At 40.1% G+C, this 72089-nt stretch overlaps 1 protein-coding gene across 2 annotated transcripts; it reads left to right on the top strand.

The window, feature by feature from the left end:
• Positions 1-16378: 16378 nt before the first annotated feature.
• Positions 16379-70639, top strand: NAB1 (NGFI-A binding protein 1). 2 transcript variants are annotated; one of them, XM_007420385.3, is made up of 8 exons: positions 16379-17836; positions 28161-28994; positions 38230-38363; positions 39423-39474; positions 55090-55206; positions 64937-65078; positions 65854-66003; positions 67565-70639. In XM_007420385.3, exons 2-8 carry the CDS (start codon positions 28176-28178, stop codon positions 67654-67656), a joined length of 1506 nt encoding a protein of 501 aa, XP_007420447.1. In that variant the 5' UTR covers positions 16379-17836; positions 28161-28175; the 3' UTR covers positions 67657-70639. The 2 variants fall into 2 exon arrangements, with proteins under 2 accessions (XP_007420447.1, XP_025020796.1); XM_025165028.2 differs by having other exon boundaries at positions 16380-17836; positions 28161-28340.
• The last annotated feature ends 1450 nt before the right edge of the window (positions 70640-72089 follow it).

Genomic DNA, 72089 nt, shown 5'->3' with positions numbered 1-72089 from the left:
TTTATCATCTAAGAAAGCTTCTGGAACTCATTTGGAATAAAACAGATGCTTTGTTTTACAGCATGCCAAATCTAATATATAATGTAATGTAAGATACTGTAGCTATAGGAAGCCCTCAGGTTCAACAGCAGTGTGTTGCTGAACACCAGCTGGTAAAGTAACACCTTTGATTTCCTATTTCTGGGCTTTCTAGAGCTTCTGTTTGACCACCAAAGGGGCAGATGCTGGACTAGATGGGCCTCTGCTCTGATCTAGCATAGCTCTCATTACAGGGAGTTTTGTGGAGCTGGGGTCAGATTCCCAGTGATTCCTATATGCAAACACCATTAATGTTTTGGTATGGAAAACAGTGCTCTGGTTGAATTGGGATGGGACGATCTGTACCAGCCTTTTAAAATGTATTGCTATCTAGATATTGGATTATTCCTCCCATTATATAGCCAGCATCTGGAGAAAACCAGTGTCAGGAAGGCTGTTTTATGCTAACGTGGTCTTTCTAAGTGGCTTATGTAATGATTCCCACATTCCTGAGATCCACCAAAGCTCTCTTGTGCTGTTCATCATGCTTCTTTCCATGAACACTATCATTTTATGCTGCTGTTTTCTCCTGAGATCCTTTTTCTTACTGCTTAGCGAGGCATTCATTCATACCCACTAATTTGGTAGCCCTAAAAACTGAGCTTGACTTCTGGATTTACTATGTGTCCTGTGCAAATTGTGATCCACCCAGCTGATAAGTTAGTCATAATCTATCGGGACCAGTGCCAGATTTCAGTAAGTCCAGGATATATTGTCCATTATCCTGTGGTGCACTCTGGGAAATGTAGATTATGTTGAGAGCCACGAGCATTTTGCTTGGCAATTCTCTCCTCTACTAAGCAACAACTTTGCAGTTTCCTGGACAAGGGCTGCTAAAGTGGAGAAGAGCTCAGCAAACTGGCAGCATTTCCACTTTCTTTATTACCCTTAAATGCATCTGAACCTTGAGGCACAGCTGGGACCAAAAAGCATTTTGAATTAAGGAAAATGGCAGTGGCTGCAGCTGAACACCATTGCCAGAAACAAAGCATTAATTTTGAAACCAAAATAAGGTGACAATAATATCAGTCCGTGCAACCCTCTTTAGGCTCATGATCATCTGTAGTTGCTCCACTACCCCAGAAGCTTACAGTGCCAGGCTTGCCACTCACCAGTTGCTAAGTAGAAGTTTCTCTTGTGTAGTCCTGGAAGTCTCCAAACTAGGACATTTTTAAGCCCCCTGAAAGCCTGTTTTGTAACCTAAATGTGCATATATTTACCCTGGAAGAAAGCCTTCCTACTGGGCAGCTTCCATCCTTCTGTGATACTATATAAACCGCAAAAACTATTATAAGAAGTCTGTGCTACACTGGGAACATATCATACATATGCAAAGAATCATCAACCTTCTGTATCAAAAAGCAAACAGTTTGGAGTGTTTTCTTCACAAATGACAGTAGCATCTTTGGAAAATATGGTTAAACATACATTTTAAAATTAAAATTCTGTTTGTGTTGCAACCTTATGTAGTAGTCAAAAGCCTGCATAATTAAACAGTCTGTACTGAGTGGATGAGGCACCATCTCCTTGTTCATTGCCATCTCCTGGTCCTCCTCCTCTTCTTCCTCCTCCTCCATTTCTGGCGTCTGTCAAAGACACCAAGGAGCAACTCGTGGGAGATGTGCTTCAAGAATCTCAACAGGGAGCTATACCAGCTGTTATGTTTGCCGTCTTGGAACTGCCTCTGGAGCTTTCTTGACACTGACTGCGTTCCTGAGAGTTTTCTTTAATTTCACACACCTTGCAGGGAGTGCCATCCCTGAGAACTCATTTACCTGTTGCTTACATTGAGCCCACCATAATGATTTCAAAAACCCATGTGCAGACTAGAGACTAAACAATGCCAGCTGCTACAGTCTTTAAAAATTAAATATTTCAATGTCATTTTTGATTTACTGATTAAAAATTCAAGCATTGCTGTGTAGGTGATCTGTAGCCTACACATACTTTAGAAATTAAAATAAAAAGGAACAATGTTCAAATGCAATGTCTCTCTGTTTTGCTTAAAAATATATGATGACTCAATCATATTCTCCCTGAAAGTAGGACCCCATAGGATTGCTATTAATAACAGTTTTTGTCTTTTTTGTATGTAGTTAATCAACTTGTGTTATGCTGCGTGCAGCAGAATATTTATGGTTTATTTGAAATAGAACTGAGAGCACTTAAGGCAATACAACTTAAACAGTGATAAAATAACAATAAAATAATGTAAATACAATAAGAATGCAGATTTCCATTTAGATGCAACAAACTGCTTGCAGTGACCAATCTATTTGCTATTAAATAATAGTTTGGTTTGCCAACTGAATGTTTAGTTATTGATATATTTATTTATATATCAAATCTGTCACCGCCCATTTCGTTGAAATGACTCTGGGCGATTTACAAAGCGGTTAAAATCAATTAAAATTACAACATACAACACAATGTACAATAATCTTAAATAAATAGAGAATAAATAGATGCAAGGATAGATGTTAAAATTGGCAGTCACTCGGGGAGCATCATCAAGGTGCTAGCCACCCCCAGGATTGGGTAAGATTGTTGTTACCCTACGCAAACTGGCAGAGCCAGGTCTTTAATCCTTTTCGGAAACCCAGGAGGGTAGGGGCCTGCCGCAACTCTTGGGGGTGAATATTCCAGAGTGGGGGCAACAGCAGAGAAGGCTTTCCTCCTGGGCCCCGCCAGCCAACATTCTCTCACTGACGGGTCCACAACATGGCCTCTGCCTGACCAGGTGGGATGGGTCGTGTGACGAGTGTGAGACAGTCCCACAGGTAGCCTGAACACATGCCATGTATGGCTTTAAGGGTAATAACCAACACTTTGAACTGGGCCCAGAAGCAGCCTGGGACCCAATGCAGCTCGCGCGATAAAGGTGTTATATGTGCCATTTTGGGGGCACTCAAGATTGTCTGTGCAGGGGCATTTTGAACCAGCTGTAGCTTCCAGATACTCTTCAAGGGTAGCCCTTGAATTCTAATGGGTTTTGTATATACTGTAGGAGTGGGAAGGATTTTCATGTCATGCACAATTACAGTCAAGATAAATCAGATAGCTATGGTTTATGCCAGATCCAAAAGAGTATGAGTGGGATAGGGAAGGGGAAGATTTTTGTTCCCAGGCATTCTCCTGACCTGATTGGTGCATCAGCTTTGCAACTGGGAAATGTATTAAATCACTTTCCAAAGCTGGTGCCTTCTAGTTAATGTTTAACTTCAGCTTCCCAAATCCTTGGCCGGCATGGATAATATCTAGAGACTATGGGAGCTGAGGTTCAACCAATTTGGAAGACATAAGTTTGTGGAAATCTGGTATAAATGAAATCAATAATTCAGGAAAGGAATGTTGAGAGGAAATGGCCTGGGGAAAAATCCAGAACTCTGAATTGAGAGGCTTAGATGTCCACACTTGGCTAAAGAGACAGGGGTTCCTTACCCCTGGTAGCTAGGCTTATGGTCTTAACATACATAATTTTCTTACACAGCTTTCCTATAATCAGCCTTCCCAAATCTAGTCCCTGTTGGATATGTGTTGGGACTACAACTCCTATGCTATCCAACCAGCTGCATCATTGGAATTCTGGATGTTATCATCCCAACTCATCTGAAGAGTTTCATGAGGAAGGCGGCTATGCATCAAATTGCTAGGGAAGAGTGTGAGAGAGTTCTTCCTTCTACAAACTGGGACTGTATGTGTAAAATTCCATCTCAATCTCTAAAGCACAGGTGTATATATACTCACAATCACCAAAAGCTCCTTCTGTGGTGATATGGAGGAGCAAAAGTATGAACATCAACTGAGCACCTGTTGCACTCCATCATCTCTCTCTCCATCACAAACATCCCCTTAGCATTCAGATGCCATTGACATCTACACCCTCCTTCTTTGGTTCCTTTAGTGGGAAGTGCCTCTCAGGCTACATTGGAGAAGATGCTGCTATGGCACTGGCAAATACTGTAAAGTCACTTTGAAACTGTAACCAGTGCGTTCTGCCAGATTTCACACCAGGGCCGGCAATAAATCTGACTCCAGAAATTTGACTTCCATTCAGTAGCTAACTGCAGACACTTCAAGGACATGGCACAGTTAAGTAGGTAGCTTTTACTGCTGATACAAAACAATTCAAATACTGTAGGGACAGATCAGCTTACAGTAGAGGACGGGAATAAAGTTATATATGTGACTTCTGGGGAAGAAATGGTGAACTGAAGATGGCTCTGCTAAAAGCGGAGCTGACAACTGCGGCAGAATGAAGAGCTGTCGAGTACATTGGCTCTTCGTAATTCCTCTCTGGACAAGAAGAGACTTGAGACTGCCTACAAGTGCTTCAGACAGTTGCTCCTTGTGAGGAGACCGCAAGACTTTGGGTTTAGAGCTCTGGGAGACAAGGTTGGCGCCTTCAAAAGGACACTGGGTTCGCATACTTCCCTTTCTAATCACTTTCGGAAATTGCTTGTTAACTGCTTTTTAGCTGTTAGGAACCTTTGGATTGACAAGTCTGAAAACACTGAGTGAGTTTCCTTCAATCCTTAGTGAAAGAAGTTTTAAATGCAAGTTTAAGGACTTTTTTTTTTTTTTTTAATAAACAGCAAAAGGTGATTCGAATTTTGATTCTGGAAAATTACAAACAGACTAAGGGTCCAGATGAATTTGAAATAAGGTTTTGGAATTAATTATAAGAATCCTTCCCAGAGGAAAATGCTTCTGTTTTGAATTCTTTTAAACAAAACATGATAGGATGGTTGGCAACTAGAGGGACCTAGAAAGAATTAAAGATTACAATTAAAGAAGAACAACACTTAAATTTGACTTACTAATACAGAATAGAGCAAAATATTTTAACATTGGACATATTGAAGGATATTTTTGAACAATAGATCCAGAAGTTAATTTTAAGAGTGTCTGCCTCTATAGATAGACTGTTTAAAAGATGTTATGGAAGAAGAATAAGTTTTACCTGACAAGACTGAGACTGATCTGAAAGTGGATTTAAAAATGACAGGCTACAAGAATGTTATGGAAAAAGATGCTACACTGGATATACAAATGAAACCAGCTGATGTCTTAATAATTAAAAGGGATATACAAATAACAAGCCAAGAGAGTGACCTGGATAACTTTCCTATATTGGATTTACAAAAGAGACTTGTTAAAGCTTTGAAGAATTTTGTGAGAAGGAACAAAGAAAAAATGAAAAGAAATCAAGTCCTAGGTCATTATTTGAAGGGATTAAAGATCAAGATTGTTAAAAGGAAAAGGAAAAAATATATAAAGTTGGTTTATTTGATCAAGGTTAAAGTAAATACACTGTTATCTCTGGTAACCCTTAATGGACTTTTGCAGGACTGAAATGATGAGGCTTTATAGATTTGTTTATAGATAAGAGATGGGATATGGGAAAAAGAGATCATTTGCTGCATTTTAAGAGAAGGTGATAAGTTACTAAAATTGTTTATACTTGTGATGAAGGGGGAAGTCATTTCTTTATATATTTCTTTTCTTTTTCTTTACTATATTCTTATTTTTTCTTTTCTATTTTTTTTCTTTTCTGCATTATTTTTTCTTTTTTAGTTTGTGTTAGTTTTTATAGTTGCAATTGTAATTTTAATAAAATTACTATTTAAAAAAAGGAATAAAGTTATATATGTATGCATGTGTGTTAGGCCCTTAGACCCAGGGTTTAAATATTAATCTTTTTTCTCCAGCCTTTTCTGCTTAACAGATTTTAGCCCTTCTTTTTCCAGTCTTGAAGGCTGACAACTGTTCAGTGCTAATACAACCGTTCTTTCTGGACTTACCTTGACAGCTTCATTCCTTCTCAAGTCTTCCTTCTGAATGAGTCACTCCTTCTCTGGGTCGTACTTAAAGGGTTGGTTTTTAATCTTTTCAGCCCTTCTGTCTTGATTTCTCCCTTATATGCTTCCCTCATCCCTAACATCCTCTTCAGAGGTTGTGTTGTGAGGTCTTTTCCAAATGAGGTGAGGCGGGAGCTCCTAGAGGAGAGCCTATGGATGGTACTTCACACAGTGGAAAAGTTTCCTTTGAAAGTTTTCCTTGGAACCATCTTTTAAGGGTTAGAAGAAGATTCTTCAATAAACTCATATATCTGCAACATGGGCTTCTCTGTTTCTTATTTGGATTTAATTATATATCAATATGCATTGTGTGATTTCCCTCTCTGTTAGAAAGAACCATTTTTATGCCACTTTTCAATGTTTTGATATCATATTTTAATATTTTGTTCTTTTTATTTCTATCAGCAGCCCAGAAAACATGTTTTGCTTAACTGCATTAATGCAATTTAGTAAAAATAAATTAAAAATTCAGAAAATCAAATGCTTTGACTGCCACAAAAGTGTTCTATAAATCTAATGATTGCTCGCTATGTATTTAATTCTAGAGAATTTCCTGATTATTATTTTCTTACTATTCACCTTCTATTGTAATAATTATATACTAGGCTTCTTATTTAAAATGTGTAATAACAGTATGCATTGTTAATAATTATAATATTAATAATAGGCAATCTGACCCTGTCTCATACATTCTTTTAACACGAGGAGATTTGAATGAACTCACTAATGGGAAAAAAAATGAATGTATATATATTATGGGAAATATTGCTTCTAATGTACCATATTCAACTCTCTTAAATGTTTTTTGTAGTTGAACATAAATTGCCATCAATCATGCCTGAAGTAGAAGCAGATTGCTGTTTTGAATGATCTTGAATATCTCAGAGATTAAGAACGGACTAGGTAGATTTAAAGTCCCTTTCCTACATCTTGAAATGTTCCAAGATTGCCTCTTTAAAGATATTCAGCATCACTGCGTTCCCACCATGGTTCTTGCCATTCACTTTTTTTTTTAATTCCCCCATGACAAAGTTTTGCTTGATTACAATTTAATCACCTTCCCTTCTCTTTAAATTAGTATAAATTCTGTGCGTTTTAGATACAAGCTTAAATGTACTTTGCCAAAGGTATTTGTTCAGATTAAGGGGAGTTGTATGCAAAGTATGGATAAAACAGGCAAACAGAATGCAGATATGAAATATCACTGCTTCCTCCTCCCCTTCAAGCATTTAGCATCTATGAGTGTTGTAGTGATGAGGAAGAAAGCATCTTCACTGGGTTTGGGAGATCTGATTTGAGTCAAAAATAGGACTTTGGATGTCAAAATTCATTGCTTACAATTTGACAACACATTATTTACCAAACAGTGATCCCCCAAATTAACCCCCAGCATTTAAACTTCTGAGGAGTCATCAGAATTTTTAGGAAATGTTTGGTGATAGAGAAGTGCTGACCTCCCACATGCAGTATTTCATTTTATTCAAGATTACAAAATCTTCACAATAATTAGAAAAGACCTTTGACTTTGTATGACTGTCTATCTTTAGTCATCCACAGGTGAGCTGACCGAATCTGGAATACAGGCAAATGAAGACGATTCGAAAGAAAATCCTGTGTCTGTGTAGACATGTGTTCAGCTAAGAGCCAGTTAACACGGATGGCAATGGGACTGAGCTCCCCATCCTAGCAATGCTCTCCATGCATTCTTATATTAAAGCAAAGCACTTGAGAGTCAACACCACAGGAGCTAAACAGGGCCACTGAGAAATAGGAACTTCCTCCCTCTCGAAGAAATAATACAATGAAGATTCAACATTTTTAGTGGCCTCCAAGCACCAAGGAATGCGCAGTTGGAATAGAAAAGAGGAAAGATTGCATTTGTACACATGTGGATCTCAAAAAGAGGAAATAAACACATTCCCGTTAGGTTATATATTATGATCTTAAGCGCTTTAGGGCATGGCCAGCTCACAATTTAAACCACTGGACAATCTATTTCCTTTGTAGTCAGTGTAACTCCACATTTTGAATAACCTTGGAAATAGTAGTTAAGCATTCCAGCCTACCATGTCTTCTATTTGTAGAACTTGCAGCAAATTCTCCTCTTTCAATTCAAAGTAGATTCCTTAGGTACTGTGCTAACTCAGGGTCATTCCCCACTTCCATTTAACCAAGACATAGCAATACCCAGCAACATCTTTTTTCTGTCATGTCCTCATGACATTGTCTTCATCATGACTGAGATGGGTATAAATCGTCCTCAGCTGAATCATTTTAAAGCAGTGTTTTCCCCATAAGCCTCTGTCGCAGCTGCAAAGTGTGTGAAATCTGTTATGCTTTGCTACCTGCAATCAGAGGTGAAGTCAGGTGACTGGTAGTGGGTGGGATCAGAACATTACTTATTGTCTGTTTCAGTCTGATGTGGGCACACCATTTCCTCTCCGGTCCCTGGTCGACGGCTGCCACCATCCTTGGTCTTATCTCCCCAAGAGGTAGATGCAGCAGTGGTGTGCCAGTGGGCCACCAGACTTGCCTATTAGCAAAACAGTGAAATGATGGAATCAGGCTCCCCGTAGCCTCTTGAACAGAGCAGGGAAGAATAAGTTGACATTTATTGCCTATATAAAGGAACGGAAGGGGAGAGAAATTCTAAGTAGGAACTGCTGCTTGTGACTCAGCTCTGCTCATTACTCCAATCTGATTTTTCCTATCTTTTCTCTTTAACTTTATTCAGCCCAGATTACGACAGAATGAGGTACAAGAGGTGGGGAATAAGAAGCTGCCTGGGGACGATGGGCAAAGTCCTGCAACCAGCTTTGCCCATTGCTGGTACGCTGCCAAGACTGGCAGATGTTTCTCCTGCTGGCTGGTAACAAAAAGAGGAAGGACAGCAAAGCTGGAGGAATAAAACAATTGCTTTACTTATCATATACTGCATGCACAAAATCAGGTCAGCATCCCCAGCAGGGAGTTTGAAGAGATGTGGTAGAAATAGGATAGGAATTAGCAACATAGGCGGCAAATTTCATGCAGGATAGGGTTTTTGGCTGAATCAAAGATGGCCAGAGAACACTTCCACTCAGCAGTGGGAATGGCAGTCAAGCACAGCTGTAGTATATTGGGAAGCAAAAATTCCAGTTGCCCTGTCAACATGTATCTGCTACAGCTTTGCTGGTCAGCACAAATCTGAGTGGGGTAGGATATGGAATTTTCCATCTGTCCTGGATCAAACAGACAAAACTCCTTGGAAAACATCTCTTTAGGGTTTCTAACGGTCATTCTTTGGAAAATGCAATAATTAGGAGAAGGTGGAGGTAAAATACCTGCACTAAGTAGGAGCAGATGCAGGTAAATATCTGCAGACACACCCTTGGCACCTATCTGGCTTTAAATAAGTTATTTCAAAACAATTAAATGGAAAACTGGCCTGTTGCCGGGCCAAGTACTAGTCACCAACATCATATTCATTTACAAGAATGTCTCTGGGGTCCACATTAGGATATGGGGACTTAATCCATGACTTTGTTGGGAATGTACTCATCTGCCCAGAAAAAGTATTCTGGGTGTAGGTCTGGGTGGGGGTCTGAGAAGTGGTAGAGCGTACCTTTACCACTTTGCCTTCTGGTCAATGGAAGGTTTGTAGTTGGTCATGGTTACCCAGCCCACTGGCAGTTACCTTGTCTAAACTCTCAAAACATACAGTACTTTTAACTGGCTCAAATAAGTTACTTTTCTCTGACTGTCATAATAACTGGTTCTGAATTAATGTTTTAATCTGTTGGATGCTCTTGGAGAATTTTGAATCAGTGCTTCCCTTTCCCCTCTGGATGCCCCCGTGATTTCTGGATGTTGCATTTATTGTTGTTGCTGTTGTTGATGATGATGATTTTGTTTCTTGCATTTATATCCAGCAAATTCAAGGCAGTTTACATGGGAGATCTCCCCTCATTTCATCCCCACAGCAACTCTGTGAAGCTGGTTGTGTTGTAAGAGAACAGCTAGCCCAAAGTCACCCAGGGAAATCCATGGTGTTCTTCCAGAGAAGAGGGACAGTGAAAGACAAGGGCCAACGCTGTGATCTCTGAAGATGACCTTGCCTGAGGAGCAAGACCTGGAGAGAGCCCTCTCTTCCAGATCTTAGTGAGGGCTTTCCCATTGATTCTCAGGTCCTGAACTGCAAAAGGCCTCAAAGGGGACAACCAATACTTTGCATTGCATCCAGAAACACACTGGTAACCAGTACTATCCGAAGGTGGGGGGTGGGGATTGAGTGGAAGAAGAGAAGACAGCCCTTGAGCACTGTTATGGTTTGTAGAGCAGCCTACTGCCACATTTTCTCATGGGAACACAGAGAGGGGAGAACTTCCAGCCTCAGGGCTATTTCTTTATGGCTATTTCTTTACAGCCAAGGAGGGCAGTTCAACATCAGGTCCATTACAGTCATTCAACTAGAAAGCACAGAAATAGCACATCACAGGTATATGCATGTACGATTCCTTCATTCTGTGACCAACTGACAATAGTGCATGTGTGTGTATTGTTTAAAACCTGTCTATTCCTTTCTTAGGTATTAAGAACAGGAGGGTAGAACTTTTGTAAGTCACCACAACACTGATGTCTCTGTTCATCTTATAAACCACAAATAGAATATCAGTAATGCCAAATTTATCAATGTTCATTTTTTATATTACCTGATAAATGACCAACACTAGGACCGATCTGTTCCATGCAGTCCCAAGACTCAAGTGTATGCGCTTTACACTATACCTCATTTGTTGATCACATTGTAAAATATAAGCTACACACCTACACTGCCAAAATTTCTAATCTGGATTAAGCAGCAAACCAACCAGCAAAAATAAATGGCAGAACTGTTCTCATTTAGAGAGGTGGCCAAAGCCTTGTGTTCCTTAAAGATGAACAATGTATTGTGGCATAAGCTTTCCTTGGTTACAATTCATCATATGTACAGAATGTTATCCTGAGAGAAAAGCACATGAATGGATGGAGGGAGATAATAAGCAGCAAAACCAGAGAGAAATGATATGCAATGGCTGCTGTGCTAATTAGCTATTGGTAATGTCCATTCATGAAACAGTGGTTTGTCGCTGATCCATAGACAACAGAGGTCTAGTTCTTGATAGATTCTAATGTAACTCTTCTGTGATATCATTCTTCCTAATTCTTTTGCTCAAGATCCTATTGGAGAGCAACAGTATTTAGTAAGCTAATCACGATTTCACATGATGGAATTTTCCATCACTCTCATCTTTCTATATACATCCAGCATATACTAAAAATCTCCTCTAAAGGGTTTTCTCCAAACTTTTGGAACAAAACTGAGGTGTGTGTGTGTGGTGTGTATGTGTGCGACAGTGTATTTCAAATCCATTCTGCTGATGGAATGGCTTCCACCCACCTATAGAATTAGCCCACAATATCTTAAATAGAGTTGCTTTGAGAACTGAAGGAATTCCCTACTCTTTTTGGGGATATTGTCAATTTTGGTATGTAATCTCCTACTGCATTCTACTTGCAGAATGCAGTAGGAGATTATCTATAAATAATGGGATAGGTTATATTGAGAAATGAGTAGGTTCACGAGCCCTTAAAATTGTGGGTGATGATATTGCCTGTGTTTGCGTAACATGCTAAGAAGCTCAATTAAGAGGCACACGTATGTCATATCTTACTCTGGTGCCCTCACCTCCCTCCTCCTGTTGACTGCTGCCCTTTGGCCTAATATTGTGGTTTATCATGTGTGAAACCTGAAAGGGCTATTTTCTGGCCTTTCCAGATATTGAGGTTAGTAACCCATAAGACATCCCAGTTTCCAGAAACCCAGAATGCTGCCTGTTTAAGAGTACATGATGCATATTAAAGTGCAGCATGGGCAGAAGGAAAGATGGCAACTAGCCAAGATTTTTAGCTTAGTGTAATGTGTGAGCACAGCCAATAACATCACCTATAATATGTTGTGTGGATATGGCTATCCCAGAAGACGTATAAGCTTAAGGTTGCTCCTGCAATATCATAGCTGTCAGGTGTTCCTAGTAATTTACAAGTATCTTAGGCTGCTTGTAGAACCATATAGAACCATTGAATTGAAGGGAGCATTCTAGTCCTAGAACCAGGGGCATCCACGGGGTGGGGGGTTCCCATAGAATCCAACAAAATGGCAGGCATGACAGTTGTGATCAAAGCAATGCACATTAAAAAGGGATGGAGCTTTAGTCACACAGTTGCATGTACCATTTTGATGCTGTTGACCCCCTGTGGATACTTCTATCTTGAATTCCATGGGATATAGATCCTGTAAACTATAAATGGGATTCTGTTGATTTCTCTTCTGGGTCAATCGTAAATTGTCCTGAACACCACTCTGACTTTTTAAAAGTGTTTTCAGTTTGCTGAACAGGAAGTACAGTAGAATTGAGAACTGCCTGCCTTAACCCCTTTAGTTATGAATTGTATTTTGTGATGTGTGCTGGGTGGAAGCTGGGAAGGAAGAGCACCAAGAAATACAAGGAGAGCAGACTAGACTGGGAAAGCAGAATAACACTCGAGGAAAAGACAGTAACCAAGCACTTCTATATCGTTGCCAAGACCAAGACTTCAACTTGACTCAAAGGAGATTTTAAACTCTGAGTAGCAGCCAATCAGTTCCCAACATATGCCAAGGCTTATGCTGTTTCATATGAAGTTGTGCAGAAAGAGAAGCTAGCATTCCAGGCCTGAAAATACTGGGAAAAACTTACTAGGAGTTCTGTAGGGATAAAAGATATAATGGCAAGGAAACAGGGAACATGGAAGGACATTTTTTTAAAAAATCAAGAAGGAAAATGAAGAATAAACTCAAGTACAGCAACTGTTCTTCTTAAAAGCATTACATATTTTCAAATACAGTACAGCCACAATTAATGAGAAACTAGCCCCTTCTATGCTTCTTCTATGCTTCTATGCTGCCAAAAGACAAAGGAACTTGGTATTCAGAAGACAAAGAAGATACAATTGCTCTAATGAAGATAGCTTCTCTAGAAACTGTATTACATGCACAGCTGTACTTTAGAGAGCTTTAAAGAATAAAACACATAATTATCTACACTACCTTTGAGGTTTGCCTCTTCTCCTTTTTTTGGTCAGTGAGTTACTAAGAACATTGCTCCAGGGAGAAGGAGTAACAAGGAGACAGGAGAAGGGGGCAGGCCACTCTCATGGAATACACCCCCAGGTATGGTGTTCTGGTGGTGCATTCCAGCCCCCTGGTCTCAACTCTATGTCCCAATCAGCAGACCTTTGAGGACCTGGGTTTTCAGCTGTTGCTGCTGAATGCCAGGTCAGTCTGTAATAAGGCTGTCCTCATCTGTGATTTGATCAGGGATGAAAGAGCTGACCTGGCATGTAAAACTTGGCTGGGCTCGGAGGGAGGTATTCCCCTCTTGGAGATATGCCTAGCTAGGTTTTGGATGTGGCATCAGCCATGATCCCTGGGCAGGGACAGAGGTGTGGTGATCATCATCCATGATACTTCCAGAGGCACTGCTCTACAGATTGCCAGGTGCAAGACCCTGTTTGTTAGGCTGGGTTCTAGGGTACATTTGGGATTGTTGCTATTGTACCAACCTCCCTGCCTGAGCTCCTTGATTCTGTGGCCAGGTTGGTGGTGGAGTTTCCTAGGTCTATGATCCTGGGGGACTTTCTTGCCTTTTCTGGGTGCAAGGTCTGAGGAAGCTTGAGAGTTCATGGCCACCATGGCAGCCATGAGCCTGTCCCAGGTCATCCAGGTCCTGATGCACACACCCGGCCTGGGTGTCAGAGCAGTGGCAATGTGATTCAGAATTAGGGGAGACTATTTCTCCCTTGTCATGGTCAGATCACTCCCTGGTGGCCCTCTAGTTCTCTGGTGCTGCCCTTCACTACAGGAAGGCTGGACCCATCAAATTGGCCCAGGTGATTAACAGACCCAATTGGGTTCCAGAGGGAACTCGGGGTTGTTCCTGAGGGTCTGCCGCATGTCCAACTGAAGCCCTGGCCACCTGCAATGAGTGGGCAATCAGGGCTTTGGATTGGATTAGGTCCATGCAGCATCTCTTCTCCCAGGGATCCTGCAAGCCACCTTGGTTTACAGAGGAGTTGAGGGAGATGAAGCAGATAAACACCTGGAATGCTGCTGGAAAGTGACAGAGTGAATCTGACCAAGCATGGATTACAGCCGCTATTAGGGCCTACCTCACAGCGATACATCAATATTTCTCCACCCTTACTGCATCTGCAGTTAGCTGTCCATTGGCCTTATTGTGGGGGACTTCAACCCTCCCAGGTATGGGTGGTTTGAAAGTTTACCTACAAGGTTGTTGTGAGGAAAATGCTCGGCATCTGATGGTTAAAATTGCTTGGATTCACACTGAGTTGGACTCTGGCCTCGGAGCAGGTTCTGTGGAGGTGACTGAGGCTCAGTCTGGCTTGGTTTTCTAGGAGTTTGATCTTGTTGGTCCTGAGGAAGTGGACAAGGTACTTGTGACTGTTAGCTTGGGCATCTCTGTTTTAGATCCATGTCCCTCCTGGTTGGCTAAGGCCTCCCAAGAGGTGATGTGTGGTTGGGTCTCGGTGATGGTAAATTCTTTGAGAGACACCATCACTGGACCCAACTATTCTGGACAATTTTTGTCGAGTTTCTAACCTTCTGTTTTTGGGGAAGGTTGTGGAGAAGGTGGTTGCACAGCAGTTCCAGGGAACTCTAGAAGTGGATTATCTGGACCCCTTTCAGTCAGAATCCAGATCCAGAAATCATACTTTTAGATGAACTGTGGTAGGAGTAGAATGGGGTGGTATGCCCATCTTTGCTCTGCTTCACCTGTCAGTGGCCTTCAATACCATTGATCATGATATCCTTCTGGACCAGCTCCAGAGGGTTGGCCCTGATTCTCCTCCTTCCTTTACGGCTGTTTCCAATTGATAGAGGGGAAAGGTCCAGCCTACGGCCCTTCCTTGTGGGGTGCTACAGGGCTCAGTACTCTCTCCTCTCCTGTTTAATATCTACAGTACATGAAATCACTGGGTTAGGTCATCCAATGGTTCAGAGTGAGATATCATCAGTATGTTTGATGATTATGTGCCATAGAGTTGTTTTCAACTCATAGCAACCACATATTCTTCATGAGAATCTACCACTAACCTGCTCTTTCAGATCTTCCAACAGTTTACTCATCACCATTGTAACTGAGCATGCACCCAGCTACCGGTCATCCTCTTCTCTTTCCTTCCACCTTTCCCAGTATAACAGCCTTTTCCAAAGAGTTAGGTCTTCGCATAATGCCTCTAAGTTGGAAAATTTGAGCCTGGTCATTTGAGAACTCTGGGTTTGTTTGTTAGTATTTCTTACTAGAACTACTGCTTTCTTTGTTTCTTAGTTATTGTTTAAACATTTTAATGTATTTTATACACAGAGATAATGACACCCCCCCCAACAGAAAGATAATTAACAGACTAAAAAGCAAAAAGGTTGTCAAACAATGGGAGAGTTATTGGGCACTCATGGGAATGAGAAGTCCTCTTCCCTTTGCAATTTCATGTCTCAATAAACCAGTTGTGGGAGCCACAGAATCCAGATATGGAACCTCCCTTTACTGAACTTCAAATTACTCGAGTCAACCATTCCATGCAGATAAAGATCTAATAATTCCTATGTATGGGAATTATTTCTTCTCTGCTCTCCTAAGTTCCATTTTTTAGGGGGATTTATGACTGAACTCCTTAGGAGCATGATAGTGGAGGGGCAATTTTTCAATTGTGTGATTACAAACAAAAGTAAAGACTCTGTCGAGTCTGTGAGCTCAGGACCTGGTAGCTTCATGAATACATCCATGTTTTCTTGTCAATGGTATGGAAGTGATTTGCCACTGTGTTTTTCCAGGATTGTATTTCAGCTTCCCAGTCTAGCTTACAGCTCTGGATTTCCTAATGGGCTCCCATCCAATAACCAGGTCCAGTCCTGCTTAGTTTTTCTCTAGTTTTCTCCAGAGTCCATTGGAGTTGGATGGCCAATAAATTTAAATAAATAAATAATAGTTATCAGCCACAGTTTGCTAAGCACTGTCACCTATTGTGGCACAACTCCGTGCAGAAAATTATTCAGAAAGTTGCTGATTGATTTCAGCGTGACTAACTCTGAGTTTATGGATTGCAACAGTCTCAATGAAATCAAATAAAATCATTTGGAAAATATCTTTGGATTAACAGTGAAACATACCTGGTTCTTTTTTCAGGATTTTTGTTAATGGGGTCATTGTTTCATGGGGTGCTCTACAAATAAGAGCTCATATTAATTTGTGGAATATATCCAACATTGTTCCATTTCAAATCCACTTAATGAAAATGGTCATTTTCTCTCTTCTCAAAAGGAATGTTTTTCAGATAATGTGGGAACTTTACTGTCTCAAGAACATTTCAGTTTTAATTGGAGGGTGATGAATTTGGGACTTATGCCAGAAGAATATGGTAGGATATTCAGAATTAGGAAGAGCTGTAAGAGGCAATAGCAATTAAAAAGAGAAACTGGAATCTGGACAAATAATTGAAAGATACATTACAAAAATAGGCACACGCCTGAAAAGACGAAGGAAGTATGGTTTGGGGTATAATACAACCACAAAACATTGGTCTGTTGCCACAATCTGACCTACAGTTTAAGATGAAATCTCACTGTGCAATTTGTATAATCAGGGATGTGTATCCATTGCTGGACAAAGTGTTTGAATTCATTGTCTGACAGCGTTCAAAAGGTGAGAGTGTGTAGGAGAAGCAGAGGGATACGAGGAAAGGACCGAGGGGCTGCAATCCTCTAACTCATTTAGGCGGAGAAGAATAGTTTAAGAACTCACTACTGAACAGTCCTGGACAGGACTACTCAAGTAAGCCACCATCTTATGTCCACTTTCTGGGAATGACCGGCAGTACTTGTATGAACTTGCTACATCTGGACTTACTTGCAGAGAAACAGCAGCTCAGAAAAGCAGCAGCTAAGAACTCGCTATAATAATAATGAAAATCATCATCATCATCATCATCATCATCATCATCTTGAATATAAACTCCATTGGCAAGTTGCGGGCGAGCTGGGGAGGCGACTCAACGCAGGAGGCCGAGCGTGCCCAAACTTCAAGTCGTGCCCTTGCAAAGGCGCTGAATGAGACCCCAGTCTGCGTCTCCCTCGGGGAAGAGGAGCTCGCGCCAACGCCTCTCCCCAGAACGGGGTTTCCCTTCACGCCGCTACTCCTCCGAACTAAAGCCAGCCAGCGCCAGCGCTCCGCTCCCTCCTCGCTCGCGCTCCCCCGGGCCTCCTCCCTTGCTCGGCTGCCAGGCGCTTCCTTCAAGGCGGCTGCCTTCTGTTCCAGGCGGCAAGGCAAGGGCCGCCGAGCCAGCCGCCGCCGCCGCCGCCGCCACCCCCGGCTTTGGGCTGCCCACGCCAGGATCTGCGTCACGCGGCCGCGAGTGGGAGGGAGGAGCAGGAGCGCAGAGCAGAAGGGAGAAAGAACGGAATCTCCCCATGTGACGGCACGGGAGGGGGCCGTGGATGCGCGGGCAGAGGAGAAGGGAAGGCGGCGGCGGCGGCGGAGGCGGAGGTTGTTGCTGCTGCTGCTGCTGCTGCTGCTGCTGCTGCTCCCGCCGCCGCCGCCGCCGCCAGAGCGGCAGCCATTCCCGCGTTTGGGGCTTGCGGGTCAGAGCGGAGCCTGGGAGGCGGAAGCCAGCACGCCCACTGATGGGAAGGGAGAAGCTTGGCCGCAGGCGAGGGGGACTCTGGCCGTAACTTCTGGCCAACATCCGTCCCTGGCTAGGGCAAGACCGGGCGGCCAGTCAGAGCAGCGGCGGCGGCGGCTGCGAGGACGTCCTGGAGAGAAGTAAGTACGGGACTCTTGTTCCGTGGCCGGCGGTCGCGCAGGAGTTTCCAGGCGGAGCGGTGGCTTCGCTTCGTCCCCCTCCGAAGGCGTGGGACGGCGCAGTCCGGAGGCTCCGCGGCGCGCCCTTTGGCGCCGCGTGCGCTCTGCTCTCTTGCAAGTAGCTGCGTTCGCGCGCCTTTGAAAGGCTGCGGGGCCGGGAGCCCGCTAAACCCGAGCGCGTGTGGGTCGCTGCGTGCGCGGAGGGGATGGGCTGCAGAGGGCTTCGGCTGGGACCTCGCGAAACAGCGTTGCAGGAACGTTAAAAAGCTCTTCTAAGCGAAATTCCGTCTCCCCTTGCAGTTCCTGGGAGTAGCGAAATTGCTGCCAATGGGTTTATTGTATTCTAGACTGGAGGAAGTACAGTAGTATGAAAATCGCAGATTTCGTTTTAATTGATGTTTTAGTCGCGATCCTTACTCTCTAGTAAGCATCACGTCGATCGCCGTAGCCTGGAATAAGTGTGTGCGTCGGCTTTTAAGCTGAATGAGCGGTCTTAAATTCAGCGTCGCCTCCTGCAGCCTGATCTGCGCGCTTGTAAACTTGCGCGCCTGCTTCTAACTCGCTCAGAAGTAAGCGTCGGGTTAAAAATGCACGAATCAGCTTGGGCACAGGTGGAATAAGGCAGTTCTAGACAAATAAGACTCTGTTAGCGCGAGATACATGCACAGGTAACGTCCGTACGAGTTTTGCTCGGCCGTGCTGGTATTCAGAAGAGAAACAGACGGGGAGAGCGGCCTGAAATGAGGCGGCAATCCTGCACGCATTTCCCTGGGAGTAAGTAACAGGGAGGCTAGTGGGGCTTCCTTCTAAGTTAAATAGGTGGATAAGCAGGATTGTGTTGTAAGAGGGAAAAAGGGCGACCGGAATTTAGAAGCGCCCTGCCTCTTTCTCGCCTAGCAGGGTGTTTGCAGCGCTCCTGCGCCGCAGTTGGTTTCTGCCGCTGAAGATCGCCGGAAGGAGAGCGAGGATGCGTGGGTGGGGGGGTGGCGTGTGGATGATTCCCAGAGAAATCCAGTGCAAAAAAGGGTGAGGGCGTGGGCGGAAAGTACTGAAACATCCTTATATTGTCTTCACGAAAAGTTGGGAGAGATGGAACACAACCCAAACACTGCAAAAGAGGGAATGTTTTACCATACGTGGTATAGATAAAGAGATAGTTACATGCTGGCCTACGGCTGCGGTAAAAATTTGATTCGATTTGATATAGATAGTCTGAGTTATTTGCAGACCGAATGGACGTGTAATGTTTTGAACGTCTTAAGAGTTAGAAAGCTTAACTTTGCTGTATATTTTTATATATTTACAACTTGGGGGTGGGGACTGCTTTTAAGGCTATCTTCCCAATATATCTTTTGAAGAACATCTTTATTTCAGTTTTAAAACTTTCATTTGTGGTATCATACTCAGGTATGTTTCCAGATGTGTGGGAATATATCGTGTCTCCTTGCAGGTCAAAGCCAATATAAAATTCTTGAATGAGAAGATTCTGATTTTTCGCCCCCTCCCTTAAGCCTCTGGAGCCATAGCCTAACCAAAAGTGAGAAAAATGGATATATGCAGTATAGCTTTTCAAATTAGGTGGTCTTTTTTACACTATTTGAACATTTGTATGATATTTTGAGCATTTGAAATATTTAAGATAGGGACTCTTATGTATGTTACCAAATTAGAGCCATAGTTTATTATTTGAGGAAATTGGTAGGTAATGGATATTTAAGCTGTATGCATGTGCACGTACATGCACGAATATAGAAAGACTATTACTGTATTCTGCTACAAAAATAATATTACAAAATATGTAATGCACAAAAACTGTAATAAAAATTTGATAGATTGCTGAAACAATTTAAAGATCTCTGTAGAATTATCAGTAAACCTTAAAATTGCTTCATCCTCTTCTCTCTTCAAATTGATTTCATCTGTTGAAAGAATCTTATATTTTTTGCTGAGTAGCTTGCTAGTCCGTGGGGGGAGCCAGGTCTAAATAATGGCTGTTTGGAAGCAAGCTATGTTTGGTGGCTTTTGGGGGGATGAGAATGGAGATACCATTCTGGCTATGCACTTGGAAATAATTTCCATTGATTTTAGTGTTTGTACATTTAGAGGAAGGATATCTAAATATGCATGTCATTCTTTACATCTTGAGACTGAATGAGAGGACATGAGTTTAGCATCAAGATGCCAATGATATATAAAACTGACTTGTCAGTTTTAATGTTAAAAGTACGTACATTAATAGCCACTCACAATATTTCATACAAAATATGAGGTTGTAGAAAGGTTGTTAAAATATGCAGCTGCTAACAATGGTGGAAAATAAAAGAAACAGCTATACAAATCATAGTTACTTTAAAGAGATCTTTTAGAGACATGAACTTGCTTAAATCAATATTTTTGGAATGCTCTCTTGGGAAATAATACTGTTTTAATGAAGGTGAGAGGTCTGAACTTGTACAAGGTAAAGCTAAATGGCCATGGGGAGATATTACTGTATTAATCTTTGCATCTTTTTCCTCTGAAATAGATTCAGCTCTTTCTTTGGGCAATTACCCATTTGTGTAGAATCTCACTGGGATTGGATTGGGAAAGCAGTCAACATGTAGGATTTTTCATTATTAAAGCATGGAATTTGTTCTCATTTCCGTGGTGGAACCAAGAAGCACTTATTGACATTTGACACCTGAAGGTATCAAGTGGAATCTTCCCACACCAATCCTATATTAAACTTTGCTTTGTACCCACTTATGTAAAAATCTGTGTCACTTAAGCTATTGCTGTTAAGTCTTGCTTGTTGTCTTTGCATACAACTTAAGTTTCATAGCTAAAGAGAGAGAAGTGGGCTAAATTAAAATGGAAGTGCAACTTTAATTTGTCAGCTAACATCTGGGCAGACGTGGGGGAAAATTATAAAACATTTCTCTGTTCTCCTTCCTCCCCTCCCCTCTGCCTTCAATCATTCGTATTACAGATGAATTGGAGGAAAAGCTGATGTGAAACACCCTAATGATGCAAAGGGTTTGCAGCTAGAACACAAAAAAGACTGGTGTTTTAATGTTAGCTTTTATTTGTGGAATTTAAGGGCAGGCTTTACCTTTTCAAAGGGAAAAAAAAGTCTTTTTAATGGTATCTTCTTTGTGAAGTTTGATGGCAATTTTTTTTAGAATTTCAAACAGCATATCTTGCTACTTAGATGAAATACTTAGAAGACTGATTATTGTATATTCATCCCACTGTTAGCAACCCACACCAAGAATTCTCCTTCTCTATAATTCACCCACATGAGCCACATCGCAGCAGAAACGCCTCCTCCCTCCAATTTTCACCGAACTTGCAAGAACATTTATTTCCCACAGTCATTGTTGGATGAAAGTAAATATTTTTTAAAATTGGTCATCCTAGAGGTCCTTGGTATAGGATTGATAGGAAGATTTCTTCCCTTCATATGATTAATAGCAAGTGATTCTACCACTTATTGTTTATGTAGCTTCTACCTGTATTTCTGTAACCATCTGCAGTACTTGGGAAGAAGTCCCACTTAACTCATTTAACTTTGGAATAGCCACGTATAGGACAGTACTGTTAGAATGTTACTAGAGTATGTATTTTATTTTGTTTAATTAATAGTTACCTTGTAAGGTAGTTTAGAAGCATCTGAATGATCGTGGTACTTGATGGTCTGATTTAGAATAATTGTTTCAGATTCCTGCTCTTAAGCTTATTTATGCGGTTGCCTCTCAAAATCAGTAGGAAGACAACAGAATTAACAGTAAAATGGAAGTCATAAAAGGTCTTATAAATTGGATAGAAGTAGGGCCTGGTGTGTATCTTTCCATCTGGAAGAAAATAGCTACTGAAAATATCTCAAAGACTTCTTGTTCCTACGTGTGTGTGTGTGTGTGTGAGAAAAAAACTAGTGTTTTCTAAAGGCCGGTTCATCAGCAGGATAAGCCTGTGTGTAGCAGAGTTTGTCTATCACTTTTACTGTCTCTAAGGGTTCAAGTGATTTCTTAAAAGCTAGTTACAGGAGTATAAAATGGTGCTTGAAGTCATGTGAATGTATAGCTGTGTGTGTGTGTGTGTCTGTCTGTCTATCTATCTATCTATCTAATCTAATTTTCTGATGAGTCAGAGGCTGTCCAGAAAAGCTGCAGGGCAAACTTTTATCCATACCCTTCTTGTGTTACCTCTTTTCCTACCTCTGTCCTACATTTATTCTATAAGGATGTCTTAAATGGGGAAGCCAGGAGTATAGATTTTAGCATGTGGACACTTATTAGGAATTTGAAAATATAATCATTTCTAGTATCAGGCTAAACCTTTGTGCCAAGAAATGTACATGTAGTTGCCTTCCTTTGGACCAGCAGAAACCATTCAGCATCAGGGCAGCAGCTAAAACCTGTTACTCTTTTTAATGTGCTTTTCCCCTTCATTCAGTAATGTGTGAAAAGAATTTAGATGACAGCTAATTCACACATACACGTAAGTTACTTGATTGTTCAACAGTGGCTGATTCCCACTGAATCCTGTCAGTGTCTTTGGTTGACAGGCGTTGCTCTTGAGATGAAAGTGTAGGTCCCTGAATTCGTAGATGTAGGTTTCTTTCGAGCTCCTTGCAGTTTAGAGCACAACTATGGAATAATGCTTATGTTCAAAGAATGCTTTTGTGCTTCTGAGCAGGAGATGAGTGGTTCACCATGGGGTTTCCATTGTCAGCCCTGTATCTGACAAGCTAGACATCGAGAAGGATCATGCAGGCATGCACAGTCTTCAGTGCAGCTATCAATAGTTATGCGAGGCGTCTTGGCATAGCTCCTTCCTTGCTGTCTTGGGAGTTCCATCTGCTCTGAGTCAGCCACTGATAGAGATTTGCTTCCCATGATGACTGTGGCCCTGGCATGGCACAGCTTGACATCCCTGGAGTCATTCTCTCCCCCTTCCTTGCTTATTGTATACCTTCCTCCTTTTCCAGCAAGCACTTTGGGTGAATCATAGAGGTAGGCTGGTGGCATCAGGAAATGAGGTACAGTAAATGATTGCTTGATGCATTAAATAAGGAAAGTGGGCCTTCGGTGGTTAAATCCTTTGCTCATCTCTGTGTTGTGTGCCAGTTGTGCCCTTTCCTGGATCAGGAAGTCCTTTTCTTAGTCACTCATGCCCTGGTCATCTCCTGTATGGACTGTTGCAATGTGCTCTACATGGGGCTATCCTTGAAAAGTATTCAGAAGCTGCAGCTGGTGCAGAATGCAGGCACGGGCAGTTATGGGCGCCTCCAGGACTGCGCATGTAATGCCTCTGCTGCATGAGCTGCATTGGGTGCCGGTTTGCTTCTGGGTCCAATCCAAAGTGTTGCTTATGACCTTTAAAGCCCTTCATGGCACAGGCCAAGTTTATCTGAGGAACTGCCTCATCCTGGTTATGTTGGCCCGTCCCACCCAGTCCAGTCAGAAGGGCATGTTATGGACCTCATCAGCAAAAGAATTTCAACTGTTGGGGTCTATGAGGAGAGCCTATTCTGCCGTTGCCCCCACCCTGTGGAACATCTTGCCCTCTGAAGTGAGATTGGCCCCCAATCTTCTGGCCTTCTGGAATAGCATTAAGACCTGGCTCTGCCAACTATCTTGGGGATCCAGTGGGGGGTTGCAGCACTGGGGGTGGTTAGTGTCTTGAGGACATTGTCTTTTAACTTTGTATATTTTTGTAAGATTTTTACTGTTTTTTTAATTGTTTTTATTTGTGAGCCACCTAGAGTCACTTCTGTAGTGAGATGGGTGGCATATAAATTTGATTTATAAATAAATAATCTTCCTGGGTCATAAAGGGTATCCGATCTATTCTTTTCCCTATTTTAAATTCTGAAGTGGAACAACAGCTTTGTTATCTTTGGGTTTATTAGCTCTCTGCCAAAAAATGCTGCTTAACCACATTTTGCATACTGAAGGAAGGACTGAATGTAGAAAAGAGAGAACAGCAACTCTATAATGCATATAAGGGATCTTGCAGTACAATAGCCACAGTCATCATGGAGCCTACAACACACCTCTGTGGTATCTGCGGGACTCCCAAATTAATTTTAAAGTAACAGCTTGTTTCAATTATGTTCAAATACAGGTAGTCCTCATTTAACAGCCACTCATTCAGCGACCATTCAAACTTACGACAGTGCTGAATGAGTAGTCTTTATGACCAGACCTTGGAGTTCCAGCTGTCACAGTATCCCTGCAGTCATGGCTTGCAATTCTGATGTCACAGCGGGCCGTGATCACAAGATTGCAATTTCCAGTGTTCCCTGCCGACTTCCCACAAGCCAAATCAATGGGGAAGCTGGCAGGAAGTCGGAAGTCACAGTCACATGAGGTCCTCACTTAACAACCCATGTCATCCTTGCTTAATGACAGCAACTGGGACTGCTGGAACTGCCACTGATAAGCAGTGCAGTCATGTGACATTACAACCACATTGCTTAGCGACAGCAATTCTAGTCTCAGTTGCCGTCATAAGCAGAGGGCTACCTGTAACCCAAATTTCATGAGATGAGCAAATGCGGTTTGATTCTTTTTTAAAGCCCTCACCATCTTGCAAAACCATAACCTGCTAATCAGCATGGCCAGTGCTGAGATCATTTACAGTTGAGAAGTCTGGAGTACTCATTAAGATAACTGGTTTGGGCCTGAGAAAATTCTTGAGTATGGTACTCACTATGTAATATTGGCCCAATCACTCTCTCTCAGCCAATCTACCTCATAGCATTGTGGGTATGAGGATAAATGAGAGGAGCCTATGACTTTGGTTCCAAAAAGAAAGGCAGGTTAGAAATGTAATTTTAAAAAGGAATAAAATAAAGATGATACTGTACAGATTATTTGGTTTATGTTTTTGGTCAAGTTTCCCACAGTGGTATCTTTGATCAGAAAATCCTATACAGTGGTACCTCAGGATACGAACTTAATGCGTTCCGTGACTCTGGGCGTATCCCGAGTTGTTCGTAACCCAACGCAAATTTCCCCATAGGGTTCAATGTAAATCCGATTAATCCGTTCCGTCCTCCGAATTTGGTCGCACCCCGAAGCAAATTTTCCCATAAGGTTCAATGTAATTATCGTTAATCCGTTCTGGCATCCGCGGACCACGCATCAGGGGCGGGAGAACGGCCCGGGTGCGGCGCGGCAGGAAAAAGACTGGGCGCGGCGGGAGAACAGCCGGCGCGGCGCGAGAACGGCCGGGCGCGGTGCGAGAACAGCCGGGCGCGGTGCGAGAACAGCCGGGTGCGGCGCGGCAGGAGAATGGCTGCGGACCACGTGTCAGGGTGGAAAAATGACCGTAACCCGAGGCGGAGTTCGCACATCGAGGTAAATTTTTGTGGCCGGAGCTGGTCGTAACCCGAAAAGTTCGTTAGTAGAGGCATTAGTATCCCGAGGTACCACTGTACTTGCTTCACTGGGACAAAGCAGCATTCAATCTACTTAGAATATGAATAGACTTGTGTAGGGTTGTGTGTTTGAGCATTTTAAAAGTCCCATTGATTTCAGCAGGAAAATTACACACATGCTTGAGTTTTTTCCATTTGCAGTATTTTTTCTCCTGAATGCAAATAATCTACCTTTCCATGTATTGTCAGCGATAGCAAAAAGCTAGAATATTCCACTCATCTATTCACTTCTTCAGGAGCTTTCAGTCTTTATAAGACATTCAGCCAAGAGATATATACGAATATTGTTGTACAGTTTTAGGTTTACATCTATAAAAGGCCAAATTTTCTCTTCTGTGGTTGGGTTTGCCTTGTGTAAAGAAGGTACAAGGATCATACTAAACAACCGCAAATAGGAACAGTGGGTGATTTTAAGTCTGGTTTAAATGGGCTTAGGCTTGACCAGATTTTAGCCCTCTACCTTAATTCATATGTGAAAGTAAGTTCCATGAATTTTTTATTTTATTTATTGAATTTGTCACCGCCCATCTCGTTAAATGACTCTAGGCAGTTTACAAAACAATTAAAATCAATCAAAATTACAAAATTGCAACAATAAACAAAAAATAAAAAGATCCAAAATACTTGGCAATCACTCAGGGAGCGTCATCGACGCTAGCCATTCCCAGGATTGGGTAGTGTTGTTATACCCCATGCAAGCTGGCAGAGCCAAGTCTTCCATTTTTTCCAGGAGGCCGGCAGGGTAGGGGCCTGCTGCACCTCTGGGGGGAGCATGTTCCAAAGGGCGGGAGCAACAGCAGAGAAGACTCTCCTCCGGGACCCCGCCAGTCAACATTCTCTCGCTAACGGGACCCGCAGCGTGCCCTCTCTGAATGTGTATGACAACCATGATACTTTTTTTCAAGAGTAGGATGCATGAAATCAGACATTTTGATCCATTTTAAATGAATGTCTGCACAAAGCTAAACTTTGCTCTAATGATAAAGTTCTCCATGTTGTATCTTAATATACAACAGTTCTCTGTGTTAGATTATCATGCTTCTCTTTACAAAATGCAGGGATGAGAGTTAGAAATATCATCTGCTCTTTTATAATCTGAGCAACTCCCTTCTGTATTTAAAACCATACACACACACACACACATATTACAGCTTAGTGTTATGCATTAATTTATTAATTAATTTATTAATAAATGTATTACCAGATTAAAGCCTTATTTTTATATGTATATGTATTTAGGTTTAATCTACTAGGATTTAAGTACAGTAATGTAACACTTAGAACTATGCTCTTCATCTGTCAGACACAGGCTGAATCTGGTTTTAATGTCTTTTAAATTTACTTGGTTTCGTTAACATATTGTACTTGGTTTTGAAGGCTTTTTGTAATTCTTCATTTTTCTATATTTAGGTAAAGCTTTATTTAATTAGCTGATCGGGGGAAAAGATGGGAAAATACTAACCTTTTACAACTGTTTCTCTTCACTCAGTTTATAAAACGGTGAATTTTTATCCCTCAATTTTTCATCTCTTTTCTTATACTCTAAGTGGCCACGTGTTTACAGGGGAAGGTGTGTGAAATCGTGGTTCACTTAGTTCCATATATGGATGTGGAAAGACATCCTGTATAGAGCTGTAGGTGAGCAAGTAGCATACTTGTCATGGCTGATTAGGGGGTCGAATGTTTAAATAAAGCTTTTCAAAGGTTGATTACAGGTAGTGGAATAGCTCTTTGGAAAGCTGGAGGTAGATTATTGAGGACTCTTTTCTTTCATTTAGTCTTTTATATGGTTATACACTTGTGGAGCTGTGTCCCAGTTGGAGATCTAGTGAATGTAAGGGAAAGATGCTCTTGGCTTCTAGAAAGTTTATTTATTTTATTTTATTTTATTTTATTTTATTTTATTTTATTTTATTTTATTTTATTTATAAATCGTATTTATATGGCTGCCCGTCTCACAAAACGTGACTCTGGGCAGTGTACGATAAAACCATAAAGTAATATTAAAACCGAATGCCATTCAAAACATTGATGTTACTGTTGAAAAAGGCTAAGTGAGAGTGTTAGGTAATATGAACAGTGGAGCCATCTTAGGAGATCATCATTCCCTTGAAGTTACAGTTTATATATAACTTTTATTATCTTTACCTGATTCATTTTGGCAAGCTGTTTACATTTTATAAACAATAGATCATAGCCACCAGTGGAGAAAAAAAAGATCGTATAGACCCCAGCCTAAGAGCTGTCCTTTTCCATGATAACAGCCTTCCTAGTATACTCAGGGACCATACTTATTGTTAGATATTAGAGCTGTGCAAATCCTTTGAAAGAGGTGCTTTGCAGTGCATAAGAGTGCATGCAGAGCATCTCCCTTTGAATCAGTAAAGCGGCTGGGTCATTTTCCAGGTTCGTGTGGTTGCTTCGTCAGCTGCTGTTAGGTGGCTCTGCAGGCGTGTGCACACAGCCACTTCATGAACAAGTATGCAAATATAGCTGAGGACAATGTACGAAGGGGCTGCTGGAGCCTGGAAAAAGACATGTCTGCTTTAATGAGGTGCTTTACCACTTTTGGAAGACTTGTACAGCCCTGTTGGATACTACTTCTAAAACATTCTTAAGATTAGGCTTTCTCTTGTTCTTCTCATAACTGCTGTACTATGAGTTCCCTTCGTAGATGGGAAACTGAGACATCAATTTGCCTAGTCCTACCTGGTCAGTTCAGCAGAATTTTAACCAGATCCCAATCCAGTCCTCTTCCTGCTATATCCTGCAAGATCCCATAAAGAATGCGTTTATGTTGGATAAAAAGCCTATCTGGAAATTGGTATTAATTTGGTTGCTCTTCTACTTCTTTTGCAGGGCATTGGGTTCACAATGGCCACAGCTTTGCCCAGAACCCTTGGTGAATTGCAGCTTTATCGCATCCTGCAGAAAGCCAATCTCTTGTTCTACTTTGATGCCTTCATTCAGCAGGGAGGGGATGACGTTCAGCAGTTGTGTGAGGCAGGCGAAGAGGAGTTCCTTGAGATCATGGCCTTGGTAGGCATGGCTAGCAAACCTCTTCATGTCCGAAGGCTTCAGAAAGCTTTGAGAGACTGGGTCACAAATCCAGGCCTTTTTAACCAGCCTCTTACTTCCTTACCAGTCAGTAGCATTCCAATATATAAGTTACCGGAAGGATCACCAACTTGGTTGGGAATATCCTGCAATAGTTATGAACGGAATAGTAATACCCGGGAACCTCATGTGAAGATTCCAAAATGTGCTGCCACAACGTGTGTTCAGAGTGTGGGTCCCAGCAAATCTGACGGAGTGGGGAATTTAGCACCGCAAAACAGTAGTGAACAGAGACTGTGGCAAGGACACCATGCAACGGAGAGCGAGCATAGCCTTTCCCCTGCTGACATGGGTTCTCCACCCTCACCAAAGGATAACACAGAAACTTTGGATGCAGCAGCAGCTCTGTCAGTCACCGAGTGTGTGGAACGCATGGTTTCCGCCCTCCCCAAAAGTGATCTGAATGAAGTGAAAGAGATGCTGAAAATCAATAAAAAACTGGCCAAAATGGTTGGTCACATCTTTGAAATGAACGATGAGGACCCTCACAAAGAAGAGGAGATTAGGAAGTACAGCGCAATATATGGCAGGTTTGACTCGAAGAGAAAAGATGGCAAACATCTCACCCTTCATGAGGTAAAATGGGGACTGGTGTTCTCTGCTCGCTCTTTTTCGAACTCCTCTGAGGTTTTTGCACCCCCAAATCACATTTGCTAGGGAACATTGGTACTTTGTTCTGGGTCAGACCAATAAGAATTTTGTAGTCAGGAAGCATTTTTAATAAATTATTTTTATAATGTATTGTAAAAATATTCATTTTTAACTAAATATAATGCATTAGGTGCTTTTCTGGAGGACACATTAAATAAAATAGTACTTGAAATGGAAAGCTACTGTTCTGTGTCATTCCAGAACTTGGAATTAACAAACCCATCCTTTTTTTGTTTGCTCCTTTCAGAAACTTTTACAGTAAATTCACATTTGGATTATTTTACAGTAGCTCTCTTTAAAGAGAGCTTAATATAAGGAGCTTGATTAGTAATGATTATCTGTTTTCAAGTCTGCTCTAAAGTTGGTTTTTTATGCATTTAGTTCAATTAAAAATGTTGGTAAATGAAGAAAGGATCTTCAAGAGTTTTGATTTCTCTCCAGACAGAGAACTGTTGTATTCCCAAGGAGATGGTCAACAATTCAGGGATATATATTTTCTTAAGCTTTCATTCATTTCAGCTGCAGCTCTGTGAAACCAGGTGTCTGTATGTTGCAGCATTTAAACTCAGGTTCAAGATGATTATACTTTGAAATGTCTACTTCTTGTTTGGATATTGTTGAACAGCAGTAAAACAATTGAGTAAATGTATGTGTCAAATTGTATAAGCATAAACAATTATACATTTTATTTCTCTTTGAGGATAAGAACTAAATATTTCGTTTGGAAAAGCAAGAAAACAAAGAATTGTAACTGTATCCAGTAGAGTTAAATATGTCTAGTTTTAATGACATTGGTGGTTTTGAACATGTTCAAGACATTGTTGGATTGTGAACAAAATTGTAAACTGTTCTACATAAAAATGTGGTTTCTGTTTCTGCCTTGGGGGCTAACTTTGCAGGCACCTTGTGTATGTTAAAGCCCTTGAGGTTTTGATAATTTGCCTGTGCCCACTTAGCATAATTGGCTTTCAAAAAACTGACTTTTGTTCATTTTTTCATAGACTGTAGTACAGGGTTGTAGTTACTTGGATTATTTTTCATTAGCAGTACAGTGGTACCTCTACTTATGAATGCCCCTACTTACAAATTTTTCGAGATACGACCAGCTCGGCCCCAAAAATTTACCTCTACTTACGAACTCACCTCTACTTACGAACCGGATCCGCGGCCATTTTCCCTGCTGCCACGCGGTCGTGGCTTCCTGTGGGCGAGATCGCGGTAGCAAGGAGACGTTCGGTGAGGCTTGTGGTGTGTTTTGTGGCATTTGGAAGATTTTTGTGGCGTTTGGAAGGTTTTTGAGGTTTAAAAATAAAATGCATATGTTTCAGAACTGTTTAGCCGTATTTACATTGAACCTTATGGGGGAAATTTACCTCGGGGTGGGACCAAATTCGGAGGGTGGATTAGCCGTATTTACATTGAACCTTATGGGGAAATTTGCCTCGTGGTGCGACCAAATTCGGAGGGCGGAACGGATTAACCGGATTTACATTGAACCTTATGGGAAACTTTACCTCGACTTGAGACCAACTCAAGTTGCAACCAGAGTCACGGAACAGATTAAGTTCGTAACTAGAGGTACCACTGTATATTCATTTATTAAGTGGCATAGGTAGTTTATTCTCAGGTGTAACAAATTTAAGAGTTAATTATACAATTCCATATGCATTTTCCTGGGAGCCAGGTCCACTAAGCTTTACTTCTGAGTAGGCTTATATAACATTGCACTGTTAAAAATGTTTGCTTATTTTTGGATAAGTGACAGACCAGTTCTCCAGATCTTTTGATGGTTCCCTGTCCAACCCTAGTCTAATTTATTATAACAGTTCTTCCTTTTATAAAAAGTGGATATGGACAGATTGATATAGACTGCTGCTGAACATTGATGTATATATATTTTATGTGCATTAAACCAGAAAAAACATTTGTGGATTTCCATGTATAAGGTTCCTGAATGTTGGAAATTTTATTGCTTGGATTCGTAACAGATGATCAGTGCTAGCAAACCAAGGGATGGTTTCGTACAGTTATGTCACTGAAACTACAGTGAGCAGTAGTTTCAAGTTAATGGGCGAAACCAGTGTTGTCCAAACTTGGCCACTTTAAGATGAGTGGACTTCAATTCCCAGAATTCCCTAGCCAGCATGTTTCAAGTAATATGTTGTTGTCAAGTTTGGACAACACTGGGCTAAACCAAAGGCTGTTCTATGTCTTTCTTGTGATCCTCAGCACAAGTATAGCTTACTGCAGCGAAATAGCAATTCAGAGTCAACAAATGCTTGTTTCTGTAGTCTGTATTTTTTGGTGGATCACAGAGCTTGACAAATGTGCCCTATTATTCTACTTGTTATATACTCTCATCATTTCACTTCTGAACGACAACCCTATCAGAACTTAAGATGATTTACAATATTGCATAGGTTTGAAAAGCATAGTCTTCCTTATTTACCATAGGAAGGGTAAATAAGAGTAGCTGGGGAAGTAATACACAGAATGCTGGATCTTAGGCTCCACCCTCCCATCCGAACACCATTTTAATGTTGATGTGGAAGGAGCCACAACATCCTCTACATCTGGCACTATCTTTCCTTACTCCCAGTATTAATGGGCTTTCTCTAGTAATTTTGTTGGCTTTCACTGCAAATTTGTGGGGTGGGTAGTTTTTCAGAACCTATCTAAATAATCCAGTAATTTAATTTGAATTAGTATAGAGAGTGAGGAATTCATCTTGGAATAATTCCTCCAAATGGCTTTTGACAAGCTTTCCTCTGCCATTTCCTCTGACTTCCAACCATTACTTGGTTTGTGTCACCAATGATGGCTTCTCCATAGATTGTTGAAGAGAACCCCATCTTTCTGCAGTTTAGGGTCATTGTGCACTAGAAATAGTGCTCATGTCTTCAAAGATACTTAGCATTGTGTCAGATACTGGTTGTTCAGTTTTTCTCGCCTAACCTTTGTCTTTAGGAACATAGAGACATGGATGGGATACCTGCTGATTTCTAGTACTATGCTACACATATTCTAGTTTACTTGTAAGATGAGAAAGGAACTTCTTCCTCCACGATCATGTATTTCCTTACTGAGAAGAGCAAAATCCAGATATTATGGAAAGCAGTTTATGATTTGTGCATATATAATCACAATCTATTTAAGCAGCTTCCAGGCTGTATACAGTTCTTACAATCTGGATTACTTATCTTTATAAACATATGCTTGTCTGATGTTGGGGTAAACTGGATTGATTTGAACATATAGATATTTTTGAGCTGATAGCCTAAATTTCTGTCCATTTGACTGTTGGGAAAAATCTGTCTCCTTCTAAATGTAGGACATGTGAAAACAAAGGAGTTCCAAAGGAGTTGGCTGCCACAAATTCTGTCAATTACTGTAAAAATTCTTCACTGAATAATGTGACATACAAGCCCACACAACGTTTCTGTACTTTATATTAATGAACCATTAAACATTTAATAATAAAAATATTACACTAAGTATTATTTGGGAGCAAAATGGAATAAGATTTTTTATACCTGTATGCATTAATGAATACATTTTAATCCATCCTCTTATTAAAATAGGTAGAATGTAAACGGAAAGTGTTATTTGGAAAGATTTCTTTCTCGTTTGCAAGAGAATTAAGTGAGCTAAGTTACAGTAATTATTTCCATCTTCATGACAACCACAGCATCTGTTTTAGTATTGGAGGATGGAATGACAGTTGGAGTAATGGTGCTAATTTGGTCAACTGTTGACAGTTTTAGAGCGAACTGGCTGGCTGGGAATGGTTTCGGTGATTACTGGTAGATCTCAGGCTTCAGTTAAGATTTCAGATTATTGGAAATTTAATTGTTCATGAAATAAACGCTCTGTTGCTTGTACTGGTAAAAATTGGTGGAACTAATTCTTAAAGGGTTTAAACACACACTACTCTGTGACTATATATTGACTTGGTTCATACATCTTGCTAAGCCATGGTTTGTTCAATTATGCATTACTGAATAAATGACTATGAGCTCCATATTCACCCATAAACCATGGTCTACACATGCTAAACCCAAACCATATAGACCATTGTATGGATTAGTATCATATATAAACTCTGCCAATATGTTTCACCACCTATTCTCCTTTAAAAAAAACTTCCGCCCTCCCCAAAAAAGCACTTTAAAATATTCCTAAGCCTACTATCTGAAAATCTTGAACTACAGGGAATTCTTTATGTAAGCCTATTTAGAACTGAGCAGAGGATACTTTCTATTTATTTCTTTTAGTGAAAGGTACTTCCTGATTGGGAAATAATTTTCTGCTTGCTCCAACTCTTTTAAAAGTCTCCACAATATTTTCAGTAAATGAACCATTTATTTCTTATCCAGCTGTGAGGCACAGGTTTTTCTTTGTAGAATCAGTGAAATTAATTTAGCTTGTTCACATTCTATTTAGGAAAAAAAGTCCCCAAATTATGGTGTGTTTCATTATTAGGTGATCTAATTTGTTTGTTACAAAACTAAATTATTTGTGCATTAAAGGTCTTAAATGGGTAGTATAGTCTGACTGTCATTTCCATTCCTGGTTAGACGCACCAGTTAACATTAAGAATTTAACATTCCTAAAACTTTCTTTTAAAAAATGCACTTACTTCAGTTAAAGAGTGTAACCATATTTGTTCTTTTGGCAAAGCTTAACATAAAGGCATTTTAGCCATCTATTTAATTTTATTAGCTCTTAATAGATTAAGTCAAATCTGCAGTTTGAATGATTCTTTTGTTCATGCTTATTTTATATATTACTGGTAGCACTTAAATTCTGTAGACCATTTCCAGTGACAAAGTGTGAGATAGATGTTATTGCTTCCAGTTGCTTCCTCTCTTTTGCTTTTATATGGATTAGTGTTCTGATGAAATACTGTTTTTGAAAAGTAATGAGTACTTGAAGGTGTTGGAAGAAAGATAAAAACATTTAAAAATCTTTGAATTTGTATAAAAATATGACATATTTCTAGTTTCTTAGGTGTCAACAAAATAGATTGTTCATAATTGTATCCTGTCTTTACTAATAAACTGCCCTTCTTTGAAAGACAGTCCTGTAATCTTGATTCCATCCATTCACCTTATCCCTATTTCCTCATCCTTGCCAACATAATCATTTGTTCTAAGCTACTTGTATCACATGCCCGAAGTATGTGAATTCTGCTTACCGATCAGTATTTACAAACACCATTGCACCATAGTGGGAATGGAATGTTGACTGAAACAGAAGCTTATAGTATTTATAGGTTGTTTTTGTTTATTCTGGGAACTTTATAAATGTTTAGTTTAAGAAGATCAGTACACAGGTAATTCTGTATTACAAGCGATGTATATTAGTAGCAGGAGCTGCAGAGGGCAGAAGACTTTTGTAAACTTCCTAGGTGTTGATTGCACAAGTGTCTTCACTGTAAGGTATAGAAATATGGTTTATTTTCAAGAACCTATATGTTCAGGTGTTCCTAGTGTGAGAACTAGTAACACAGTGGATAAAGTTGTTGATTTGCTAGTCATCAAGCCTGAGCAAGTAGTTCTGGCCCAGAGTAATGCAGTGATAAGCTTGTAAGGTATCTTTAGCTCCTCAGAAAGAGGGCAGGATACAATTCTAAGCATCCTCCTATATACGCATGCTGTCAGATGATGTATGCATATTCTTAAAGTTCATAAATATTTGCTAATGATAATAGCTTAATCTGAAGCATTGCTCACTTAGAATTATTCTGATTAATTTAAACTTCAATTTCTAAGTAAATTTGTTTAGGATTACAGGCAATGATTACAGGATTTACCACATATGATAAAGTGTGTAACGTTGGTGAGAATCTTGCTTATTTTGCTTGCAATCCATTCTGAAACTTGTTGCACTTACAAATTTAATGATTGTCATATTTCCTACCCTTGTCAATGTTTTTGTTTGTTTTTTGTGCCTTTGAGCCAGTTTTTGGCTCCTGGTGACTGCCTGGACAAGTCTCTGCAGTTTTCTTGGCAAGGTTTTTTGGAAGTGGGTTGCCATTGCCTCCTTCCTAGGGCTGAGAGAGAGTGACTGGCCCAAGGTCACCCAGCTGGCTTTCTGCCTCATGTGGGACTAGAACTCACGGTCTCCCAGCTTCTAGCCTCGTGCCTTCACCACTACACCAAACTGGCTCTCCTTATCAATATTAAATTTCCTGTATTCTGCTATCTTGTTTTAGACTGAACAATATGCAGTGAAAGTTTAAAAATTCTAGCTTAAACTAGTGCATTCACGCCTATTTATTTATTTATTTATTTATTTATTTATTTATTTATTTGGTTTACGTGGAGCTCCAGTCATGTCTGACCTCCAAAAGAGTAATGAAATTAGAAATGAAAACCTAACAATATGACAGTAAATTTCTCAGCACCAAGGAACAACTGAAACAATATACACAATTACCTGCTGAAACAGCAAGGCTATGATGACTTTATGAAGTTTTTTGAGTTATTTATTTATTTATTGAAGCATGCAAAATATAAGCAAAAAACCAAGATACACTTTAAAAAACAAAATTAAACAGAGCCATCCTTAAACTTAAAAAAAGAGGCTAGAAACCAGAAAAAGAAAAGAGAAAGAAGACAAACACAAATAAATAAATCTTAAGGAAAGTTAACAAATTCAGGGCCCATTTGATACCAGGGGAATGCTGTTCCAGAGAAGGGGAGCCGCAGTTGAGAAAGCATGACCCAGGAATCCCTGCAGTGACATTCCTTAAGGGCAAGGACCCAGAGGGAGGTCCACTGATATCCAGGTCATGAGCCATGAAGGGCTTTAAAAGTGACAAGTGGTGCCTTTTATTTTACCTGGAAGCAAACTGGTAACCAGTGTAGCTCTCAAAGCAGAGATGTTACGTGGGCACTTTGTCTTGTGCCCATAACTGTCAAGCCACTGCTTTCCGAACCACTCTCAGTTTCAGAGTCTTCAGGGATAGCTTCATATAGAACACCTGGCAGTAATCTAAACAGGAGGTGATCAACCCTGAGAAACCATGCGCAAAGCCTCCCAGTGCAGGTAAGACTGTAACTGGTGCATAAGGTAGATCTGTTCAAAGGTCCTCCTAGCCACAGCTCGTCTTATCTTGTATCAGAAATGTGGGAACTAGAATAGGGAAAATTATTAATCTAAATTAAAAAAATTAAAAACTTTAATAAAAGTATAGATTTATGTAATTCTTGCCCAATGCCAGGCCACATTGATGGCAAAAGTATTTCCGACCAGCAAGTCATTCTGTGTGCATGTCAGTCCCAAGGGACGCTGTAAAAGATGGCTAGTTGTTTGAATAGTCCTGCATTCACAGTAAATATCCTTGTCCTCAGGATCCATCTTTCCATATGGTCTTTAGTTCTAGCCAAACCAGTGCTCAGTCTATTTAAACATCTCCAAGCCATCCACTCTTCCTCCGAACCTCCAGGCAACTCCTCAAGCAGCTCTATCCAATCATAAAGATGTTTTGCTTGAGATTTCCATCTTTTTAATCACCCCACCCCCCAATTTCAGCCCTTGGAGGTGGTCCAGGAGGTACTGAAAACTGCTAGGAGATTAAGCAGAGGTTTTTGGTGGTTCAGCAGTTCACTCACATTAGGTTTGCTTGTTGAGATTTTTGGAGATCAGCTCATGAATATTAATCTGAAGTGAAGCTGCTTGGAGGTTTTGAAGAGAGATTAATCGTGGGTTCAGAGCCTTAGCCAAGGTCATTTCATGTCCTTCCCCTTCACTTGCCCTCAGGTGAAGGCTATGGTGAGTTTGCACTGCTAAAGATCATCAAGAGTAAAGCAAAGAGACTGACCGACTTAATATGCTATACTAAACCATAATGTGATTTGATTGGTTTGTGTTTAGTGTCATATATGGAACTGATCATTTGTGGTCATCAGACCAATAGGTAAATCTTAAACCACATTTAAACAAGCCATGGGTTAGTGCTGTGTGTGAATCAAGAGCTGTTTTTTGACATGCACTGTCCCATACAATATTTTTAGAAAGAGGTGGTTCAGTCTGCAGAGCTGCTCTGATTTGGAACACACACACCCTTTTTTTTTTTTTGCACAACTCTCCAGTTAAGGGTTGTCAGCTGTCAAATACTTTTATATCTACCCAGAGGAGTCGACAGATACACTGTGTTCTATCCACTTCTTATAGTCAGTTCCTGTGTAATTTGTTGTAGACCAAACAGATTTTCTGATTCCTGACTTATTTAACTTTGGGGGCCCCAACGTTTTTGGGATAGTGAGCCCACTTAGAATGTTAAGAGCATCTCCCACAAAATGGCTGCACAGCCAGTAAAGTTGTAGCCTCCTGCCATTCTCATTTTCTAAGAATACCTCTAGATCTTATATGAATATCAGAGGCATTCTTGTCTTAAAGATTATGCTGGAAGCAGGCACTTTATTTTTCAGCATTCTAACTTCCTGATTATATTTTTTAAAACATTAAGACAGAGCTAACCTTTGTCCTTCATCCCCAAGGACTTCAATGTAAGACACTAGATTTAATACTGACAAACCACAGATGATCTTTTACTTTTTAAACTGGGATGTTGGACTCTCTCATTGATAGTTCACAATTACAGTACAGATTTGTGCCTATGTATGTGGAAGATGCCTGTGCAAATGCAATCATTGACTGTAAGCCTCGGCCGCTATTTTGCGCTTGGCTCCAGTTGGTGGACATTATTCTAACAAAAAATGGACCTAAAAAATCTGATTACTTCCCATCACTGCTTTCTCACTGTACATACTTAATGTCACACTGTACATAATTAATGTCAAGTAGGTCTGGACTCTCTCTTTTTTTTTAAATAGCCTGTCTCTCACTGAGAACTAGGTTTTGTTGGTATTGTTTCAATAGGAATCTGGATATTATAAATACTGATCTTAAAAAAAAGAAAACTTTAAGACCTGTTGGATGCTGGGGTAGGTGAGTGGATGGACTGTTTCCTCCCATGAAAAAGTTATTAGAGAATTGTAACAAAGCTGAAGACGGTCATCCAGCTTCCTACAGACATCCTTAATGTTCTGAGCAGTGCCACACATGCTCACAGGGGAAGAGGTTAGATCGCTTTTCCAGGACTGATGTGCTGATGAGGCAATGATTTTTTTTTTGTATGTTGTTTTTTTAGCTCACAGTAAATGAAGCAGCTGCTCAGTTATGTGTCAAGGATAATGCACTATTAACCCGGAGGGATGAACTCTTTGCTCTGGCACGGCAGATCTCTCGAGAAGTTACATACAAGTATACTTACCGGACCACCAAGTAAGCTACATTTTTTTTTAAAAAGCAACTTAACTTTAAATGGGTACATTGTGAAGTATCAGAAATCAGTTAGCAATCTTCCTGCCCTATGGTCAGGTTATGGCTCTCACAGGCCTGATACAGATAAATGAACCAAGTGGGAGATGTGAATGTTGGTGTATTCTTGCTATACCGAGAACGTTATGCCTTTGACACCATTCTGTGTTATATATCAGCCTTTTCTGAGCAGAGAGGATTGAACAAGTTAACTGTAGACAGCGGCATCATATGTTCTATGCTGGGAACATGGAAACATTCACATATCCGCAGCACTTTTTTATCAGTGTTGTAGAAAGTTGTACTTTTCATCAGAAACCTACTACAGTGTTCTCAGAGAGGCTAAAAATCTTTCCCAACCCTCACATGTTTAGTCTTTTATATACAGGGGAAAAAAACCCACTTTCTCTCCCCACACCATAGATGATCCAGTCCAGTGTTAGTGAAGTTCATGTAATGACCATGTACTGTAGTGGGAAGAGAGAATGGCCTTGAAGACAGGAAGAAAAGCCGCTACCAAGACAATGGTCAGATAGAAGAAACCTGAGTCCAGGCAGAACTGTAACCTGAGAAAATGTCTCAGACAAGACCCTCTGGAGTCTGGTCTACCTTAAAGGGCTGACATCAATCTTGCAAGTCTCAATGTGCTTCCCCCTCCCTTCCTTTATCTTCATGAGAACTAGGGAGGGTTTTGTTTGAGATGTTTTCTCAAGTTACCATTCTGCATCGGACTCAGATTGACAGTTGTCTTGGTAGCGGCTCTTCCTCTTGTCCCCCAAGGCCATTCCCTCTTCCCACTTCACATACATTGTCTATCTGACTATTCTTTGTGAAACTGCTTTAAAATCAGGAATCTCATATTGGGGCAGTAGAAAATTTCTTCAAACAACAAGTGAATGAATAAATGAATAAAATCAAGATAAATTCAGAGCAGTGTAATTTTCAAGGCAAGCATTCTTCCAAACATTTTTCTGAACATAGCATATACATTCCAGTTAAAAAAAATGTGTTTTCATCTCCTAGGTCTAAATGTGGAGAAAGGGATGAGCTGTCACCAAAGAGAATTAAGATAGAGGTATCGTACTTTTAACCTGTTCTGTTTAGCTGTGGCTGCTAAAACTGACTTGTGTAATAGGAAGCAAACAAATAAACAACAGTCAAACAGATTGCTTAACCAAGAGACCTGTTTCCCTAAAGTATTCCCAGAAATATTTTGAATTAAATAGAATCTAATTTTCCTAAGGCTGGGTTCTATAGACATTGTGCATCAGCACGGATAATGGAAAGAAGTTTGTGGAGTCCATTGGAGAAAGAAGATGGATTAAGATGACGTTACTTTTAACTTTATTTAGACAAATGATCTTGTAAACTATCTTTGCCTTAAGAGGAGCTGTAAGATATTTAAAATGAAAATAGATTGCAGTCACTTCTCAATAATATATTAAAAAAATAGTGGTGGTTTAAAATGGCTGTTGACTGTTTTTATGGCAATTCCAAAAAATGTCTATACAAATTAATCTTTGTTTTCTGTTTGTAATTATATATGCATAGCTGGCCCTTTGTTACATATAGAAATCGAATTTTGAAAAAGAGGAAGTGAGAACCTTTCTGCCCTATGGCTAAACTGAGGCCTTCAAGCAAAACAGTAGTTTTTTTTCTTGACAAAATGAATTCTACACATTATTTGTGGCAAGACCTGAGGAAAAACATCAATACCAAACTTCTATCTGGACATCCCCCAAAATAACAGAGAAGTCCTTTGCATCCAAATAATCTGGATGAAGCAGTTACATTTACGTTCATTTCATCATCATTTTATGATATGTGTAATTTGCAGAATGATGTCATAGTGCAAATGGCATGGATTACATGATTTATATCATTTGTGTGATGACATTATTGCCAAATTATGCTAATAGAGAAATGTGCATTCATTGCCTGACATTTTAATGCAAATCATGTACATCACGATGTACATGATGTAACTAATTTTATTGGAAAATCTTTTTTAGAAATGAAATTGCTCCACTTGCTATTAAATTTAATCTCTTTATCATAAGCATCCTATCTAGCTTCAGTTCCAGTAATGTGAATTAATTCCACATGAAGTAATTTTTTTAAAACTTTTTTTATTATTTGTTACAATATACTATCCAGTCTGTGTTTATTTGACAGTTGTACTTGACAAACGTTTTCTGGCATTTCGTAACAAGCCATGTTTGCTCATAACTTTAACAGTTGCAGCCCCTTGATTTCTGCTTGGTTACATCTTTTCTGCTGTTACAGAAACAAGCCACGATGCTGTAGTAATCCATTTCTTTGCCTGTGTACAAACCTGGAACTAAGGTTAAAGCAAACTACAGTTTGCAATTAAGCTTTAATTAAATGCAATTAAGTTGGCATTTTTGACTTACCAGTACATATGAACAGGACTGTTGAGCTAAATCAGCTTTTGCCAGTGTGTTGTGACTGCCATCCCCCAAGGGTGACAGATTGGGGAAGCTGTGTTGAATCATGGACTGAGCTGAAGTCTTGCTCTATAATCATATGGTATAAACGGAATTAGAGTTGTTTATTTTTTTTAATGTAGATGGAACAGCCTTGCTTCTGTTCAGATTATTCAGTGAACTGTATTTCCTCGTTCAGATCTGAGTTTTAGGAAATATTTTGGACTACTTTGGAGAGAGCATTTCCTGAGCGTCTGAAGAAATATTTTTCTCTCTTCGGGATATTGACTAAATATAGCAAGCCAAGGGTTTCTTCCTTTTAAGATTTTCTTTTAAATAAAATGGTTGATGTTAAGTTTTAGAAACTGGAGTGCACGAAGTATAGAGAAGATTCTTTTATTTTCAGTAAAGCTTCAAAATATTAGGTTTGCCCCTGTCCCATATATCAGCTGATTATGGACCAAATGCATAGTAGATATCAAACATGTCAAGATAGTGGTTAGATGGTGCAGTTGAAGCCTTTTCCTTTTTTGATGTGTCACGTGTGCATCAATTATCAAACAAACGAGCATAAAATAGCCCACAGCTAAAGTCTCACCAGCTGCTTGTCCTGTTAAGGTTTTTTTTTAAAAAAAAAGTTAGAATTTTTATTGGTAGCTACTTCTATTGCTGAGCTGGTTTTATGAATTAAATTCAGACTAGTTTGGGCATATTCAGTATTCACCTTAAATGACCCTCTTTTGATCCTCCTACCCTTTGAATAGCAGAACTCTTGTACTGTATTATGAATTGACCTTGAAAATCCCTGTCATTGTTTGCTTGCATTATGGAGAGGGATATACAATGTCCTGGGAATTAGTATGTTAGAATTAAAAATAGTAATAAACAGTTTCAGCATTTTTTGCTCTGTTTTTACTTTTTAGGAAGGCAGATTTTAATTGGATTGCTTTGCTTTGGGTGGATTTTTTTTAAAAAAATTGGGCTAAAAGAAGGGGGTTGGGATGAAGAAAAATATATAGTGAAACTTATTTCTGTCAAGGCCAATGACTTTTTTTCAATAGCATTTTGGAAGTTTTCTTTGTTTTTGTATTCACTTTAAGGACTTATTCTAATATTGCACTGAACAGAAAGTCTTAACTGTAGAATTTATTTATCTAAGCAAAGTGTTCAGTAGTGCTACGTACCACATTTCTTTCCAAATACATTTCCAGTGTTCCTTTTTTGTATTGCTTACGGTCACAAATAACAGATGTTGACAGTACCATAAGCATATTGCCCCACATATATTCCACTTTATGTTTGCTGGATGTATTTTGACTCATGTTTTTCAGCAGCTTATAATTATTTATACAAGCTTGAAATAGATCCAAATAGACATACTTCAATTTTTCAGGCTTCTGATGCCTGGCAGCTGGCCACGTGTGTTAATTCAGATATATTCCCCACCCCACCACCCCCGGGTATCTGAATTTTGGAGGTATAAACAGACTTTGCATGTATTATTTTCCTACGTCTAAATTCATTTATTAGTGTCAGGGTTGAAACTGGTAAGGCAGGAATCACCAATTCGCAGGCCAGGCAGAACTGTTACATAAACATGGAGCAAGTATTTTGACTTTCATGCTGGGCAAAGAATGACTGAAATTCTGTTGACTTGAAAAGGAAGCAGAAAAGGCCTGGGATTTAAGTGTTGCTGCTGACACACACACACACACACATCAGAATTGATTTTTGTTTTGTGTGTGTAAGTCTGCAGTAAAAACTCTAATGGGATAAGCACTTGGTGCAGGAGTATACAGCTCAAGATGTTGCTGGAATGAATGAAGCTTAACTGACCAATTCAGAGCAGGACAATCAGATGAAATATGGAACAAATTCATTTGTCAGGTCTCCTAGAGATTTTGTCTGCAGGTCTGCTCAGGTATCAATAGGAGACTTGAAGAATTGCAGCAGAACATGGGTGGGAAGAGAAGACACCAGATATCATTGCCCTTTTTAATTGCCTCCCTCCCCACTCATCAGAAGTTGAACCTATGTATCTATTGGAGAAAAGTTGCAGCAATGCACACAAGGCCTCTTTTTATATTAAGGAGAATTTGGCCACTTTGCACCAGTGCCATGTTAAACCCTCCCTGTCCTATTTCAGGTTTCAAACTCACACAGTTGCTAGGTGAGAATAGCAGTTTACTCAAAGCTAAGTAGATAAGCAGCAGACAAGGAAAGAACGTAAATCAAAACACAGTCTCTGAGAAAGCAAGTTTGCCTGGGTAGTTTCACTTTCAACAGGAACACAGAGAAGATAAGTCAAAATCCAGTCCAAAGTTCAGAGCCAAGTCAGGTTTGTCAGCCAGTCCACAGGTCAGAATTTCAGGGTTCATGAGCAGAATTCACAAGCACAACACACCAGAGCAGGAGATCAGACAGTTGTTTCCAACAGAGAAACATGGGTCAGGGCTGCCTCTTAAATCAGGCTGCAGCCAGCTAACTTTAATTAGGTTAGTTAGTCCCTTGCTTGGCAAGGAGACTCATTGAGTGTCTTTGTTCTTGTCATGAGCCGCAATTCAGAGTCTGACTCTGACTCTGAAGATGTTGCTCCAGCTGAGCCTGTGGAATGTCAGCCTCAGGAATCATCTGAGGCTGATCAGCCACAGGCATCTGATCAGCTGGAGCAGAGATGACAAGGCACTACCCCCAAGTCCCAGATCCAGATGCACACAGTGGTGAGCAGAGCAGTGTCAGTCAATGAGACTCCTCGCAAGGCAAAGGCTGAGGTCTGAATAATTACTAGCAGAGAGATTTATGTAGCTTGCTTCGCCTTCACTCTCTGTTGGAAACAAACTGTTTAGAAACCTAGCTTGTGTCTTGTATTCCTTTGTATCCTGTTCTTAATTTCCTGACATTTGGACTGGCTGAGTACCTGATTTGGCTTTGTGACTTTTGGCAATGTAACTAGACTACTCTTTTGCTACTTGGACTGCAAATGGTACTTTGCTAAGTCTCTGATTTACGACCTGTCTGCTGTTATCTGCTTCTGCTCTTTGGCAACTATGTCTGCTGTTATCTGTCTGCTCCCTTGAAACAGAACAGTTCTGCTCTCTGCTCTACTTGCTGAGTCTGGGGGCTTGGGGGCCATGCCTCATCACCTGACTGCTCCAGCTGTTCTGATGGTGCCTATGTTTGAGCAGCCTCAGGTGATTCCTTTTTTTTTTAATAGTATTTTATTAAGATTTTAAGATTACAGAGTTAAAAGAAATGAAAAAGAAAATTGAAAATACAAATTATAAAGAAAAGGAAAAGAAAAAGTGAGATAAAGTAAAAGAAAAAGAAAAAAGACATGAAAAATAGATAGCTTCCAATCTGTCTCTGGTCTTAAAAATAATAAGAGTGTCATAAGTGCTAGTTTTTAATGCATTAAGTAGGAATAATTCTTTGTCAAAACATATCCCATTACATTTATAATCTAATCTTCAAATCCCCATGTAAGCTTCGCCCCGCCTGCATTTTGCAAATAGTCCATCAATGGTTTCCATCCATTAAGATGGTAATTATTTGAATTTTCTTTTAATAAACAAGTCAGTTTATCATTTTCTGCCATTTCCATCAGTTTTAACAACCATTCTTGTATTGTTGGTTGGTGATTCCTGATTTGGTGTCTGCTGAGGCTGACATTCCACAGGTTCAGCTGGAGCAGCTTCTTCACAGTCTGAGTCCTGGGACATGATGGTCCCTTTCTGAAGCATCAATTAAGTGTCATACTTGCAGGGAAGTGTAGAAAGTAAGGAAGATGACCTTGATGAAGATACAGTAAGCAAGCTGTTACCAAAGCGATGAGAGGTGAAACATCTTAAGTCCACAGTAGACAGATAATATTTGGAAGAAGCTCAGATAGACACTTCCCTAATTCACAGGAGTATAAGAAGGGGGAGGAGGTGTAGCACAATAAGACTTAACAAGTAGTTTTAGCCTTCCTCTGGAGTTGATTTCCTGGATCTGGTCCACCTAATGGGACTGACAGAAAAGGGGGCATTTTGGAAGTAGATGCTCCAGATCTGGCCTATTGATAAAAAGGTTTGTCCCAGCTTCCAGGGGTTCAAAGGCACCCAGAAATTAAATGGACTATGCAGAGTCTCATGTCAACATTTAATCATTCCTGTTACTCTACAGATCCAGATAGGCTTGAAAATACAACTGCAGGTCCAAACAGAATCTGGCACCTTTGACAAATTCCCTGAATCCTCTAACACAATCAGACATGTTTTCTCCTCTTAACTTATTTAAACTCCTCTTTGGGTTTGAGGTGACCTTGAATCTCTCCCTCTCAACATCAGCAACTATCAAGCAACCCAACAACTTTATTTAGCTTTTCCTTGTCATTTTCCAATAGTCTTGGGAGTGGACTGGCTTCACACTCACAATCTGGATACTCATGGGATAACACAACCTTTGGACTGTGACGTGCAAACCTTGCAGCCTGTAGGGCCTTAGGTTTACCACCCTGTAGTAAAATATCAACCCTACCTTGGGTGTGAAGTATATGGGCTATGGCGATGTGTTTGGGGAAGGGGGCGTGCAGAGCTGGCATCCCATAAATTCCTCTCCTTGTCGCCTACCAGTGCTGCTGTCTTTTTAAAGAGGAAAGTAGTCCATGATTACTGTCCTCATTAGGAATCTCTACTCCTTATTTCTGAGCTCTTGCCAAGACTGCAAAAGGCATGCATGTTTACCTAATTAATCTCAAGGAATATTATAATGTGATTCATTCAAAGGAGGGGCATGTATGCTATATTGGATTGCATTATATATCGGATTACTTTGGTTAAGAAACATTTGGATATGTGATAGTGCTGTTCAGATCAGAAAGTAGCTCCTCAATTTTCATACAATTTATGAAACATTTTAATAATCTTTGGGATGATGTTCTGGAGTATTTGGACTATTTGCTCATTTATTCTAAGCATCCTGCTCTCTGCACTAAACAAGTTTGGGCACTCCTTGTGTGCCTTTGTGACTATAATCTCTAGCCTAAGCCACAGAAATATGCCTTTTACCTGCCCGTACTGGTCTATTTGGGCTACCGTCTTTTCTTGAAAGGGATTTAGATGGATCCAGCTAAAGTATAGTCTCTTCTCCACCCATGCACTATGAAGGACATACAGCATTTTCTGAGCTTTGCCATTTTTAATAGTAAATCTGTTACTACTTTTGCTGCACTGACAACATCACTAATTCATTTTACCAAGAAAGGGGTTCCCTTTAAGTGGGATTCTGATGCACAACTCTACTAAATTTCTTCTGCTAAAACAGACGTTCACTTCTCAGCCTATCCTCCAGATCTGACACGGCCCTTTGTTGCACAATTTGATGCTCACCTTGGGAGCTGTACTTTCACAATACTGTACGCCAGTTCTCCAGTGCTATTTCCAGGCAACTCTTTCCAGTAAAACAAATTATATTTTTAATAAGAGCTTTTGACCATCAAAGAAACCTTTCAGCATTGGCACTATCTCCTCAGAAAGGCAGAACATCCTGTCAAGGTTTAAATTGAGTATAAGGATTTGGAACATTTTCAAACTTTTACAGACTCACACATAGCCAGGTCAGGTGGACACAATTCTTTTCTTGTTTTATGTTCCTCTCTCTTAAATGCCTTGCTGAGAGAAGAAGCAGGCAGATGCTTTTTCCCATAAAGCAGGATATTTTTTACTCTACAACCCTCCTTCCATCTCCATTCTTTTTCCAGAAAACCTTCTGCCCCCCACAACAGCTAGCCTACCCTGTGAGACTCTTGGGACCAGAAGGGAGACTTCTTTTGTACAACCAGAGCAGAACCCAAATAGGTGAGCTCAGATAATGATCTTGAGGAGTCCTCCTTCTCTCCTCCACATTTTCTTGGGAGTGCGGAGAACTGCATCACAACAGCTGACTGTACATTTCTCCTTCCTTGAGAAGGCATGCAGATGTGTCACAGCAGTTGGCCAACTAGACATTTTGGACTACTGTATTTGAAATGCCTCATCTTCTGCTCTGAGATTTTTAGTAGCCTAACGTCAGAGTAGAGGTCAAGGTATATGTTTCTTCTTGTGGCCGTTTCAAGCCACTCACCAACAAGTGGCTGGACTGTTACATCTGTTTCTTCAGATTTATCATTGACCCCACCATGAGTCAAGGGCTTGGATGCCACCATTGAGGTAGTAATTTTTTTTTTCTTTGCCATTTAATTTTAAAATATCCTGATTTCAGAAAATACTTTGCCTGATAGCCAGTAGAAGCCTTGCCAATCAGAGTAAATACTGTTCAGTTAATAAACCCATGTTTTAATATTGTACCCATTGATTTCATACATGTGTTGATGGCAGACATATATTCTTTTGTAGGATTCTATTTTCTGTTTCCAAATAGAAAGCTCCAATTTGGATTGGCGTGGGGTGGGTGCTCCAGAGGGCAGGTGGCTACTGCAGCCTGGCATGAGGGTAGCCTGGTGCAGAGTAGGTGCTCTGGAGGGTGGGAGGGTACATGGGAAAGTGGTGGAGGCAACTTGCGACCTTCCCTGCTGGCTTCCCCATTGATTTTGCTTTTGGGAAGCTGGCAGGAAAGGTTGCAAATGGCAATCACATGACCACAGGGTGCTGCAACCATTGTAAATGCAAGCTGGTTGCCAAGCACCCAGATTACGATCACATGACTGCGGGGTGCTGGGACAGCCAGAACTTCAAGGACTGGTCGTAAGTACCATTCATTCAGTGCCATCATAACTTTGAACAGTTGCAGAATGAGTGATTGTTAACCGAGGACTACCTACATTAAGTTTTGGTAGCAAATACATGTTTTTAAAAACAAGGAAGGATTGCTTCCTGAAATCTCTAATTATTTTTTGTAGATAGGTAATTTAAGCAGATGACCCAAAAAGTTAGTCATTTGGCATTCATCCTGATTATTTGTTTTCCAGGGGTATGACATCAGCATTTTATTGTATTAAACAAAGATTATGGGTAATTCAGTACAGATATTAATAACAAAAGCCAAAGTATTGTGTTCACCTGTAAATTTTGGAATTAATTACAAATATACTTTTCAGCTCCCAATATATCTTAATAGTTTACATTTAAGTAAATACAGAATAGCCTTTTCAAAAGCCAGATTAAATGTGTTGCCATCAAATATGCTATATAGTAGATTTCAAAAGATCCCCATCTCAAAGATTTGGTCCCTGTAATGGTATTGATCTTGAAATGGTGGGTCAAATGTTATTGTATTGTGAATTTTACAAGAGCTTTTGGCAGGATATTATCTGGCCTATTTTAAAATCAAGATCAGGAAGAGATATTTCTGAGTATGCAGATGAAAATCCTAAAATTACAGAGACAACAGCCAGATTTTTAACTGTAGCTATAAAAACAAGGTTTTTAGTAACATATCAGTAAGCTAGAGTTTTAAATGTTTTATGTGATATTTATCAATTATTTTATTTGTTAAACTGTTTTATCTAACACCAAATTTTAGATTATATTTGTAATTTGCTATTTGAGTCTTTTGGCTGTAAATAAAGCTTACTTAACTTATTAAACATCAGTCTAACCAGTGCTGAGATAAGATATGCATTTCCCACACAGTAATAGGACCAACCTAGACATTTTGGACTAAGTAGAGAGTTGAGGTGCCATACAGGATAGCTTGCCAAGCTGGTAACCCCAGATGACTCATGGTGGAATCAATCCACGTGCTTTTGGGGTGTGCCCATATTTTGAAGATCTCACTGACCTTTTTTTTTTTTTTTTATATTTTTTTTATTTTTTACAACAAACACATACAAACAATAACATAAAAAACATTAAAAAAAACCATCTTCCATTTTAAACCGTGTGTCAGCCAGTTACCAATCATTTGTGCCATCCTTTCATAGTCTTCACTCATCATTTATATAGAATCTCATGTCATCTATCTAACATATATTTATATATTTATCAATTATCAATTATTATTCATTTGTTACTAGTCTATAACATCAGCTTTCATAATAAGATTTATATCATTTTTATCCATTGATTATATATATATATATATATATATATATATATATATAGTAATTTATATCAGTTTGTCAAGTTTCTATTATATAATTTGCTGATCTATTACATTACTATATCTTTTCATCCAACCATTGATAAAACAGATCCCATATCATATAGAATTGTTTATCTTCTTGCTCTCTAATTTCAAATGTTAATTTACTCATCTCTGCACATTCCATAATTTTCTTAATGACTTCCTCCTGCATAGGTACTTTTTCATTTTTCCAGTTTTTAGCAAATACAATTCTAGCCGCTGTCAAAACATTTACAATCAAATATTTCAGTTCTTTACAATATGTTTCAGGTATAATTCCTAATAGAAATGTCTCTGGTTTAAAGTCTATATGTTGTTTTGTCATTTTTTCCAACCATGTGTGGATTTTAATCCAATATCTTTTAGCTTCTGGACATGTCCACCACATATGGTAATATGTACCGGGCTTCTGATGACACTTCCAACATTTATCAGACTTATTCTTATACATTCTCGCAATCCTTGCTGGAGGTAAATGCCACCTGTAAAACATCTTATACAAGTTTTCTTTATATGCAGTTGACATTGTCATTTTATAGTTTTGAGACCATAGTTTTTGCCACTTCTCTAAATCAATTCCATATCCAAAATTTTTCCCCCATGCAATCATTGTATCTTTAACCTGTTCTTCCTCCATCTTAAATTCTAGTAAATGTCCATAAAGTTTTTTAATCACCTTTTCATCAGTGCCCATCAAAATTTTATCTAAAACAGTCAGCTCATCATAGATACCTTCTGTTTTAAAATCTTTATCAAATCTAGATTGTATTTGCAAATATGAAAACCAGTTCATTTTTATACCTTGTTCTTCTAACGCTTGCATAGTTTTAAGTTCACCCTTTTCATTCAATATCTCAGTATATCTAACTGTTTGTTCCTTTTTATATGTTATTGGATAAGAAAAAGCTTCAATAGTGGATATCCATCGTGGAACTTTTAAATAATATTGTCTTCTTATCTTCTCCCAGTTTAAAAACAATGCCTCTCGAATATAGTGCCTTCTAAAGTAGCCCTGTGTTTTCATTCCCTTATACCATAAGAAAGCATGCCAGCCCAACAACAGGTCATGTCCCTCTAAAGTCAATAGTCTATTATTTCTTAAAGTTATCCAGTCCTTTACCCACATCAGATTTGTCGCCTGATAGTATAATTCCCAATTAGGCAAGGCAAACCCACCTCTTACTCTTGCATCTTGTAGTAATTTAAGCTTTATTCTTGCTTTTTTGCCCTGCCAGATATATTTCAATATAATTTTATTTAAATCATCAAAAAACTCTTTCCCTAAACGAATTGGAATTGTCTGGAATAAATATAACATCCTAGGCAATATATTCATCTTGATAGTGGATATTCTCCCAGTCATTGATAATTGTAAATTCTCCCATTTTGTCAGATCTATTACAATCTGTCGTTTAAGTTTAAGATAATTATCCTCCTTCAATGTACTACATCTTGGTGTAATGTATATCCCTAGGTATTTAACCCTGTTTGTAACCTGTATTTCCAAGACTTCTTCCAATTCTTTCTTTTGCCTTGCTAGCATATTCTTTGTTAATATCTTTGTTTTGTCTTTATTTCCCTGGGGAAATGCAGGGAGAGTGAAGTGTCTTAACAGACATTCATGAAATTAAACAAGGTAGGAAGCAGGCAGAGTGCAGCCTCTGAAATTCTTTGCAGTCTCTTTCCCTGCAGTGGCCATAATGGGCATCTGTATTTTCTTCTGTGCAACAAAATGAAGTGTGCGTGTGCTTTTCCTCCTTTCTCTTATCCTGGACAGATGGAGTCCCTCTGCATCACGTCTTTCCAAAGTTATGTTGGAAAGAATAAAAATGTGGAATCTGGTACGTCTTGCCGGGCATAATAGTATGGTTTGTATAAGCCAAGAGTCCTGGAACGGATGTGTGTATTTGGAAAAGCTTTGGAGGGAAAATGAGAAGAAAAGAAGAATACTGGGGTTTGCTTGGGTAGAAAGGGAAGCCTGGGAAGAAGGGGGGGAAGATGTTAGCTTGCTTTGCTCTACTTAATTTTTTTAAAGTTTCAAAAATAAAATACTTTGTCTGGTTGTTCATGAGGATGTGATTTACAGTAATATCTAACTTGTATGTATCTTTATTTTATATCTGAGATAAACAGAATAATGGGTGTGGGTAGAAGAGGCCCCAAAGCCCTTTCTTGAGAGACTTAACTTCCATGGTTTTAATTCTCCTCTTTCTGATACAGCAGCAGTGATTGACACCAAGTAACTTATTTTCTGTTGGTTTTAAGGAGAACTCAAAAAAAAAAGGACATGTTTCTCACTGAGAACCGGTAACTTGGGCATGTCAGCCTGTTCAAGGGCTTATTCTACAAATAGTCTTGGAGAATAAGTGCCATTCTGAGACAGGTGTCTTCTAAGCATTTATGTTCTGGGAGGAGTAAATAGCTGCATAAAGCTTAGATATGCGTTGAGCTATTTTTCTCTGCCTTCAGGAAATCATTTCCCTAGGTAAGAGGTGTGAAACACAGGAATCCAGGGTGTCACCACTTTTGATTCTGCTCTCAGCTCTTCCACATTGGTGGGTGTAAAACACTGCCATTTTGATCTTGCAGGGGCATTTAATACCTCTTTTCCATAGGTGGAACTGAATGCCCAAGGCCCAACATGAAATGATTTTCCAGTATAATCACTCTCTCTCTCTCTCTCTCTCACACACACACACACACACGAACACACGGTTCAGGAGTGAGGTGCCTTAGCAGAACTGTGCAGGCAAACCTCCGAATGCTGTGCTTCAGCTAGCCACCATTGTAACCCTCTCCTCCACAAGAGCAGAGAGTTCTGCAGAGGCCGTACAAATGTGGTGGGGGCTCACCAATTACTTCCAATTACCCGTGAAAGCCTCTCGTGCTTCCCCTGTGCGATGCCTCCCCTTTCGTTGATTGGAAAGGGTAGGTGAGGTGTAGGAGGAAGGCGTGCAGGGAGAAGAGGGGGTGGGAATCCAGTAGAACAACAAGCCCTGGGAGCAGAGGGGGTGGGTGAAGGAATGCGACGACGAAGGAGGGTTGGACTCGGATTGGGAGTCATTCTTACTGAGATCCCTTTGGATCCCTGCTCTCCCCCCAAAACTGTCAGTGCTTGTATTCCACACAAAAGCTGTCCCCTTTCCTCCAAGCAGCTACTTCCTTCTCAAGGGGTTGCTTGTCTTTTGGAGGTGTCCCCTGTTCTTGACACACGAACGGGACACCTCTCAGAACCTCCCCACCTATGTGCAAGCTATTGGGGTGGGGAGGTTGTGAGAAAGCCAAATGAGTTATTGGTGGTGAAATGACAGGCTCACTCTGATCAGCCTTATTCATTTGTGTATCTGCTGTGTGGGTAGAGGTTTCCTTTCCAAATTTAGTGTTGGCAGCTGGGAAGAGGAGGAAAGGTAGTGTGTGTGTGTGTGTGTGTAAGCATGCTTTGAGGGGGTGGGGACCTCTGCAGGCTTGCCCTCCTATGGACTAGCAGTACAAAAGCTTTGTGAACACAGACCTAGCTGCGGTGGAGGGAATCTGATGCAAAGTTCAACGCTTGAAAAGCTCAGTGGGAATAAGAGGCCCACAGGGAAATGGAAAAAGGGGGGGGGGAGAAGTTCAGCATTAATGTCAGCACTAGATAGGGTGGGAGAGAGAGGAAAAAGAAGGTATGAGCCTGCCCACGCCACTGTCAAGCGAGGTTGAAAAGGGAGAGTGTGGGATTTCTTTCACTCCCTGAAGATTTTAAAAAAAAGCAACAACCCAGAAGCCTTGCAGTCTGGTGTGTGTGTGTAGGAGCAGGGTTGGTGGAGGGGAAGAAAAGTGCCTGTGGGACTGAGAACATCTGCTCTAAGAAATCGCTTTAAGAGCAGCCAAGTTGGAAGGAAGTACGGCATGTGTGCGGGTGTTTTCGCAGAGCACACCACACGCACCAGCGAGAGAAAGGAATGGAGGGCTCACAGAGGTCCTCTCCGCTCGGGGACTTTCACAACCTTTATTTTGGTTAGCATCTTAAGAAGAAGGTGGTGTGCAGCGAGCGCCCGATAAATAGTTGCTACCCACAGCTAGGCCTGCGTCTGTTGTATTTCTGAGGGAGAAGCCCAGGTATTTGCTGCGGGTAGTAGCTGCAAGGCTTTTCCCAATCAGCCAGCAGTGTTCGTTCATTGCTGCACTTTTCTGGCTTTATACATCTCATGAGGGTTTCAAGTCCATTGGGAATTACACATTGTCTGCATTCACATGTAACATTAACCCCCAAATTTTCAGTCATGCTTTGTTGAGTAAGATGGGCAGGTCCTAAATTGTGGGTGCACACATGCACTGAGTCCAAAACAAACAAAACCACGTTTATGTTTTAATGCAGTTAGCCATTTGCTGGGTGTGGCCGCCATTTTTGTTGGACTGGAGCAATTGGAGGCATTCACGACTATTTCTGCTTGAGCCATCTAATATTTTGAATAGAAAAATTGCAGTAGTTTGCAGATGGATTATGGTCTAAAAAGGTTAGATAAAAGCTGAGAGCAGGATTTCCACGTCATCCACATTTGAGGATAATGCCCATAGTTATTTGATGTTAAGGCTATGTTGGATTTCAGTTTTCTTTTATCTTCCTTCATTTAATTAAGGGGGGAAATCATGGTGGCCTTTTTGAATAAAGTTGGACCAAAAAGTACTTTAGAGCCAAATTAGAAACCTGTAGGCAATTATTTGGCTGATTAGTTTAGTTCAATGTGCAAAATACACAGTAGCTCCTTTCATGCTCTTCTAGGGTTGGGTGTTTTTTGTTTGTTTGGTTTTTTTTTGGAAACATTGCTTCAGTTACTAGGTTTTTGAACAGGATTCAGTGAGAGTAGAATCGAGTCTAACAGAATTTCTCCTCTGTGCCACTTTAAAGGTAGTGCAGCAATCCTATCTATTTTTAGTTCTAGCAATTTTCTATTTTTTTTCTCCTCTCTCCTCCAAATAGATCTTCTCCTTGCCAGTTTGCACCTCTTGCCAAAAGCACCTGGCTGTTTTTCTTCCCGAGTCCATCTCCTGCTCTTACTCGGCTCCAGTTTCTCTGTGCGTTGTTTGGTTTGGACCCTTCTTCGAAGTTTCATGGGCTCCGGGCTTGTGGCCACCTGTGGTTTCTTCCAAGGCTTCCCTCCCTTCTGTAGACCAACCCTTCTTCATAGATGTTTTATTTTTATCCGCACTGACTTGCCTCCAAAGGTGGAACACTTGCAGCTTTCCCAGCTGAGAACATCGGGTGTAAAACTAGTTGGTGTCAATGGCATTGTCACCACAAGTGCAATCCTGCAAGTTATAATCAGCATAGCATTCACTGGAGAGTCTACTTGATCTCAGTTTGAAGAGGCTGATTAGTCCAAACTCATTACAGCTGCTTCAAGGCCCTTCTTCAAATTCCAACAATCAGATCAATTTTTGAAAGGCTGCTTGGCCGGTAGAGCGAGTTTTTTTTTCCTAGGCTCTTACTAGTCTACCTACAGCCCTGAAGAGAGGGTTTTTAGTTCTTATACTCCGGTTTTTAACTTAATTGGTATGCTTGTTTCCCCTTTTCTAGCTTCCTTGATATTTTCAGAAATGTGCCCAGCTCTTTCTGCATTGCTCAGTTATAAGTGTATATCTATATGGCTATTGTATTGTAGAGTTTAAGGAGAGAGATATAGAAGAGATCATCTCATTTTTTAACCTTTGCAAAAACTCGGTGATATTGCTAGTCCCAGTCTCACTCTCTCCCCCTCCCCCCTTCCCTCCCATCTTGTGAGCTTTATAACTAAGAGAATCTCATGTTTTTATTGCATGGTATTAGGCTTTCTGAAAATAATCCATAATTTGAAAAACTGTCTTTTTTAGAGGCACTAGAACTGTGTTATTTAAATTGAATCTTCTTAAATTGTGTTTATAATCATTTGGATTTTCCAGAAAGCTGCAAATGCAGACATCGTAACTGTGAGAAAGCACATGTTTCTCCAGTTCATTAGTCAATAAAGTTCCCTACCATTTTTGGAACACAGTATTGATTGAAGAGGTCTTTCTTCCCTATTAACTATAGTTAATATCGGTAACTATTTTTTTTTCTGTGTGACAAATAGAAAAATTCTGCTATACTAATTGCTTCTTTTCTCCATCTTCCATGTTGATAGGTTGGCTTTCCTGATTTCCAAGATGCCATCCAGAGTTTTTATCAAGAAGATCCAGTTAAACTACAGCAGGCATTGTCAAAAGGGAAGTGTGAAGACCTGGCAGCGCTTGGTTCCCAGGTAAACAAATAATGTGCCATTGGGCATCCAATTAATGCTTGTTCCTTAACAGGCATGTTTCTTTCTTTAACAGGATATTCTATCATAGTGGAGTGCAAAAGATTTCAAATTCAAAGCAGTTCAAGTTTGAAATAGCTCAGACAGGGCTGTTTTGACTCAGAACACCTACAGTGTGGTTACCGTGGCATCAGGGCATTTCTGATAAAGTAGTAACAGCTGCTTTGAACTTAAAACAGGACATTTTGGTCTTTGCACATCCCTATTCTGTCCTAATCCTACAGTTTAAAAAAATTCTTCTGACTAGGGGTTATTATTCCCAATGTAAGCATTTAACTCATGAAATTATTCTGTCTTTTTAAAAGGATGATTGGTTATACCTTCTAAATTGAAGGATGGGGGAGGAAATATCCATCTACTAAAGCCGATGGAATGTTTAAATGCCTTTCATGTTACATTTGGAGAAAAAGGAAATGTATTAACATTGTAGGAGGAGAACCATTTTAGCCTATGGTGGCAAAAAATCTGAAGGAGTTTGGTATCACCTTTTCCAACTAACACATTTTATTAAAAGGGAAAAGCCTTCATGTGTTGCAGCTTACAATGCATCTGAAGACGTGAGCTGCAGTTCAGAAAAGCTTTTGCCTTTTTAATAAAATTTGTTAGTCGGAAAAGCTGCTTACCAGACTCCTTCTGATTTATTAAAATGGGTCTCAGTCAGTTGTCATGAGTGCAGATGAGGACTTGCTCATTAGCTTTTTCTTGCAGTGATACAAAAGTCTGCAGTGAGATCAAAAAGAAAAAATACAGGTAACCCTCGGTTAATGACCATTTGTTCAGTGACTGTTCAAAGTTATGATGGCACTGAACAAGGAGACTTACAGCTGGTCCTCATAGTTGCAGCTGTCACAGTGTCCCTGTGGTCACATGATCATGATTCAGGCGCTTGTGGCAACTGGCTCACAATTACAATGGTTGCAGTGTCCTGCAGTCACATGATCGCCATTTGTGACCTTCACTGCGGCTTCCAACAAGCAAAGTTGATGTGGAAACCAGCAGGAGGTCACAAATGGCGATCATGTGACATTGCGCCTAACGACTACAATTGGAACTGCCAGAACCACCATGGTAAGTCGGCATGGTCACATGACATTGTGCTTTATGACCGCATTGCTTAGTGATGGAGTTCCTGGTCCCAGTTACCGTTGTTAACCAAGGGCTACCTGTAATGAGTACTGCAGTGTACCATTAAACATAAACTTATTAAATAAAAATACTTTACTTGTATCCTTATGGAAGTAGTGAGTAGCTTGAACCTTTTTGGGGAAGGAAACTTGTGAAAACCTGGAATTCCAGTATTCTAAATATCTGGAGTTCCAACATCCACAGTACTTCTGCTTTAAAATGGTCTCATACTGAAGTATTTTCTGTATTTCCTGTCCAGGATTGTCAAATTTCCATAGCAAATGGTGTTGCAGAAAGCTGAAATTGTGGTTTAAGGGCCTCAAAATCAAACTCTTTCTGTAAATCGGAAATGATTCCTGCAAACCCTTGCAGAGATTTAGGTTCAACATTACTTAAGGAATTCAGAGTTGGGAAATGAACCAAATTGCCAGCTGTCAGATGTTCTGCCTACTCCAGTGTTGAATGATTTAGCACCTTCATCCATCTGTTCTACTCTGAAGTTTCAAGGGCAGGGCATTGAGGGGATCAAGAACAGCGACTGCAGAGAGGAAGGAAGGGAGGAGAGCAGGGCTTTGGTCCTGGTTGCAAGTTGGCTGCTGCCCACCTAGCTGGCCATTCTGCCCATGGCACCAGGATGGGAGAAGTACTGAGGGCTCTCCCCAAACACCAGGCTGCCCAGTTGTGTCTGGCCTTGGGATTCCTCTCTGGCCAAGTTCACCCTGATCTGAGAGCCCACCTACCCACTCCGCTGAAACTATATACTCCTACTCCTCCCCTGCCCTCTAGGACCTGGTACCACTGATTTGCTGCTGCTTCCCCTTCACCCCAGCTTCATGGACCCTCCAGGCTTGGGGATGGTGGGGTAGCATGAGGTTTCAGTAAGGATAGGGGTGGCATGCAGTGATGCAAACACAAAACAGGCAAACAAACCCTGCATCAGAAGGACAGTCCTCCCTACTAGCCAGGTAGCAATGGGTGGAGAGGAGTGCATGGGCCCTTCCTGCTGTTACCTCACTAGAAAGCTTGGGCTCATGCACATTGTGAGTGCTTGGAATTTCCTAGGCCACCAAACACCAAAAGAAGCCTCTCTTTCCTTCTGATAATTCAGGTGTGGAGCTGTAGTGAGCATAGTTGTCAAAATAGTTTATTTGGGGCTTTGGGGATTCTCTGAAAATCAGTACACAGGTAGTCCCTGGGTTAAGGACACTTGGGATACAGACAACCCATAGTTAAGAACAGAACCTATTGTAGCAAAATTCAAGTTAAATACACAATGGTTTGAGTTAATTACATAATACTACTTAGTATTATAAGTAGTATTATACAGTAATACTGTTTCGACTTACGTACAAATTCGACTTAAGGACAGACCTTGGGAATGGAACTCATTCTTAAACTGGGGACTATCTGTGGCTGAAAACAGCCTTCCTAACACTTCTAACTCCAGATGGGAGAGAGCTGCAGAAGATCAGAGACATACACTTGAGGTTCAGGCATCTCATTTGGGGACGTCTCGCTGGCTGCTTTTCTGTCTGCAGAACCACTTTCTCATTTACTACCTTAATTTGGCAACACCACCATCTCCAAATGGTGGTGACAACCTACTTGGAAACAGTTTCCAGCTGACTAGAAAAAAGGTTAAATGAAAAGTTAAATGACTAGAAAAAAGTTAAATGAAAAATAAGTAAACCTTCATATAAAATAAATTAACAATACTTTGAAACTTCTGCATTTGTAATGTTCCTGGATTTTTTTTCTTTTTTAAATGCCTTATTTAATAACAAAGTAGAATAAGTATGTTTAATTTATTTATCTGTAATTTGAAGGGTACTGGTATCAAAATAAGAGTATTGTTGAGTCTTCTAAGGCTTTCATGCTACTTTTCTGCACCTTGAAGCATCTGCTAGGTCACTGATTTATTTTTATTTGTTGATATATTAATTTATTAAACTGCTATAGCTTGCCTTTCCCCCCCTCTGGCCCCACCCACTTTCCCTTATATCCTATTCATTTTTCGCGTGTATCCTAGTCTTGACTTCTCAGAAATACAAAACATTAAATAAGGTGCAATCCTAGGGAAGGATGCATATAATTAGAGCCTAATATGTCAGTTAACACAGTGAATCTCATTTAATATAATGGGGCTTATGTCTGGATGAATATGCAGAGAAATTTGTTTTTTCTTTGTTTGTTACTTTTGTACCCACCCCAGTCCAAATGAAAATACATTGAAAGGGAAATAACTGATCCTGCTGTAGCTCCTTTCTGGATTTTTGAGATGTAAAAACAGATGCTTGCTTGTGATGCTATGTGAAAATATCCAGCTGACCTTTCTGGTTTAATATCAAGTGACTGCAGTACTCCATGGTCTCCAGAGATCTTTCTTTGCACTGTTGCTCCGCATTTTTTCAAATCTAACAATCTCAGATGAATCAGTCGCATTTTAGTTGTAAGGATGATCATATGCCCGACCTGTTGCTGACGTGTGGCCCTCAGTGCAGGTGTATCCTTTTGAATGGCATAAATTGGGAGGGGAGCTAGTGCTGCCCTTGGCCTATTTGTTTGTTTATTTACAATATATATATGCCACCCCAATCTTCAGATTCTGGGTGGTATGTGAAATAATTAACAAACAATTAAAACAACATAAGCAGAAAAAGAAAACCACATGGCAGCTGGTAATCTTCTTCCCTGGACAAAGGCCCACTGAAAAAGGATGGTTTTAAAGAGAAATGCACCCCATGCCCCTCCCACGTACACTGGTTAGATAATCTGAAACCCTATAGGGTCACAGAGATGGATGGAAACGAGAAATAAATAAGTAGCCACTGCACTTCTTAATACCCAGCTATGTGACGGCATTTAGCTAACCTTGTCCGATCTTGAAAAGCTAAGCAAGACTGGACTTGGTTGGTACTAGGATGAGAGACCATTAAAAAAATCGCAGGGCTGTAAGCTAGATTGGGAATTTGAAGGAAAAATAAAACTCCTGGAAAAGGTAATGGCACACTCTGCTGTTGCCAAAATACGTGGACATGTTCATTACGTTTACCAGGAGCTGGAATAATCCTAGAGCGCTGCTTTGGTGAAGAAGAAAAGCATGCCAAGTCTTTCTGCCTGCGTGCAGTTTGAGAGATTTTGACCTATTGTGGGTATTCACTCTCAGGCCATGTTGTTACAGCTTTACTTTCCTGCATTGTAGGCGAAGGAAGATCTTAATTCAGAGAGAGGGGCTGAATATTCATTCACTAGAACAAGCGAAGTGGAGAAAGCTTGCTATATCCTACTTTGATTGGTTATGTGCCATCAAGTCTTTTTTGACTCCTAGCAACCACGTAGATAGATTTTCTCCATGGCAGTCTGTCCCTAACCTGGTCTTTCAGGTCTTCCAACAGTGCACCCAGTGTCGCTATAACTGAGCCCATCCACCCCGTTGCTGGTCATCCTCTTCTTTTTTGTCCTTCCTCCTTTCCCGGCATTCGAACCTTCTCCAGAGAGCTGGGTGTTCGCATAATGTGTCCGGAGTAGGGTCATTTGAGCCTGGTCATTTGTGCCTCAAAGGAGGACCCTGGGTTGATTTGTTCAGTGATCCATCGGTTTGTTTTCTTGGCTGTCCACAGTATAAAAGCATGAATACTCTTCCTGTCCCTCCTTTATTTATTCCTTTATCCTAATTTATTTATTACTAATGAATTAGTTACAAATTATCCTATTGAATTCTCATTAAAAATTTCAGTTTCTGTCCCTGCTTAAACCTGTCTTGTCTTCTTTGTCCTTTTACATAAAGTGAGCAGAGACCAATGAAGATGGTTTACCCACTGGTAGAGAATAGGACGACATAAGGAATAATAATATCAAGTAGTATCAGTGTTTGTTACAGAAGAGTTTATAATATACATTTCTAATGCATCTTGATAAGAGAAATGAAGTGAGCATCTTATGTCCAAGAGTTTTACAAATGCTGTCACGGAAGCAATTACTTCTGGCTCTTTAATGCAAACATATGTTTCTGACATTCTTACTTTAAATCAGGAACAAAACTATTGCCTTCCAGATATTTGGGTTTACAGTTTCCAGATCTCATGAAGGATTGTGCTCACAAAGCCTTAATTAGAATTGCTCAAAACATCTAGCAGGGAGCAATTCAAGTGCCTCTGCTTTCTGTCTTTAGAATGTACGTAAAATATCCCAAGGGTGAGGAGTTCCGCATTTAACGCTATAAGCAGTTATAGCGTTATAAATTCTGTGGGGCTGGGAATGTGTTGATTTAGCCCATTATGTTTAATGTTTAGATTGTGGTTAGAAACTGGAAACATTTTCTTCATCCCATTACTACGTATTTGTTTTCTATCCATTTTCCTTCAAACATTGTATGTCTCATTTAAATAGGCACACATTGGCTGTTTTCTTTTCCAATTGATGAACTGTTCCTGTAATTAAAAATAACATACTTAGAATTTAGTATTCTCTCGGCTCTGTTCATTTAGACTATGTTCTAACAGGTTCTGTGCCCTCTTAATTATATTCTCTTGTAGTCCATAAGGCCTCCTCCTTTATTCAGGCAAATTTTGCACTTTATTATTATTCACAAGTAAACTGTCATCCTACACTTTTCAGAATGACAGATTGTTGGGTTTTTTTAAAAAAAAAATTGGATAGTACTGCATCCAGAAATAAAGCATGAGTGAGATGTTGTCATTTTTCCTATGATAGTGGTGGTGAATTTTAAACATAAATTATTAAAATCCAGTGATCCTTTTGAAATGTTCATGTGTATACACACGCATACACACACACACACACACACACACATATGCACACAAAGAATATTAACAATATCTGGTTAAAATAATTATTTAAAAGAACAGAAACGTTATGCCAAGAGTTCACGCCAGCCATATTTTTAGAAACAAAACTATCCAAGTTTAGATAAAGCTCAGGTGCTTTAGGATAAATGTAGACTATTCTGTTAATGTGGCATCTCTCTCTCCTTCTATTACGAAGAATAACGATGCTTATTGATGGATTTTCTGAAGTGTGAGGATGGATTTTGCACTTCGTTAAAGCCACAGTATGAATGTGCTCCAAGTGATTGAGAACTCCTTATATTGCCATGGGCAAGAATAGATTGCACCAATGCCCAGCTAGACAGATGTCCCCATGCCCCCAACCTCCTTTTAATGAGCCATTGCTTTAAAACAGCCTTTGTTCAAGCAGAATGATTCAGATAATTCCATTTTTTTTAATGGATAACAATGTCAAATGGATTGTGGAAAAAACACTACATTAACAACACTTAACTAAAATGCAGTTTAGTTTATGGAGCCGCTTTTATCATAGTTCCTATGTGGCCTGTGTTGGTCCTTGAAGAGTGTGTTTTCTTGCTCATGATGCTATAAATTTTATAGCATGGAATATGTGGACTGAATACCCATTACATCTTAGAGTTTGCACATTCTTCAGTTATCCCTAAGTACCTAGCATGTTAATCTGAACATGTGGTTTGGTGCTTAAAACTAGCATTATTTGGATGTTGTCTTTGTTTACATTTTATATAGATCGAGATTCATATTTATTTAATGCCGCCAACAAGACAATGAACAAAATAATACAAATGAATCACCTCAATTCTGTTTTTCTGTTCTCAGAATTCTCTTAAAAAGGCCAAAGTTTTCCAAATTCCTAACCTTTTCCTTTCATGCACATTTCAAATTATATATTTAAATTATTCAGGGAAGTAAGTTTGGCCCTTTGTCTGGCAAAAGTGATGGCTAATCAGCGTTTCCATAGGCTTACTTTGAAAGGAGAGGGGAATGGCTTCAGGAGGGACAAAAGTACAATCCATTCAGCACTGGGAGAACAGTCCATGCAAGCAGTTAACAATTTACATCAGATTACCTGATGTCTTCAATATGTTTTGGATTTTAGCTTTCATAATGCCCCAAAGAGAGCCAGTTTGTGTAGTGGTGAAGGCACCAGGCTAGCAACCGGAAGACGGAGTTCCAGTCCCGCCAGAGGCACAAAGCCAGCCAGGTGACCTTGGGGCAGTCACACTCTCTCTCAGCCCTAAGAAGCAGGCAAGGGCAAACCACTTCCAAAAACCTTGCCAAGAAAACTGCAGGGGCTAATCCAGGCAGTTGAAACTGCTTTGAAAGCACAAAAACAAAACAAGTTGTTAGTTGGTGGGATGCTTGCTCACTGATCTTAAATGGCTTCTGGGGAAGGAATCACTTTTTAGCAGCTTAGACAGATCCTGTAGATGATTAGATGATTCCCCAGCTAAAGAGGGATAGTTTGCTTCAAAAATCCATGCCCTGGTCATTTCTCCATGGACAACTACTGTGTGTGATACGTGTGGTCTGCCACTGCAGATGTCTTGTCTTGCTGTAATCACTGGCCCACTACTCAGAGGGTGGCTGCTTTGACCTTCAGTGCCCTTTGAAGCTTTGCACCTGAAGGACTCCTTTCTTCCCATTTATGGTTGTGACCAGCATGAAGGCTGTTTTTCAGGTGTCTTTATCAGGTGAGGTGCAACAGGTGCTAGCAGTGAAAGGTTCCTTTTGGTATTGACTTCCCTGTTGTGGAATGCCACCTCCATGGAACTTTTCTGACCTCTCCTCCCTGAATGTCTTTTCAGTGCCAAGAAATTAATGTAATTTTCCAAGATCTTTGACATTAGTTTTATTCACCGCTCTTTGTCTTTTATTTGGGATTTAATGTTGCATCTAATTTTACATTATTATGGTTGGTTGCACAGTCAGCCAGATGTTTAGACTGGATTTGGCATTTTTGTCCACCTATTGAGTCCTTCCCAAGGACCTGGAATAGGCAGATGTTGTTGTTTAATAATATTAAAGGTATTGTTGCAGGATGTAAGCTGTTCCAAGTAAAGCTGCCTTTTGCAATTGCACCCAAGGTGCCTACTACTATTGGTACTATCTTTGCTTTCTTTTGCTACAGTTGTTTTACTTCTATTTGCAGGTCTTTATATTTTGTGATTTTCTCCAGTTTTTTCTCTTCTATTCTGCTGTCTCCAGGTATTGTAATGTCCACTATCAAGACTTTTTTGTCTTTCTTATCAACAGTTCTTAAGTCTGGGATGTTGTGTGGCAGGTGCTTGTCTGTTTGAATTCTAAAGTCCCAGAGCACTTTACCTTCTTCATTTTCTATTACTTTGTCTATTTTGTGGTCCCACCAGTTCTTGCTTGCAGGAAAGTGGTATTTTTGGCAGGTACTCCAATGTACCATTGTTGCTACTTTGTCATGCTGCAATCTTCTTGCAGCAGCTAACTAGGTGGTCCACTGTTTCTTCAGCTGCTTTGCAGAGATGGCATTTGCTGTCTGTTGCTGTCTTCTCAATTCTGGCTTTATATGCATTTGTTCTTAAGGCTTGGTCTTGTGCAGCCAAAATTAGCCCCTCTGTCCCTTTCTTCAACTTCCCTGCTCTTAGCCATTGCCAGGTTTTGTTGTTATCTGTTTTGCCTGTTAGGGTTTTTTTTTTAATGTACTGGCCATGTAATACTTCATTTGGTCTTTCTTATAGGCCAGTTTGGTCTCTTTGGTATTCAGTAAGCCTTCATGGTGTACCAGCTTCAGTGCATCTTCTTCACTGTCCTTCAGGTATTCTCCCAATGCCTTTTTTTCCTCTTCAACTGTATGGTGCACTTAGAACATTCCATACTCACCTATGCTCCCTGGTAAATGGAGTTTGTCAACGTCACTGCATGGATTAATAATAATAATAATAATAATTATTATTATTATTATTATTATTTTATTACATAAGGACCTCTTTTTTGTGCAATAGCATATACTTAGATTTACAGTTATGGCTGTTTTCTGATTTCACAGGTTTTGTATCCCACCCCCATCTGAAGAGTTTAAGTAGCATACAACAGAGTAGAGCCAGTTTGGTGTAGTGATTAAGGCACCAGGCTAGAAACTGGGAGACCATGATTTCTAGTCCCACCTGAGGCACCAAGCCAGCTGGGCGACCTTGGGCCAGTCCCTCTCTCAGCCTTGAGAAGGAGGCAATGGCAAACCATTTCCAAAAATCTTGCCAAGAAAATGGCAAGGATTTGTCCAGGCAGTCACCAGGAGTCAACACTGACTTGAAGGCATGCACACACTCACACACAACAGAGTAATAGTAAAGAATAGAAACAGAAAAGAAATTCAACTAATATTCAACTAATTAAATTCCCCAGGTGGCCACTGGAATAATTTAATCCTGGTTAAAAGCATGGTGAAATAGCATTGTTTTGACAGGGTTATGAAATTCCAGAAGAGAAATTTGAGAGTAGTTGAGTGTTCTAACTTTTGTAACTTACTCCTTGATTCCTCTTGCCTTTGGAGATCCTCAGCAGAGATTCTAACTCCACTGCTACTTGTCAATCTCCCCCCTCTGTTTTTTACTTCTCTATAACTTATAAAATGCTCGGCAGGGAGTGTGTCGTTTTTGGGCTCTGTATTGCTGTTAGCACCTGGTTGGTGGTGCAAAAGTAAAAAGTAATTGTGCTGTGTGCAAACATCTCCATGTGCATTTCAGCCTGAAAAGATGATGGCCAAGCAAATGGAGTTCCTTTGCAACCAAGCTGGCTTGGAAAGACGATTTTCTACGGGTCTTTACAGGCAAAGTTCAGAAGAAAACAGCCCCAATGGACTGACTCCAGATCCTGCTGATGGGCAAGGTACGGTTGCTTTTTCAGGCATGTATTTGCCATTATACATTTCTTTTATAGTTAGTATTTTTGATGTTGATGCAGTAGCACTGCGATGATGACGATGACGATGACGACGATGATGGTCTCAGTCAGCCAGATGTTTAGAGTGGATTTGGCATTTTTATCCACTGTCGAGTCCTTCCCAAGGACCTGGGATAAGCAAATGATGTTGTTGTTGTTATCCCACCTTTTTTATATATAACTCAAGGGAGCAGACATACCTAATACTCCTGCCTCCTATTTTCTCCACAGCAACAACCCTGTGTTATATTATATAGTAATACCTCTAGAGAGTTAAATTTGTGGAGGTTTAAAGAGTTCTTAGAGGGACTCTAAGGACAAAGTGATTTTCAAATGTCTAGCCTTTGCCTTATGAAAAACAAGTTGTCTGAAGCCTGTGATTTGATTGACTAAACATGCTGCAAAGGCCAAGTGATTGCAATTGTTCCTACTTTGTGGGTACATACACACATTTTCTTCCCAAGTGCTTCAGGTGATCTGTGAGCCCCAGATCATGCTCCTGATGGCTACTGAATCAAGAAATGGTTGAAAATGTGGGCTGGAGCTAAACAAACCACATGGATGAAAGGCTTCTACTGTGAAGAAGCAACCAGAAAATAATGACTCCTGTAACTAATGTCCATGTGATACTATTGACAATGGGCTTGTTTCTTGGAAGCTAGAGTGGTTCCATCTCTGTTGTAACATGCATGTGGTTTATACCTGCGCTGATATCTTCTAGGTGAAAGGCCTTTAAATCTCCGTATATCAGGTCTATCAAACAGACACTTGCCACACATTTCATTAGATGGAGAACCTCCTGGAGTGAAGCCCCTTTGCAGTGAGCTGAGCCGACAATATGCCAGTGGTGAGGCAAAATCACAATTGCCAGGTAAATATTTTTTCTTCATGCTGTATCTGGAATACAGGTAGTCCCTGGGTTAAGAACCCCCAGTTTACAGACCACCCATAGAACAGAGCCTATTGTCGCAACATTTGAGTTAAATACACAGTGGTTCAAGTGTGATGGAAGGCATGAGCGAGGAGGATTCTGGAATGGAGCTTCAAGGTTACAGGGAGAGGGGAGAAACATTCCAAGGAAAGCACCTCCTCAGCTCCCAGATGGACTGTGTGAAGGTCAAGAGAAAGAGACTGGCCCCTCCCTAAGGGCATAGTGGTTATAGTTGCTGTCGTTGGGGGATTAGAGTTAGTCTGGCGAGATTCTGTCTATTAGGTGCAAGCTAATAAAGAAACTGAGCTGATTTCTGGACTGTCTCGTTGTGATTCTTGGGCTGAACCTGACATCAAGTTAATTACACAATACTACTTATACAGTATTATACAATAATACTGTTCCAACTTACATACACATTCAACTTAAGGACAGACCTTGGGAACAGAACTCATTCTTAAACTGGGGACTACCTGTATTCTGGGAAACTTATGTTGGAAAAAAGCCCACAATTAGCCTATAGGTAGATAGGTTGGATTGGGACTGCAACTCCCATAATTGCCATCCATGATGGAAGGAGAGGTCTCTTTCCAGGTGTCTTGTGTAGCTTAATGAAATTTGTACCTGATTTATAATACCTAAGTAATGCTGCATCTACTGATACTTAGCATGTTCAGAGTCAGCATTTTAACAGGAAAATGCGTGGAATGCCAGGACTATGAGATTACATTCCATACTCACATCAGTGGCCCCAGTGGAAGTGAAGGTATATTGTGACCGACATCCTCACCATCCAGTTAATCAATAGCTTGCTTAAGTGAATGTTGCAGGTGTAGGAAAGCATTTCAAAGCTTTAAATGTAAGAACTTTTGCGTGATCAGTATCAGATGACCATCTTACGTGAATTTAGAAGGAAGTATCCCTGAGTTACTTTATGCCCATTTTCTCTGTAATTTCCTTATTGCTTTTTGGTGCTTGCTGTGAGCTGTCCAGACTCATGTATGTGAGATGGCAGCTGCAAAAATTGAATGAATGAATGAATGGATAAATGAATAAATAACTAAACTTTGTTCTTTGTGCAAAGTGAGCCAACCTAAGTTGCCTTTGGCTATGAAGGAATCTGGAGTTGATATATTTAAATCTTCCCATTGTTGTAACCTTTCCAACCATTTTAAGACCCTGAGTTAGAAGTTTGGATGTTCGCAGCTTTCACTACCAGGGCTTGTTCTTCCAAAGGCTTGAAACCTAAGTTCTGAGGGTCACTGCTTCTAACAGTGTGCTGTGACCTCCTTGAACACAGAGGGGCCTGCTCCTTTTCCTTCATAATATCTCCACCATGGTGATTTTAGTGGGTTTCCATCTTTTCAGACCTACAGTGTAGCACTACCAATACAGTTCTACCAGGATTTTGTATGCTAGCCATTGGCTACATTGGATATTACAGATGTCTGTCCATTTGCACTGTTTTTCAACAATACTAGTTTTCTTTTCTTTGTTGCAGAAGGTCTCGGTATTTTGAAAGATTTTCCTCACTCGGCTTTCAACAACCTTGATCGGAAGGTCATAAAAACCGAGCCAGAAGATACAAGATAGACGTGCTCCTGTTGGAAAAGGGTTCTTTCCAAATAAAGCTTCGAATGGAAAACAAATCAAGCCTTAATAACCAGTGTTGCCTCATTGAAAAAATGGGATTTCATAGCCAAAGTCTAAGTACTGGAACTGTCATAGTGAGGAGCTGAGGGACAAGCGAAACTGCAGCACAAGCAGTGGGTGCAAACCTGAGGAAGGGGATTCCTAAAATGGGAAACGCTCACAAAGTAATACTGTGGGACCTTGTTATTTAAGAATGTATTATACGTTTGAGTAACGTAATGTTTTTAAACAAATTCAAGTGTCACAATATGTATTACGTCCAGTAGAGGTGGCTGCCATTATTTTTACTTGAAATGTCGGTATCTACTTTCAATAGTTACAAGTTCAATTTTTTAAAAAAATCTTAGTTTGGGACATGGGTAGAGAAAGGTGAGGGGAGGGAGCATAGCGTAAGACACTTAAACAGCAGGTTTGCAGTTTTTTTTTTTTAAGTGAAAAAATAAGCAATTCCATAAAATGTTATAGGAATATAGCATTTAAAAGAGCTGACTGTATTATAACAGGCATTTTTATGCTCAGTATGTAACATTCTCAGAGACTTCAGGAATGTCTATCTGTAATGTATTTATTTACACTGTATTCTTGTCTGCTATTTAGGGATTGAAGGGGAGAGCAAGAAACATAATATTGTTTCATACTATAAATTAAGCAGGGAAGGAAGAAATAAATACACAAAATTTCATCCCATGGAAATTGACTGAGTAGACATTCAGATTAAGTAAGACTGGCAGAGCAGCTGAAATGCTGTCACCAGTTTGGAACATTCCTTAGAATCATTTTTTGTTTTCATTTTTTTTTTTAAGTTGAAATACTTCAGGTAAAAATAACAGTGGAAAAGCAATCCAAGGAATTTACATGCTGTGCAACAATCAGTAGAAGAGGAATAGTGAATGGATGTGCCATTAACAGAAGAGGACGTGGGATCAACTTTACCAATCTTGTTGACTTCATTCATATATCATATCCTGCTCATCAAATACCGATCCATTTTGTTTTGTATGAACGAAGAATTGTAGTCATTATTTATTTAATGGAGGGTTTCATTTGTGTGGATGACTGTGCCCTATTTGGTTTACAGTAATGAAGAAACATCTATTTTTCTTCCAGGCTCCAGCACATTATGCATAATACTAGTATGACGTCTGGGTTTGCATAAGAAGATCCCTCTATTCAGTGCACATAAATTCTATAGTTATATTAATGCAATTAAATAAGGTTTTAATACCTTTGTTCAAACCTTCCCCAACCTAGTGCATGATAGGAGTTGCAGTGCAATATTTCTGGAGGGCACCAAGTTGGAAAGGCTACCTGAGTTTATAAAAAGCTGAATTTGCCTATAGTAGATTTGTCATGCAGAGGGTGATGGTGAGGGTGGTTGATAACGGAAATGCCGCATATTCTTGTTAATCTTCCATGATGCAATATTACTCCTCTTATCTGAAGATTGTGGTCTACATAATGGCAATTACAGAATCATTCCACATACCATATTGAAGCTATTAATGTTGTGTGAGGTGAACCTTGTCATGCTTCAGTTGGAATCAATGTAAAACGTGTTTTAATAATTATATAACTCGATTTGTGGAGAAAGGTTTCATGGTAGAAACACCAGTGCGTGTTTTTATTTTGCAGCAAGAAAGCTTTTTTTAAAGCCAATGTTTCTTGAATTGCATTGTACCATTTGATAACAAAATATATTCCAATGAGAAGAATGTGCAACTTAGTGGATCAAAACAACATATTTGACTTAAGATGGCCAGTTTCATTGTTGTATAAATTAATAACATTAATATATGTCCATGTTTCCAAATGTTGTGCTGCTTGATATTAGTGAAATCACAAGGTATAGCAGTAATTACAGGAGAGTAAGCACACGTAATTATCAGTAGGACATTTGTTCAATAAAAGCCAATATAATGTGATGTAATAGAGAACTTTTTTTTCTTCTTAGTTGTAAACGACCTAATTTAGCTATGATATAAGCAATGAGGTATTTGCTTTTTTATACAGTCCAGCAAGTCATTTCAGACCCCAAACATAGACTTTTTACTTGTTTTAAATTTGCAGTACGTTGAATAGAGCCATGTTTATTTCTATGAAAGCAGGCCGAAGCAGCTCAATATGGTAACTCTGTTCACACATTGTTTTACCCTATTACATGATTTGCTTATTTATGTCTTTGTGTGGTCTGTGAAAACAGCCATTGTAGTTTGTAAACCATAGATTATGGCTAAGTGTGATCTGTGAAACCAGACATTTGTGGTTTATTCAACCAATCATAGCTAACAATATTGTGGTTTAGTGCAATGTAGGAGTCCAACACTCAACTCTTAACTACTTGATGTATACTGTTATAGAAATAAGAGCTTGATTAAAATACTCAGAACCCTCCACTCAAGCCTACAATGTCAGAAAGCACACGGAGAAAAGCTCGCCTCCCTCAACCCCCACTCCTGATATGTGAAAAAATTATCTTTCAGGAAGAAGTGTGTGTTATAGTTTTAACTTCAGCATGCACTTTTCTGAATACATACATGAACAGGCTCTGAGTCAGCCTTCCCAAACCTAATGCCCTCCAGATGAGATAGACTACTTTTCCACCTAAGCAAACTCATTGGAGGTGATGAGAATGATAACCCTGCCCTCCAGAAGGCACTTGATTGTAATTTTTTTTAAGAAAAGAGTCTCGCCCCTTGAAGCCAGTTGATAAGTTCTTTGTAGAAAGCTAAAAATGAGAAGACCAGTTGATGGCAATAGAGCCAAATGTCTTGTTCTAAATTTTTTGGTGGTGGTGGTGGTGGTGGTGGTGATGGTGATGGTGGTGTAGTATTAAAGAAATCTGGGGGGAGGGGGGTAACCAAAGTGTGATCTATGTTTGTCTGCATTTGTATTCTTGTTTTCTGAATTTCTGTGCCTTGTTGATTATAAAATAAAAATCACTTTGGTGAACTTTTTCCTTATCTATTTTTTTAAAAGTTAAAAGAATCAATTAGTAGCCTATGTTTCAGAAATTGCAGATTATCATGCAACACGGTTGATTTCCTTCAACCATCTCTTAATTGTATCCTGCATTAATGAAAACTTCCATAAAGTACTTGATTGTTATGATTTAAATTATTGTCCCTTTGATACAGATACAACTATATTTTAAATTGCCATTGCTTGATTTACAGCAAGCTCTCATTTAGCTTTATACAGACAGTCCCCTACTTGCAAACTTTCACGTTGCGAACTTTCACTGATATGAACAGGATGGACCCGGAAGTCAGGCTGGAAGTCAGGAGAAGGCGGGAAAGGGTTAGATGAGAGGAACATCAAACCAGAAGCTCTGCTTCTTTCACCCATGTGCAACATCACAAAGTGCATCCAAAAGGGGCCGAGCTTATATTGTGATAGTGTGATGTTGCTTTTGCTATCTGCTCCCCTTTGATCCACAGACTTCTGTAGTGCCAGGTTCCCTTTCCAGATATTGGTATTACAATGGCCACTAGCATTTTATGGAACTGCTCCATATAGCTGCCTTAAGACATTTTGGTATCCTACTCAAACCAAGGGATGGGCACTCAAATATTCTCAAGAAAGACATCTCAACTATACCTGATGACAATCACAGCTTAGAAGAGGCAAGAGTAGGGGTAGTGGTACATCTACCAATTCTTACAGTGTCTGCTTATTACTGCTGTTGGATTGCTGCAACATGCTCTACATGGGGCTGCCCTTGAAGACCACCTGGAAGTTATGGGCACCCCTAGGTTCACCCGCATTACAGCCCTGTTGTGTGAGCTGCATTGGCTCCCAGTTTCCTTCTGGGTGCAATTCAAGGTGCTGGTTATTTCCTTTAAAGTCCTATATGGCACAGGATCAGGTTATCTGTGAGACTGCTTCTCCCTAAGGACATCTGCCCATCCTGCAGGATTGGATAGGGTGGGCACGCTCCTAGTCCCCTCCTTTAAATGATGCCATCTTATGGCACCTAGGAAGCATGCCTTTTCCATGGCAGCCCCTGCCCTATGGAACACCCTCCCCCCCCCCGAGGTTCAGCAGGCCCCCACCCTTTTAGCCTTCCAAAAAGCACTTAAGACCTGGCTTTCCCCCCAAGCGCTGGGATAGGGTGAGATTAATGAGATAAACTCGTTTTGGGCTGCATGTGAAAGTTTAGCTATGGTGCCAGGTTCTGTTTCAGTTTGTTTTGGTTTTATAACTTGTGGTTTTAATATTTTTTATTGTACATAGATGTTGGTTTATCTTTTGGTTGTGAGCCACCCAGAGTCTGGTACAAGATGGGCGGTTATATAAATGTTTTAAATAAATAAATGTTATTTCTATTTTGCTTATTTATTTAAATGTGTTAGCCGCCCAACTCCAATGGACTC

This window comes from Python bivittatus, unplaced genomic scaffold (genome assembly GCF_059951505.1).
Source record: "Python bivittatus isolate LINGU-HERP-01145 unplaced genomic scaffold, Pbiv_v1 ctg000200_np1212, whole genome shotgun sequence".
Taxonomy (NCBI): domain Eukaryota; kingdom Metazoa; phylum Chordata; class Lepidosauria; order Squamata; family Pythonidae; genus Python; species Python bivittatus.
Note: the sequence above shows the minus strand (reverse complement) of the source record. Positions and strands in the feature narration are given on the sequence as shown.

Excerpts from the sequence above, each read along its gene's own strand:
- NAB1 (XM_007420385.3), top strand. The coding sequence starts at position 28,176 with ATGGCCACAGCTTTGCCCAGAACCCTTGGTGAATTGCAGCTTTATCGC. Across the intron at positions 28,995-38,229 it reads AACATCTCACCCTTCATGAG|CTCACAGTAAATGAAGCAGC; the intron begins GTAAAATGGGGA and ends TTGTTTTTTTAG. Across the intron at positions 38,364-39,422 it reads TATACTTACCGGACCACCAA|GTCTAAATGTGGAGAAAGGG; the intron begins GTAAGCTACATT and ends TTCATCTCCTAG.